The following is a 72,089-nucleotide window of genomic DNA, read 5'->3' as shown; positions in this document are numbered from 1 at the left end:
CGATAAGCGATTGAATCCCCCTTAAAAACAACTAAAACCCACTACTCAATTCAGCAAGTGGCGTCAGTTCTCACATCTTTCACATCGTATATATATATTTTTCTTATAGATAGTTAAGTTGTTTCTTCTTTTTTGAGTTCATATAAAGAAAGAAAGTGGATAAGAAATAGACAGGAATAAGAGAATAAAGTGACAGAATAAAGTGACGTGCTGTTTCTTTTTTGAGTTAACATGAAAAAGGAAAGAAAAAGTGGACAAGACATAAATAGGAATAACATAACAAAGTGACAGAACAGAGTGACGGAATAAAGTGACGTGCTGTTTCTTTTTTGAGTTGACAGGAAAGGAAAGAAAAAGTGGACAAGACATAAATAGGAATAACATAACAAAGTGACAGAACAGAGTGACGGAATAAAGTGACGTGCTGTTTCTTCATTGAGTTCACATGAAAAAAGAAAGAAAAAGTGGACAAGAAATAGACGGGAATAACAGAATAAAGTGACAATAGAGTGACGGAATAAAGTGACGTGCTGTTTCTTCATCGAATTCACATGAAAAAGAAAAAAAAAAGTGGACAAGAAAGACAGGAATAGCAATGAAGCCAAAATATAGCAATACTCAATTCAGCATGTGGCGTCAGTAGCCTACTCACATTTGTAACTGACCTTAATTTCTCTAGTTACTAATGCGTTCTTTCTTCATTAAGTTCGTATGAAAGAGAAAATGGGGACGTATATAAAAATAGGACGAACATCTTGCTCATTATAACCAGTGACGTCAGTTCTCATACGTTTTTCTAAGCTTAATTTCTCTTGATATTAATCCGTGCTTTCTTCATTAAGTTCGCACGAGAGAAAAATAGGGGACGTATATATAAAAAAATAGGACGAATATCTTGCTCATTAAAACAAGTGACGTCGGTTCTCATACTTTCCCCTTATCTTTATTTCCATAGATACTGACGTGTTCTTTCTTCATTAAGTTCGTATGAAAGGAAAAAAAAGGGAACGTATATTTAAAAAAGGACGAATATCTTACTCATTAAAACAAGTGACGTCGGTTCTCATACCTTCCCCTTATCTTTATTTCCATAGATACTGACGTGTTCTTTCTTCATTAAGTTCGTATGAAAGGAAAAAAAAGGGAACGTATATTTGAAAAAGGACGAAAATCTTACTCATTCTAAAAAGTGACGTAAATTCTTATCCCTTTCACTTATCTAACTTTATAAAGGCGTCGACGTGTTCTTCCTTCTTCATATATTTTATAAGTGTTGACACGTTCTTTGAGTTTGCAAGGAAGGAAAAACGGGACGAGAGAAAGTAATATATACCCCAGGAAGTTACGCATTTCATCCTCACGGCATATGACCACAGCTGTTGCGCCGACTAAACGAAACTTTCCAACTTTCCATTTCATCCTGTGACGTCAGCGCTCTCACACCCTCTCACTTGTTTTCTAAGCGTTTGCAGGAAATGAATAAAGGACAAAAAAACAAGGAAAAAATATAGGAAAACAATGTGGTGCGTCTCAACCCACGTCAACCTTCCAACACCTTTTCACTTTTCCTTTTTTTTATAGATAGATATTCTTTTTTTCTTTGCGCTAGCAGAGAAGAAGAAAACGACAAAAAACAAGAATTTTTTTTTAGGAAAACAATGTAGCGCGTCTCAACCCACGTCAACCTTCCAACACCTTTTCACTTTTATTTTTTTTTATAGATAGACACATTCTTTTTTTTCTCATCGCTTGCAGGGATGAAGAAAAGGACAAGAAACAAGGAAAAATAACAGGAAAATAAACATAAGAATTCCAACAACCGACGTCAACCCTTACACACCTTTTCACTTTTCCTTTTTTTATAGATAGTGAGACATTCTTTCTTCTTAGCACTTGCAGGAAATAAATAAAGGACAAGAAACAAGGAAAAAATATAGGAAAACAAAGTAGTGCATCTCAACCCACGTCAACCTTCCAACACCTTTTCACTTTCCCTTTTTTTTTATGGATAGTGACACATTCTTTTTTTTCCTTCTTAGCGCTGGAAGGAAATAAAATAAGGGACAAAAAACAAGAAAAATAAAACAGGAAAAACAAACTCAACAGCCTATACCTCTCAATAAGCTACGTCAACTCTCTCACACCTTTTCATTTTCCTTTTTTTTTAGACACGAACCCTTTTTTTCTTCTAAGCGCTGGAAGGAAATAAAATAAGGGACAAAAAACAGGAAAAATAAAACAGGAAAAACAAACTCAACAGCCTACATCACCTACGTCAACCCTTACACACCTTTTCACTTCTACCTTGTGTGTCTCAACGCGTTACTCCCTTCTTCGTTGAGTAAGCAGAAGAGATGACGAAGAAGAGGAGGAGGAGGACGAGAAAGACGGAAAAAGTAACAGGATACAAACAACGACTTACACATCTTTGCCATCGACGTCACTCACTGCTTACACCTTTCACTCAATTACCTAGGAAAGAGAAAAAAGGAGAAAATATTAGTACATGTCCATTATTAACTTAGAAGAAGAAGAAGAAGATAAAGAAGAAGAAAAAGAAGAAGACAAGAACAACAAGAAATGGAAGAATTAACTTAGAAGAAGAAGAAAAAGAAGAAAAAAGAACAACAAGAAATGGAAGAAGAATTAACTTAGAAGAAGAAGAAGAAGAAGAAGAAGAAAAAGACAAGAACAACAAGAAATGGAAGAAGAATTAACTTAGAAGAAGAAGAAGAAGAAGAAGAAGAAGAAAAAAGAAGACGAAGAAGAAAACAAGAACAACAAGATGTGGGAGAAGAATTAACTTAGAAGAAGAAGAAGAAAAAGAAGAAAACAAGAACAACAAGAAGAGGAAGAAGAGGAAGAAAAGAACAAGAACAAGAAGATGAAAAGAAAGAAAAAAAAATACGAAGATGAAGGAGACGAAGAAGAACAAGAACAAGAAGAGCAAGAACACGTAGAACAAGGAGAAGATGAAGAAGAAAAAGAAGAAGACAAAGAAGAAGAGGAAGAAAATAAGTCAAAACACCTTCAAAACACCTTTCCACTTAATTAACTGAAAACGATATCAACAAAACAAACAAACAAACAAACGGAGGAAATGGTCACTCGAAAGATAGGAAGGCAAAGAAAACGAAGAAACTATAAGAAAAGAAAATTAAAGAAAAGAAAAAAAACTAAGAAAATTCTCACTTTATCTTTTCATTATACAAACATGAGTGGCAGAGATTAGTGTCTCTCTCTCTCTCTCTCTCTCTCTCTCTCTCTCTCTCTCTCTCTCTCTCTCTCTCTCACAGAAACCCAAATCACACGCTTCAGTGGTTACAGGTAATAGGACAGGTAATGAGGCAATCAGCAAGGTAGGCAGGTAGGCAAGTACAGACGTCAGCAACACACACACGTAACATCCGCCGACGAGTCTTCAAGTAATGAGGACGTTGCTTCCCTTCCTCTCTTCTACGTTATTTTCCAGGTAACTGCTCTTCATGACTTCCCACCAAACTTCACTCATGTTTCCACACCTCCCGCGGCCTCGGTTCATACTAGACTTTCTACATAATTCCGTCCACCTTCCTAATGCAAGAGTTAACCAGCATCCTCATTCTTTCTCTCATCCCTGAGCTGTCTAGCTTTCTAATTGTAGAGTTAACCAGTGTATATACCTTAACTTTTTCTTTCTTCCCTATACAATCCAACTTCCTAATGTAAGAGTTAACCAGTATTTATACACCTTAACTTTTTTCTTTCGTCCCTATACAATCCAACTTCCTAATGCAAGAGTTAATCAGTGTTTTCTTCGTTCTTTCATTCCTGTGCCGTTCAGCTTCCTAATGCAAGAGCTAACCAGCTTTTTCATTCTTTATTTCATCTCGATGCATGCAGTCCAATTTCCTAATGCAGGGGTTAGCCAGCATCTTTATTCACTGTTTCGTCCTTGTGCTGTTCAACTTTCTAATGCAAGAGTTATCAGCATCTGCATTCAGTCTTTCATCCCTGTGCTGTCCAACATCCTAATGCAAGAGTAAAGCAGTATCTTCCCTCTTTCATCCTTTGCCCTGGCGAGCTCTGAAATAGTTTTTTTTTTCCTCTGTACTCTTTCCTTCCAAAGACATAAATTATTTCAAAAGGCAAACATCAATGCATTTTAGAATGAAACCAAAGCTGTCTTTGGTTTTATCTGGTATCTTTGTGGCAGGAGGATCTTCGAGATTTTTTTTTTGCCATTTTTCTTGTTCCTTAAAATCTCTCCTTTACCGTAAACAACATCAAGGCAGTTCAGAAGCAATTACGCGGGTAAGGAATGATTAAACAACTGCCCCTTTAAACATTCCTCACGTGTCGGAAGTCTTACCTCTCCATCTCAATTAATCTAAAACTCTACGATAAGTGATTGAAACCCTTAAAACCAACTGAAATCCATTGAAACACCCCTCGATCTCTAAAACACTACTGAAACCTAATATAAGAACACTGAAAGCACCTAAAGCAATACTATAAGCGACTGTAAACCCTTAAAAAGCAACAGAAACCCACTAATGTACGCAGTCTTTACCTCTCCATCTCAATTAAAGAAAAGATAAAACAAACAGGTAAGAAAAGGTGTGCAGGCAGGACACACACAATATATCAACAAGTAAATAATTATATCCCAACATTCCTCAGGTTATATATAGCTCGTTTTACCTGTCCTGAGCCCCTTAATTAAGCCGTCCTCTAGGTAAACAATTAAGATGCCAGGCAGGTGAGGTGAGCGGGCAGGTAGGCAGAAGGTGCAGGGAGAGGTAAACTGTTCAGCAGTCTCCCCATAACGCCACTACCATATTGGCCGTGTTTACCTGAGAGTCCTTTTAGTAAACAATTAAGATGGCAGGTAAGCAGACGAGCAGGCAGGTAGGGAAGAGAAGCGGGAGTAAATAGGGAAGATAAACAGGAATAATTAAACAAGAAGGGATAAATAAAGGAATAAATAGGGAAAAGCAGCAGGAATAATTAAACAAAGAAGGAATAGAAAAAAGCAGGAATAATTAAACAAAGAAGGAATAGAGAAAAGCAGGAATAATTAAACAAAGAAGGAATAAAGAGAAGCAGGAATAATTAAACAAAGAAGGAATAAAGAGAAGCAGGAATAATTAAACAAAGAAGGAATAAAGAGAAGCAGGAATAATTAAACAAAGAAGGAATAAAGAGAAGCAGGAATAATTAAACAAAGAAGGAATAAAGAGAAGCAGGAATAATTAAACAAAGAAGGAATAAAGAGAAGCAGGAATAATTAAACAAAGAAGGAATAAAGAGAAGCAGGAATAATTAAACAAAGAAGGAATAGAGAAAAGCAGGAATAATTAAACAAAGAAGAAATAGAGAAAAGCAGGAATAATTAAACAAAGAAGGAATAAAGAGAAGCAGGAATAATTAAACAAAGAAGGGAATAATAAAGGAATAAAGGAATAAATAAAGAAGAGAAGCAGGGATAAATAAACTGTTTGGTGGTCTCCCCATAACACCGCTCACGTTTTTCCTGCCTTCTTATAGTCCCTCACGTCACGAACTAAACAACGTGGAATAAACAAACAGGCAGGTATACAGGTGGGCACAAAAGTAATAACCAGTGAACAATTTCCCCTCTGTGCCTACGTGTGTGTTTATCCGATGTGTGTTGCGAAAGGATGAAAACTGAAACGAAGGAGAGGAAATGAGGAAGAGAACCAGTAATGTTTTAGGAATGTTATGGGGAATTCATGATTTTGGGGGGGCTGCTAGTTTGTGCTTACCTGTGTTCCACGTGTATTTATCCCAAACATCCTCGGTCTATCCTTAACTCAAAATATCGACTGGAAACTCCATATCTCCTCTCTCACTTAATCAGCTTTGTCGAGGTTGGGCGTTCTATATCGTCTCCGCCAGTTCTTCTCCCCCGCACAGATGCTGTCCATATACAGGGGCCTTGTCTGCCCTCGTATGGAGTATGCATCACATGTGTGGAGGGGCGCTCCACTCACACAGCTCTCTTGGACAGAGTAGAATCTAAGGCTCTTCGTCTCATCAACTCCCTCCTCATACTGACAGTCTTCTTCCTCTTAAATTCCGCCGCCATGTTGCCTCTTTCTATCTTCTATCGATATTTTCACGCTGACTGCTGTTCTGAACTTGCTAACTGCATGCCTCCTCCCCCTCCTGCGGCTCCGCTGCACTCAACTTTCTACTCTAGCTCATCCCTATACTGTCCAAACCCCTTATGCAAGAGTTAACCAGCATCTTCACTCTTTAATCCCTTACACTGGTAAACTCTGGAACAGCCTTCCTTCGTCTGTATTTCCTCCTGCCTATGACTTGACCTCTTTCCAGAAGAGTGAATCAAGACACCTCTCCACCCGAAATTGACCTCTCTTTTGGCCACTCTTTACTTTTATCTGTTGTGGGAGCGGTGAGTAGCGGGCTTTTTTTCTACACTCTTTGTTGCCCTTGAGCCGTCTCCTTTGTTGTAAAAAAAAAAAATAAATAAAAAAAATTGGTGTTTTGTGTAAGGATGAAAACAGTGAGGGAGAGGAAAAAAGGGAGAGAACCAGTAATGTTTTATGAATTTTTAGGTGGAAATCATCGATTTATTTGGTGGTACAGATTGGCTCTTACTATGTTTACCTGTGCTGTCTTTTTCTCAGGTGAGTTGCGCAAGGATGAAAACAGAAGCGTAGGAGAGGAAATGAGGGAGAGAACCAGTCATGTTTTAGGAATGTTTGGGGGAAATTACGATCTTATTCGGTGCCTCTCATGTGCCTACCTGTGATCTACCTGCCTGTCTGTATGACGTGCGTTGCGTAAGACTGAGCACAAAAGCGAAGAAGACGGAGGGAGAGATGGAGATAACGAGGGATGGAATGTTAGGGGGAAATTAACTTATGTGGAGGAGTTCTTGTGCCTACCCGTGCTCTCTCTACCTGTCCGCTTATCTGAGGTGCGCGAAGGATGAGTAGGGTGACACATTGAAGGAGGAGGACTAGCCATGAGTTAGGAATGTTATGTGGGGAAACCTTTAACTTATTTGGCGCTAATGATTTCTCCTTACCTGTGCTGTCTACCTTTCTGTGTCTGAGGTGCGTGAAGGATGAGTAGGGTGACACATTGAAGGAAGAGGACTAGGATTTCTCCTTACCAGTGATGTTTACCTTTATGTGTCTGAGGTGCGTGAAGGATGAGTAGGGTGACACATTGAAGGAGGAGGACTACCCATGAGTTATGAATGTGATGGGAAAATCATTAACCTATTTGGTGCTACTGATTTTTGTTTACCTGTGCTGTCTACCTGTCTGTATGAGGTGCGGAATAGAAGAGTAGAGCAACAAATTAAAGGAAGAGAGCCAGCATTACCTAAGAAGTGTTTAAAGGGAAATCATTAACTAATTCATCGCTACCTTTGTGCCCACCTATGCTGTCTACCTGTTTGTTTGTCTGAGGTGTGTAGAGAATGAAAAGATCGAGAAATTAAAGGAAGATAACCGACAAAACCTTTAGAGTGTTAAATAAGAGGACACTATTCACTTATTTACTTCTACCTTTGTGCCCACCTATGCTGTCTACCTGTTTGTTTGTCTGAGGTGTGTAGAGAATGAAAAGATCGAGAAATTAAAGGAAGATAACCGACAAAACCTTTAGAGTGTTAAATAAGAGGACATTATTCACTTATTTACTTCTACCTTTGTGCCCACCTATGCTGTCTACCTGTTTGTTTGTTTGTCTGAGGTGTGTTAAGAATGAAAAGATCGAGAAATTAAAGGAAGATAACCGACAAAAACCTTTAGTGTTAAATAAGAGGACATTATTCACTTATTTACTTCTACCTTTGTGTCCACCTGTCCGTCTGTATGAGGTGGACTGCGTGAAGGACAATTATAACAACAGATTAAAGGAAGATAACTGCTGATACCTGAGAAGTTATAACATTCCCAAAACATTACTACAGTTCTCTTCCTTTAATTAATTGTCGCTCTAATACCCCCATACGCAATACACTCCATACACGTAGATTACAGGTAGAGAGAACAGGTAGGTACACGCCAGGCTTTATTGTGTCGCTCTAAAAGCCCCATACGCAATACACTTCAAACACGTAGATTACAGGTAGAGAGAACAGGTATGCACACACAAGAGGCACCAAATAAGTCCATAATCCCCCCGCTAAACATTCCTGAAGCATCACTCATTCTCTCCTTTTTCCTCTAATTCGCTGCTAGTCTCGTGTTCTTTACGTAAACAATTAGGCAACGGAGGCGGGGAGGCGGCGCGGCGTGTGAACCAGATAGGGATGCGGCGATAAGACTCTGAGGTCGCCGCTGTGTTTTCCCGAGCGACTGACGTGTGCCGGGAGGGAGGGAGGAGAGGATGCGATAAGGGAAGGTCTCGTGCTGCTGCTCCTGCTGTTGTTACTCCTCCTTCTCCTCCTCCTCCTCCTCCTTCTTCTTCTCCTCCTCCTCCTCCTCAATTTCTGCTACTGTTTATCCTCCTCCGTCTCTTCCTCGCGTTTCGTCTCCTCTTCATCTTCCTCCTCAGCCTTAAACTTCTTCCCCTCCTCCTCCTCCTCCTCCTCCTCCTCACCCTTAGTCTTCTTCCCCTCCTCCTCCTCCTCCTCAACTTTTGCTTCTGTTTATTCTCCTCAGTCTCTTCCTTGTGTTTCGTCTCCTCTTCATCCTCCTCCTCCTTATCCTTCCTTAGTCTTCTTCCCCTCCTCCTCCTTCTCTTCCCCCATTTCTATTATTGTTTATCTTCTTCTCTCATTTCTCTTCCTCCTCCTCTTCTGTTTTGTCTATCTTCTCTTATTTTCTTTTCTCCTATTGATTTTTCTCCTCTTCTTCTTACAACTACTACTACTACAACTACTACTACAACTACAACTACTACTACTACTACTACTACTACTACTACTACAACTACTACTACTACTACTATTCATTTCATTCCCTCCATTCCTTTCCCAGCTCCACCTCCTCCTCCTCCTCCTCCTCCTTCTTGCCACACGCTCAGACGCTACTGCTGACACACACACACACACACACACACACACACAGACACACGCCAATGGGATTCCCTTTAATGGCAACACTTGACACTTCATGGAAATTAAGAAGAAAAAAAAATTATCTCCACGCATTCCAATCCGTGACAATCTTCGGCACTCAAAGGAAAGCCATCACACACACACACACACACACACACACACACACACACACACACACACACAGACACTTACATAACTGTCTGGCATGCGCAGTACACACTCTCTCTCTCTCTCTCTCTCTCTCTCTCTCTCTCTCTCTCTCTCTCTCTCTCTCTCTCTCTCAGGAATGTCAACACGGCTACACAAAAATAAAGTCATTACGTAAGAAAACATGTTCTAGAAGGCATTTAACAACTTAAGTACTCACATATTATACGAGTGTGTGTCCCATGGCGCGCACACACACACACACACACACACACACACACAACGGTATCCTATTTCTCGCTCTCACGCTAGACACACATAAACACACAAACACTAATATATTCGTAACTCCTTGGCGTTCATGACAGTGGCAGCTTTTCTTATGGGACACACACACACACACACACACACACACACACACACACACACACCAAGAACAACAACAACAACTTTCATTATTATTATAGATACGACATTTAATTCTTTTCTTTACGTTATAAAAACACGAATCACGTTTATTAATAAGTTCTTAAGTTCATCTTTTATTTCTTTTATTTATTTATTCCATAACGTAAATAATAAAAGTGGGAAATAAATAAATAATAACACAAGGAAGGAAGAAACGATGAAAATGAAGGATAAAGAAAAAGTATCGAATAAAAAAAATAAAACATACAAATAGGGAAAAATAGAGAAATAAAAATAAGAGAAATAAAATAATAAGAGAAAGGAGAGAAAAATAAGAGAAATAAAAAAGAATAAAAAATAAGAAATAAAAAATAAGAAATAAAAAAATAAGAGGAATAAAAAATAGAGAATAAAAGAATGTAAAAAAAAAAAAAAAAATGAGAAAATATGACGGTCAGAAAAAAAATGAATATAAGGAAGAATAAAATAGAGAAAAATAAAAGAAGTGAAAAAATAGGAAGCAAAAGACAATATGATAAAGAAGCGCTGAGAGAGAGAGAGAGAGAGAGAGAGAGAGCAGACAGCAAAAAGCATGTATTTAATTAGCATAACAGGCGAAGAGCTAGGCGGAAGTGAGTGAGTGAGTGTGTGTGTGTGTGTGTGTGTGTGTGTGTGTGTGTGTGTGTGTGTCCCCGGCGATTAAACAGTAAACTGCTCTCTTGACGTCAGTATATTACCACACACACACACACACACACACACACACACACACCGATACTGGATTTTGCTTGCTATGTATCCTGACGCTGTTGTGCGCTGTGTTGTGACCGCTCTCTCTCTCTCTCTCTCTCTCTCTCTCTCTCTCTCTCTCTCTCTCTCTCTCTCTCTCTCGCTTAGAATTGCATCCTCTCGCTAACTGGATCTCTCTCGCTTACTTCGGTATCTTGTGTTTTCTTCTTTCATGTCGCTAGTTAAAATTCGCCTCTTTACTGCTGGTTAATTGGATCCTCTTGCGAACTGGATATCTCTTGCTTGTTTCGGAATTTATTGCTTTCCTTGCTATCGTCACCGTTTTATCAGGTAGGTTGGCGCTGGCCGTGAAAATTTGCTAAACGTTCTGATGAAAATATAAGTAAGGAAATTAAGAAGCGGGGAATGGAGAAGAGGAAGATAAAGGAAGATGGTAATGAAAGTAAAAGAATTAGGATAAACTTTCATATATTTAAACGGTTCGTACATGCGTCTAAACAGGGAAGATGAAGGACAATAAATAAATAAATAAGTAGATAGACAGATAAATAAATGAATAAAAATAAGAAACAATATGAAAACAAGATAATGGAAAGATAAAAGATTATGAAAGATGGAGAAAAGAAAAAGAAACAATAAATAAATATAAAGAAGAATAAGAGAATATAAGGAGAGGGAGGAAAAAAATGAAAAAAAGTGAAAAAGTGAAAATAATAAGGAGAATAAGAATAACACTAATAATAATAATAATAATAATAAGAATAAGAATAAGATGACGAAAAAGGAGAAGACGAAGTAGAACAACGAAGAGGAGGAGGAGAGAGAGAGAAAACAGTCCACGTTCTTTTAAGGTTATTCGGAGGTGCTTTACGTTCTGTTTGCTCGCCGTTACTGTCCTTGTTTTTTTTTGTTTTTTTTACTTCCTCCCTGAACACTGCTATTTATTATCTTTATTGCGGGATGTCGGTTTTATTTCCCTTGTAAATCATCAGTCTTATATTATGCCGGATGGACCTAATCTTTATTTTCCACTGCTGGGCTTTATCATTATTTTATTTATTTTATTTTTACCGTCTCGCTAAGCACTGTCATTTATTATCTTTATTGCGGGGTTTCGGTTTTATTTCCCTTGTAAATCATCACTCTTATATTATGCCGGATGGACCTAATCTTTATTTTCCACTTCTGGGTATTTTATTATTTTATTATATGTTATTTTTTTCCTCCTCGCTAAGCACTGTCATTTATTATCTTTAATGGGAGATTTCGGTTTTATTTCCCTTGTTAATCATTACTCCTATATTTTCTTGGGTGTGTATCCTCTTTATTTTCCTACTGAACATTATTATTATTTTATTTTATTCATTTTATTGGGTGTTCGTCATCTCTATTTTCCACTACAGCACATTATTATTATTTTATTTTATTCATTTTATTTGGTGTTCGTTATCTCTATTTTCCACTACAGCACATTATTATTACTATTATTATTATTATTATTTTCCTCATCGCTTCTTGCCTCAGCCACATCTTGACCTTCCACAAGTTCCTGGACAGACAGACACAGAAGGTAAGGCAGTCACAAGTGCGCCACACGTGACAAAAAAGTATATCCAGTGTCCCGCGTTCGAGTCCCGCCCGCCGCTGCACACTGGCAATATCCAATCATCGCCGAGCGGCCTAATACTACCCACGTGTTGTCCTGATGACCGCCTATCAACCCGGACTCTAGATAAACTCTCTGAAAGGGATCAAGTGGAGCTCGGGGGGGGGCAGCATGAGGCAGGCAAGAATGGCGCCAATATAAAAATGCCATCATAAGGTACAGTGGCAATGGGTCGAAAAAAGAAAGAAAAAAAAAATTCTAATGTGCTATAAAGTATGAGATGGAAGTGCATTTATGGGCAGGTACAGATTTTTTTATAAACGATCTAATTTACTTTAATCTATAAGCAATACGTAAGGCAATGTTTGGTGAAAATAACTTTCTTCTATAATTTATAATCTATTAAATAATTCACGTTACAGTTATCAATATTGCTATCATTATTATTATATTTTATGATCATTATTGTTACTACTTCTACAACAACAACAACAAATACTACTACTACTACTACTACTATTATGCTACTACTTCTACAACAACAAATACAACCATTACTGCTAATCCTCCTTACTAACTGATCATGCATTTTTTTACCATAATTGCCAAAGAACACCAAAGAATGTGCACTGACGAAGGCTGCTCCACAATGCCACGTAGCTACCCCTATACATAATACACGTGGCCCTCAGCGCGACCTTCCTGGGTTAGCCGACGTTCAGAGGCGGCCCGCACCTTAACCCACTGTATTGGCGTTGTTAGAAGTGATGCTGCCTTGGGTTAATCTTCGCCTCTTATCTTCGTAACAGTGGAAGCTTTGCGGTGTTTATATTTTAATACTCTATCATAATTATATATATTATTTATCGTCATTTTTTTTCTTCCATTTCTTCTTCTTTAACTTTTTTTCCTCCTAATCTACCTTGTTCTTCTTGTTCTTGTCGTTATTCTTGTTTTTCTTCTACGGCTTCTACATCTCCTTTTTCTCCTCCTAATCTACTTTGTTCTTCTCGTTCTTGTTCTTCTACTGCTACATCTCCTTTTTTCTTCTTTCTTCTTTTTCTTTTTCTTCTATCCTCTTCTTATCGTATCATCTCCTCCTCCGCCTATTCCTTCTCCTCCTGTTCTTCCTTTCTCCTAATCTAGCTGCTTCTCCTCCTTCTGTTCCTCCTCTTAATTTACATTCTTCTTCTTCCTCCTTCTCTTCTTCTTACCCAACACACACACACACACACACACGCACACACAAGCAGAGGGCAGGGGAAAGGATGAGAAGGACTCGTTCGGGTATAGTGGAAGTCCCCCTAACCCTTCTCTTCCACCGCCACCCCATTCCACCGACACCCACGCACTCATTAAAACCCTCCCCCTCCACTTCCCTTCTCCCACCTCCACCCCCACCCCACGTCCTTACACAATCCTCCACATCCCTCTCCACCACCATGCCTCGCCTCGCCACGCCATCCACCTCACCTCGTCCCATCCCGCCCCAGGCTAGTCAAGGGGGATCCCGGAGCACGCACACACACACACACACACACACACACACACACACACACACACACACACACACACACACACGTACACACACGCTCACATATACATACATACATACATATATACACTGGAGGTTCGTGGAGGTTTTGTGGCTTTCTAAAACATATTGAATACATACTTAAAAATACGTACACACACACACACACACACACACACACACACACACACGCGAGGGAATGAGTTGTGTAATTTCCTTTATCTTCACGTGTGTGTGTGTGTGTGTGTGTGTGTGTGTGTTTTAGCATGTATTTTTCAAGGCGTTAACGTACCTTATTGTATTTTTTTCGATTTCTTATCAAAAGCATGAAGCAAATATCCCTCCCATCTCTCTCTCTCTCTCTCTCTCTCTCTCTCTCTCTCTCTCTTAGGTACTTCCCCGCTTGGCATCGATTCACATTAACAAACCGATGAGCTGGGAGTGGCGAGAGAGAGAGAGAGAGAGAGAGAGAGAGAGAGAGAGAGAGAGAGAGAGAGAGAGAGAGAGAGAGAGAGAGAGAGAGAGAATATGACCAACCTTGCATAAACTGAGACAAAGAAAAAAAAAGACGCAGAATGACGGAGACAAAAGAAAACCACAACAACCACAACAACAATAAGACAAACAGACAGACGTAAACAAGGGTGACTCACACTAATAAGAGCACACAAGACTATGTAAATGATATAAGAAAGAAAAATACATACAGGAAATGATAAACGACATGAATCTGTGAAAAAATATATATACATCTCCTCACTGTCTCTGCTGTTGTTGTTGTTGTTGTAGGTGGTGATGGTGGTGGTGGTCACGACTCTCCCTTCCTCATTCATCTCGTTTATCTCCCTTTCTTTCAACTTCCCTCCCTTTCCTTCTCTCAATCTTTTCTTTCTCTTCCTTCTTTTTCCCCTCCCGCCTTTCCTTCAATTTACTTCTCTTTCCTTCCCTCCTCTTCCATTTCGTTTATCTCCCTTTTCTTTCAATTTCCCTCCCTTTCCCTCCTTCTCTCAATCTTTTCTTTCTCTTCCTTCTTTTTCCCCTCCCGCCTTTCCTTCAATTTACTTCTCTTTCCTTCCCTCCTCTTCCATCTCGTTTATCTCCCTTTCTTTCAATTTCCCTCCCTCTCCCTCCTTCTCTCAATCTTTTCTTTCTCTTCCTTCTTTTTCCCCTCCCGCCTTTCCTTCAATTTACTTCTCTTTCCTTCCCTCCTCTTCCATCTCGTTTATCTCCCTTTCTTTCAACTTCCCTCCCTTTCCTTCTCTCCTTCTCTCAATCTTTTCTTTCTCTTCCGTTTTTTCCTCTCCCGCCTTTCCTTCAATTTACTTCTCTTTCCTTCCCTCCTCTCCCTCCTCTTCCATCTCGTTTATCTCCCTTTCTTTCAATTTCCCTCCCTCTCCCTCCTTCTCTCAATCTTTTCTTTCTCTTCATTCTTTTTCCCTTCCCTTCAATTTACTTCTTCTTTCTTCCTCTTCCATTTCGTTTATCTCCCTTTTCTTTCAATTTCCCTCCCTTTCCCTCCTTCTCTCAATCTTTTCTTTCTCTTCCTTCTTTTTCCCCTCCCGCCTTTCCTTCAATTTACTTCTCTTTCCTTCCCTCCTCTCCCTCCTCTTCTATCTTGTTTATCTCCCTTTCTTTCAACTTCCCTCTCATTCCTTCCCTCCTTTCCCTCCTTCTCTCAATCTTTTCTTTCTCTTCCTTCTTTTTCCCCTCCCGCCTTTCCTTCAATTTACTTCTCTTTCCTTCCTTCCTCTCCCTCCTCTTCCATCTCGTTCATCTCCCTTTCTTTCAACTTCCCTCTCATTCCTTCCCTCCTCTCCCTCCTTCTCTCACCTTACTGTTTCTGGGCCCGAACTGTATGACCCTACGCTTGTCAGTACTGAAGGACACGAAGAAGAGAGGAGGAGGAGGAGGAGGAGGAGGAGGAGGAGGCGAAGGAGGAGTAATTAGGTCGAAAATATTAGGTAGGAGAGAGAAAAAAATACGAGGAAGAAAAAATGGGAAAAAAATATTAAAAAACGAAGAAGAAAAGAAGAAGAAGGAGAAGAAACGAAGAAGAGCAAGAAGATGGAAAAGAACAACAATAATATTAAAGAAAAAAAATAATACGAGTAAGAAAAAATGAGAAAACAAAAAAAAGTAATAAAAAAAGTTACAGAAAAACGAAGAAAAATAAGAAGAGTAAGAAAAATCAATAAACAATAAAGAAAAAAAAACGTATGGACAGAATGAGCAGATACAAGAACACCTGCTGGCTTGTACGAGGCTACCTGCTGAGGGAGAAGAGGAAGACGAGGAAGAAGAAGAGGAGGAGGAGGACGAGGAAGAGGAGGAGGATGTTGAGCATAAGTCATGAAGGTTAAACTATTACGCAATCCCTTTCCTCTTCTCCCCTTCCCTCTCCTTCCTCTTCTTCTCTCTTCATTCCTCTTCCCTTTCCTTTATCTCCAATTCATCTTCTCTCCTTTCCTCTTCTTCTCCGTTCCTTTTCTTCTCTTCGTCCTCTTTCTTTTCCTTTATCTCCCGATCATTTTCTCCCCTTTCCCCTTCTTCCTCTTCCTCTCTTTTCCATTTCCTTCTCTTCATTCCTCTTCCCTTTCCTTTATCTCCAGTTCATCTTCTCCCTTTTCCCTTCTTCCTCTTCTTTTCCATTTCTTTTTCTTCATCTCTCTTCCCTTTCCTTTATCTCCAGTTCACCTTCTCCCCTTTCCTCTTCTTCTCTTCATTTCTCTTCCCTGTCCTTTATTTCCAGTTTATCTTCTCCCCTTTCTCCTTCTTCCCCTTCCCTGTTCATCATCTTCTTCTCTTCAATTTTCTTCTTTTCATCCATCTTCCCTTTCCTCCTTTACCTCCTGTTTTTATCCTCCCCTTTCCTCCTTTTTCTCTTCCCGTTTTCATTTTTTTCTCTCCTCATTTTTTCTGCCATCCCTCTTTTCTTTTCCCATTTCCTATTCTCCCCTTCCTCCTCTAATCCTTATCTTCATTTCTTTCCCTCTCAAAAATTTTCTTTCTCTTTTCCTTCCCTTTCCTCTTCCCACTTTTCATCACCACACGTTATTTTCTTTTCCTTCTTATTCTAAACTCATTCCCGTACCCTCATTTTCCCTTCTCCTCCTCTTCCTCTCCCCTCTCTCTATTCTCTCAGCCGCCTTCCCCCCCCCCCCCCTTCCTTTAAACTACACACTTTCCCGACTTCTCTCCTTCATTCCTCCTCTTCCTCCTCCTCCTCCCTTTCCTCTCATCCCTCATCCTTCCCCTCTCCACACGTTCATCCCCTCCTCCCCCCTCTTCCCTATCCTCTTAGTCTCCCATTTCTTGTTGTCTGTGATTCTGCAAAGCCTTTTTTTATTGATGGTTAGGAAAAAACGGTGAGAATAAAGAGGAAAAGAGGATTGAGTTTTATGAATTATCTTTTGTTGTTGTTGTTGTTGTTGTTGTTATGTGCCATGTGTTTCACCTTCACACACACACACACACACACACACACACACACACACAAGGTTGAGAGGAACATGACTTAATAAAGGGGAGGAAGAATAGGAGAGAGAGAGAGAAAGAGAGAGAGAGAGAGAGAGAGAATGACGTAACACAGGAAGTTGAAACTCCATGAACTCCCCCCTCCCCGTCCCTCCCTCCCCTCGTCCCCCCTTATTATCTACCTGTCCACGTGTGTTCATTCATCCTGTCATCACACACTTACTCGCTTCCTCTACGTCAGCACGCCTCGCACTGTATCGTAAATAAGAGCCGGGGAATTCTCTCTCTCTCTCTCTCTCTCTCTCTCTCTCTCTCTCTCTCTCTCTCTCTCTCTCTCTCTCTCTCTCTCTCTCTCTCTCTCTCTCTCTCTCTCTCTCTCTCTCTCTCTTTAACTGAAAAAAAGGAGGGAAAACAAGTTGCGAGAAGCTTTTTATTTTTTATTTTTTTTTGCTTTTGGTTTAATTCCCTTGACGTGAAATAAATGGGAGAATAAATAAAAGTAGGAAAATAACCACCATTGCGTGAGGCCGTGGTGTGGAGGCTTCATGGATACAGGTGGAGTGTGTGGTGCAGTGGGCTGGTCAGTTGTGTATCACACTGTACAGGTGAGGCCAGAGGAGTTTTTTTAGGTTGGTGTTAAGAGACACTTTCGCTTCTCACATCAACTATTTCTAAAGGTCAAAGAGGAGATTAATTGGATTCTAATGAGTGTTTCTTCAGGTTCATGGTACAGAAGAAGGGTGAAACTACCACCAGGGTCATAAAACTACTCCTGGAAATGCCCCAAACTCCTACGAAAGCCTTGTCATGGGGCCTTATCACTAAACATTTCGTCGCCAAGTTCACATATTTGGCAAGGCTTTCGTAGGAGTTTTGGGTATTTCCAGGGGTAGTTTTATGGCCCTGGTGGTAGTTTGACCCTTCTTCTGTGCCGTGAACCTAAGAAACACATATTTGACAAGGCTTTCGTAGGAGTTTTGGGCATTTCCAGGGGTAGTTTTATGGCCCTGGTGGTAGTTTGACCCTTCTTCTGTGCCGTGAACCTAAGAAACACATATTTAACAAGGCTTTCGTAGGAGTTTTGGGCATTTCCAGTAGTTTTATGGCCCAGGTGGTAATTTGACCCTTCTTCTGTGCCGTGAACCTAAGAAACACATATCTGACAAGGCTTTCGTAGGAGTTTTGGGCATTTCCAGGGGTAGTTTTATGGCCCTGGTGGTAGTTTGACCCTTCTTCTGTGCCTTGAACCTAAGAAACACATATTTGACAAGGCTTTCGTAGGAGTTGTGGGCATTTCCAGGAGGAGTTTTATGACCTTGGTGGTAGTTTGACCCTTCTTCTGTACCGTGAACCTAAAGAAACGCCCATTAGAACCAGATTGATCCCTTCTTTGACCTTTTGAAATAGCTGATGTGAGAACCTAAAGTGTCTTGTAATACCGACCGGGTCATATTTCGGCGCCCAAGCACACGTATTTGACAAGGCTTTCGTAGGAGTTTTGGGCATTTCCATAAGTAGTTTTATGGCCCTAGTGGTAGTTTGACCCTTCTTCTGTACCGTGAACCTAAAGAAACCCTCATTAGAACCCGATTGATCCCCTCTGACCTTTAGAAGTAGCTGACGTGAGAACCAAAAGGCTATTATAAAACTGACCTTGGTGTTGTGACGTGTATACTGTATAATTAAGGTACAGAAATAACCACCACCACCAGCATCTAAAGCATTAATTACCTCCTAGTGTTACCAAACCAACAAAAAACACGTTCTCGATTCCTAGTACCGTTCTGACCTAGACTTCCTAAAGCATGTGCCTTTCCCTTCCATTATTAGTAAGAAGGTCAACATTAACCGATATTCCCATTTCCATGAACCTTCTAACCAATTTAACGCACTATTTATCTCCTAGTGTTACGGAAAAAAAAAAAAAAAAAAAAAAACCCACCTCGATTCCTAGTACCGTTCTGACCAAGCCTTCCTAGAGCATATGCCTTTCCCTTCCATTATTAGTAAGAAGGCCAACATTAACCGATATTCCAATTTCCATGAACCTTCTAACCAATCTAACGCATTAATTATCTCCTAGTGTTAAAAAAAAAAAAAAAAAAAAAACTCAATTCCTGGTACCGTTCTGACCAAGCCTTCCAAGAGCATGTGCCTTTCCCTTCCATTATTAGTAAGAAGGTCAACATTAACCGATATCCCCGTTTCCATGAACTTGACGCACAACATCACCTTGCCATGACCTTACCTGCCCCCCTTCTCCCCCTCCTCTTTTTCCCTTCCTTCCTCTTCTCTCACTTTCGTCATTTATTTGTTATTCTTCCTCGCTCCTCTTCTCATTTTCTTTAATATCTTTTTTCTCCCCTTCCCCCTCCCATGTCCTTTTCGGTTCCCTATCAGTCCCTCTTCCCCCTTCGTATGCCCTTGCCTAATCCCTCACCCCAATTCCCCCTTCCTCCCCATCCCATGTCCTCTCCTGACCCCCTCCCCAATGTCCTTACCTGTCCCACCTACAGCCTCCCTCCCTCTCCCTCCCATTCCTCTTTCACTAAACAAAGAGAAAGTTCAGCTTAACACACAAACACGTTTCCTCAGTTTTCCTAGAAGTGAATACCATCGCAGCTTTTTGGGGATGTGTGGGGGGGAGGGGGAGGAGGGTCACCTGTCTAATTACATTCCGTTACAAGGTCAGGAAACGTGATTACAAAGAGTTCTGTTCACCTGTCTCACCCTTCTATTTTAACCGGCCTCTTGCAGACTCCTTACGTTATGTTCTTATGTTCTATAATCTCTTCTATTTATACGTAATTATATTCTGTTATACACAATTATGTTCTTATGTTCTATAATCTCTTCTATTATATTACAAAGAGTTCTGTTCACCTGTCTCACCCTTCTATTTTAACCGGCCTCTTGCAGACTCCTTACGTTATGTTCTTATGTTCTATAATCTCTTCTATTTATACGTAATTATATTCTGTTATACACAAGGAAACGTGATTACAAAGAGTTCTGTTCACCTGTCTCACCCTTCTCTTTTAACCGGCCTCTTGCAGACTGCTTACGTTCTCATGTTCTGTAATGTCTTCTATTTATACGTAATTATATTCTGTTATACACAAGGAAACGTAATTACAAAGAGTTCTGTTCACCTGTCTCACCCTTCTCTTTTAACCGGCCTCTTGCAGACTCCTTACGTTCTCATGTTCTGTAATGTCTTCTATTTATATGTAATTATATTCTGTTATACGCAAGGAAACGTGATTACAAAGAGTTCTGTTCACCTGTCTCACCCTTCTCTTTTCTATAATGTCATCTCTTTATTTTTTTATTTTTTTTTTACAGCAGAGGAGTCAGTTCAAGGGCATAAAAAAGGTAACAAATGTGGAAACAAAGCCCGCTACTCACTGCTCCTATATACGTAATTATATTGTTATACGACAAGGAAACGTAATTACAAAGTCCGATTAAGGTTTTTCTCACCTTTCTCCTCTTATCTATAATGTTTACTGCATATAATTATCTTCTGTTATCTATACTTGTCTATATATACTTTTTTTTTACTGAACACAATCTCTTCACAATCTCGCCTCACGTTCTTATCTATAATTTGGAGTCTAATTAATCTACCATTTATCCATACGTTTTTCTCACCTTTCTCCTCTTATCTACAATGTTTACTGCATATAATTATCTTCTGTTATCTATACTTGTCAATATATACTTTTTTTTTAATGAACACAATCTCTTCACAATCTCGCCTCAAGTTCTTATCTATAATTTGGAGTCTAATTAATCTGCCATTTATCCATACGTTTTTCTCACCTTTCTCCTCTTATCTATAATGTTTACTGCATATAATTATCTTCTGTTGCCTATACTTGTCTATATATACTTTTTTTTTACTGAACACAATCTCTTCCCAATCTCGCCTCACGTTCTTACCTCGTTTGGAGTAATTACAGGGAGTCTAATTACTCTGCCTCACCTTTTTCTTACCTATAATGTTTGCTGGTCAACTTCCCGTACTTTTTAACATGTCTCCTATCCACTCTCACTTTCTTTTCCTACTTAGAATCCAATATGTCCATTTATCCATACTTGTAACATATTTCCATTCTTCCGACTCGCCCAAATGTTTCTTAGTGAGCCGAGCAACAGAGAGACGGAGCCAGTTCGTTTTTGCTTTTATCTTGCCTAATCGACTCAACACGCGTCCTGCTGGCCTGCCTCATACTCTTTTCCTGGTTTGATCTCGCCATGCTCTTACAAAACATGGTAACACATATATACAGAAACCGAGTCGCTTTATCCTCGCCTTTCTTTCTTTCTTTCTTTCATGGTAACACAAACAGAAACCGAGTCATTTATTCCTCGCCTCTCTTTCTTTCTTTCATTCCTTCTTTCTTTTCTTCCTTCTTTCTTTATTTCCTTCTCTCTTTTCTTTCTTTCATGGTAACAAACACAGAAACCGAGCCATTTATTCCTCGTCTCTTTCTTTCTTTCTTTCCTTCTTTTCTTCCTTCTTTTTTTCTTCCTTCTTTCTTTCCTTTCATAGTAACACAGAAACAGAGTCATTTATTCCTCTTTCTTTCTTTCTTTCATAGTAACACAGAAACAGAGTCATTTATTCCTCTTTCTTTCTTTCTTTCTTTCATAGTAACACAGAAACAGAGTCATTTATTCCTCTTTCTTTCTTTCTTTCTTTCTTTCTTTCTTTCTTTCATAGTAACACAGAAACAGTCATTTATTCCTCTTTCTTTCTTTCTTTCTTTCTTTCTTTCATGGTAACAAACACCCATAAGCCGAGTCATGTGATCCTCGCCTCTCTCTATATTGTTCTTTCTTGACCTGGTTCTCGTCTCATCTCGTCTTTTTTTCTCTGCATGTTATTTGACAAACGTATAATATTTTTCAGTCCTAATCTTTCTTATTTTAACCAAGCAATGAACACAGGCAGACCTAGTTACATATTTTTTTTCTTGTGTTTTCCTCTTTCTTTCTTTACACGTTTCCTATTTTCTCATTTGCTTTCCAATTTATTTTTTTCCATTTTTTTGCTCTCCAATTTATTTTTCTTCCAGTTCTTCCTTATTTTCCATTTTTTTCCATTTTTCCATTTTTCCAATTTATTTTTCTTCCAATTCTTCTTTATTTTCCTTTTTTTTCTATTCTTTCCTTATTTTCCACTTCTCCAATTTTTTTCTATGTTTCCCTTATTTTCCATTTTCCAACTTATTTTTCTTCCAATTTTTCATTTTTTTCTATTTTTTTCAATTTATTTTTTTCCCTTTCACTCGCTCTCAATTTTTTTTTCCTTAACACGTTTCCTATTTTCCTCACTACGTAGCTCTCCAATTTATAAGGTAATATACTAAGACCAAACAACCCTACATAAGCAGACCTAGTTACATATTTCCTGTCTTTATTTCTTTTTCTTTGTCTTTCTTAACCTGCTTCCCACCTCATTTCACTCTCTCTTTAATTCATGAGGTGACATACTTATATGCATTCAGTCTTTTCCTAATCCTATATAAGAAGATCTAGTTACATATTTATAGTCTTTATTTCTTTTTCTTTCTTCATACGTCTCCCTCCTCACCTCACTCTCCCTCCCAGTTCATAAGGTGACATACTTTTATTTATTCAGTCTTATCCTAATCCCATTTTACTACAAGGATAACCACGCAAAACCAGACTCTGTTACCCAGTTTCTCATCTTTAATTTGACACTTTTCTCACATCACCTGACTCTCTCTCTCTCTCTCTCTCTCTCTCTCTCTCTCTCTCTCTCTCTTATACTATAGGGTGAAAACTTTTATATATTCCAACTTATTCTTATCTCTGTTCATTACAAGCATAACCACGAAAAATCAGACCAAGTTGTCTGTTTCTCACCTTTAATTTGACATGTTCCTAACCTTACCTGACTCTTCTATTTCTACGGCAAAACTTTTATTTCCTTCATCTTATTCTAATCTCAGTCTATTACAAGCAAAACCACGAAAAATCAGACCCAGTTACCTGTTTTCCACCTTTAATTTGACACGCCTCCCACCTTACCTCACTTTCCCTCTTGTTCTAGCAGGTAACACATCTTTATTTATTTAACCATTTCATCCTATTTTATTACAAGCAAAACCACGAAAAGCCAGATCCAGTAACCTATTTCTCACCTTCAGTCTGACACGCTTTCCACCTCACCTGACTTTCTCTCACATTCACAGGGCAATTTTTTTTGCGGGAGAGGAAAGAGCTCATGGGCAAAACAAATAAACAAATAAAGGTCAAAGAGGGGGTCAGTCGGGTTCTAATGAGTGTTTCTTCACGTTCATGGTACAGAAGGGGCAAACTACAACCAGGGTCATAAAACTACTCCTGTAAATATCCACAACCTGACTCTCACATTCACAGGCATTTTCTTTTTAACGGGAAAGGAAGCAACTCATGGGCAAAACAAATAAACAAATAAACAAGTAAACAAAAGAGGAAGAAAAAAAAAAAAAAGTCCGGGCGATGCTCCTGCAAATAGAGTATAGCAGAAAATTTCCCGAACCAAGTCAAGAGTCATTTGAGAGAGGCGTTTTGATGCTCGCCTCTTCTATATCCGTCTTAATTTTAATGTTACAAAATACGCCGATGTGGACCCAGCAACCTGTTTCTCACCTTCAATCTGACACGCTTCCCGCCTCACCTGATCTTCTCTAATATTCAAAAGGGTAATATTTATTTTTTCCTCTATTCCTGTCTTCATTTTAATCTGCTACCAAACTCACCGACGCAGAGACCCAGTGACCTGTCTCTTATACCTGTTTCCTGTCACGGCCTTTCCTAATTAGTCACATACTTTAAATTTTTCATGCTTGTCCTAATCCTGCTCTTTAACCAAGCGACACACACACACACACACACACACACACACACACACACACACACACACACACCTAGTTGATTATTTCTATTTCTTTACTTTGGCATTCATGTTCTTTTTCTTTCTAATTTTTCATATATGTCTTAATCCTGCTCTGTTAGCCTAGTAACCTACATACATACATACAGGACACCTCTCCTCCCGAAATTGACCCCTCTTTCGGCCACCTCTTTGGATTGTTTTTAGGAGCAGCGAGTAGCGGGCTTTTTTTTATTATTGTTGTTTCCTTTTTTATGTGCCCTTGAGCTGTCTCCTTTGTTGTAAACATACCAAGTTGATTTCCTTTCCGTTTCCCTTGGCAGTCACGTTCATTCCTAATTCTTTTTTTCTAATTCTTTATACCTGTCTTAATCCTGCTCTCCTAACCTGTATATAGCAACACACATTCATGGTTGATTATTATTTTCCCTTTCCCTTTTGCACGCCTTAAACTTGCGCTCCCGTTCTTTCGCTAATAAGAAAGTGACATTTTAATTCTTCATACTTTTCCGTCTTCTACTCTCCTAATTACTACTGTCACTTTCAAAAACACGTCGCTAAGAGATAGAAAGGACCCCAAAAGGACATGTCTCTGTTTAACCCCTTGACCGCGGATTTCCTACAAGAAGACATCACCAAGCTACAGGAGTGGAACAAAAAGTGGCTGCTACAATTCAATGAAGAAAAATGTAAAGTCCTGCACCATGGGAGGGGATATCCAGCACACCAATACCACATGGGAAACACTCCACTATCCACCACAAAGGCAGAGAAAGACCTGGGACTATATGTTACCAGGCTACCAGCGAAGGCCAAACCCATGCCAATCGCAGCGGACGGGTTAATCTGCTAGCAAAAACTTCATTATTCGTGCTGCTAAGACAAGGGGAGGTATACGTCCATATATACTCCTCTCCCAATGTTCAAGCCAGCGCCATTCCTTTAATTAGTCTCCAGTGATGCGGTAACAAGACGGGAGGTGAAGAGAAGCAGAATCAGTCCAGGAATCACATTTTTAGCGGGTATTAAGGAAGTGACGCGATAACATACCTACAGGGTTGATTGTTTCTTTCCCCTTCCTTGATTAAAACAAGTTCCCCACCTGATCTTACGTTATTTACTATGCAGAGGTAAACACTTGTATTTTTATCTAATCAAAATTGTCACCGCCCTATTTTTTTTTCTTTTCTTTGCCATTCACGGGCACTTTTTTTCTATTGTCTATTTCTATTTTTCCTATTCTTTTTTTTCTATTGTATTTTTTTTTCTTTTTTTTCTATTCTTTTTTTCTATTCCTTTTTTATTTTTTCTATTCTTGTTTTCTTGTTTTCTTTTTTCTATTTTTTCTATTATTGTTTTCTATTTTTTTCTATTCTTTTATCTATTTTTTCTATTATTTTTTCTATTTTTTCTATTATTTTTTTCTATGGTCTATTCATATATTTTTTTTTATTCTCTGCCATTCACTGTCACTTCCATTTTTATCATTTGCACTTTGAGAGGCTAAAGTTTAGGTCTTAATCGATTTTTTTCCCTTGGTGTTCTTTTTCGGATCTCAAAATCAACAACAACAATGATAATAACAACAACAACAACAGTCCTCTCAACCCCATTACAACAGACGAGAGCGTGAAGACAAATCCAGTTAAACGTTTTCTACTTGTATTTTGACGCGTTTCCTTCCCATCCTCCCATCCCATTTTTCTTTTCTTTTCCTATTTAGAAAGGGTACCGAATTTCTTTTCCTTGAGTCTTTTTTTCGTAATCATTTATATCTTCATCACGGTGGACTCATTAATTAAGCAAACGCTATCATCACACTACATACATCATCTTTCTTATAATGTACTTCCCTTTCCTTCAATGGTTCCTTCCTACGATGGTCTTCCTAAAAAAAATAAAAAATAAAACAGGAAAAAAAATGGACTTTGGGATTTCCATTTTTGTGTGACATTTAAATATCGGCACGTTTTTTTGTTTTGTTTGTTTGTTTTCACAGTAAAGGAACCGGCTCAGTTTAACACGTATCGGCTGTCTGTTTGTCTGTCTGCCTCTCTGTTTGTTTGTCTATCTGTTTCTGTCTGTCTGTCTATCTGTCTGTTTGTCTATCTGTTTCTGTCTGTTTGTCGGTCTATCTGTCTATGTCCGTCTGTTTGCCTTTCTGTTTGTCTTTCTGTTTCAATCTGTTTGTCTATCTGTTTCTGTTTCTGTCTGTCTGTCTATCTGTCTATGTCTGTCTATCTGCCTCTCTGTCTGTTTGTCTATCTGTTTGTAAGTCTATCTGTCTATGTCTGTCTGTCTGCCTCTCTGTTTTTCTGTTTCTGTCTGTTTGTCTATCAGTTTCTGTTTATGTATGTTTGTCTATGTCTATATTTGTCTGTAATTCGACGCCTACTTGAAAATCCTCAGCTATGGGAAGACCAACGTTAAATATCATCACCACCTCCTCCTCCTCCCCCTCCACCCCCTCCTTCTCCTCTCGAAGCTGTCAACTAAGCCACAGAAACGTTTGGCTCCCACGCGCGTGACGTACTGAATTCAAGTGGAAGAAGAAGAGAAGAAAACATACACTTGCGCCAACCTTTCCGTCCTTTTCCTAAACTCCTCCTCCTCGTTTCCTTTTGCTCGTGTTGTTCTTTGGTATTCAAGTCTCACGTTCTTCCAAAGAGTTTATTTTTATTTTTATCGATGTCCCTTACTATACGTTCCTTAGTCCTCTTCTAAACCTCCTAATCCTCTTCCATTTCCTCTTAATCCTCTTCCATTTCCTCTTAATCCTCTTCTAAACCTCTTAATCCTCTTCCATTTCCTCTTAATCCTCTTCTAAACCTCTTAATCCTCTTCCATTTCCTCTTAATCCTCTTCCATTTCCTCTTAATTCTCTTCAAAACCTCTTAATCCTCTTCCATTTCCTCTTAATCCTCTTCAAAACCTCTTAATCCTCTTCAAAACCTCTTAATCCTCTTCCATTTCCTCTTAATCCTCTTCCATTTCCTCTTAATCCTTTTCAAAACCTCTTAAGTGTATGTGAGAATGGGTTATTGATTTTACTACTACTACTACTACTACTACTACTATACTATTACACACACACACACACACACACACACGTCATCACCCTTGCCAGTCATCCTTCACACAAAAAAATAAGGGTTTCCAAGGTTCTCAGGTCCACAAGGTTTATATATAGCCACGAAGATTCACAAGTCAGCACTGCGAGGCTTACCATCCGAGTAGGTTTATACGAGAAAGGGAGAAAAAACAGACCAAGGAAGAAATAAACTAAAGAAAAAAAAAAAGAAAAAAAATGACATCCGACTAGGTTTATACGAGAAGGGAGAAAAGACAGACCAAGGAAGAAATACACTGAAGAAAAAATAAAATGAAAGATAAAATAGAATGAAAAATAGTATAAAGTAAAATAAAATGAAATAAAGTAATGAAAAGTAGAAAATGAAAAAATATAGGTAAATAAAAAAAAATAATGTAAAATAAAATGAAATAAAGTAATGAAAAATAGAAAATGAAAAAATGAAAAAAAAATATAAGTAAACAGGAAAAATATAACAAAACAAAATAATAAATATAAAAATAAATAACATGCAAGTCCCTTGTTACTATAAAGATGGAAAAGATACCCCTCCTCCCTCCCCCCCCCCCCCAAAAAAAAAGGAAATGGTAAAGGTACAGAAGATCGAGAGAAAGTTACAAATTTAGGAAAGGACAACAAATCATACTTTCAAAACAGGACAAAAAAAACAAGAACAGGAGGTTAGGAAGGAAGCGTATCAAATATATAGACAGGTAAGAGGTAGAATATAACAGGTAAAAATACAGGTAGAATAAACCAGGTAAAATACAAGTAAGAGAACATTTAATTGCATGGTATTTTTTTTTCTTTCAAAGTTCTTGTGTTTTGTAATGTAAAATATGAGGTAAAAATACAGGTAGAATAAAGCAGGTAAAATACAGGTAAGAGAACAGGTAATTAGATGTTTTTTTTTCTCTGAGTTCTTGTGTTTTGTAATGTGGGAGAAGTAGTACAGGTTTAAGGTTCGAGGAAATCGTATGACGTTAAGGATTTTTTTTTTTAGGATTCTGTCTTATTGATGATGATGATGATGATGACCAATACCCACATTTAAAACAGCTGGTTATCATGTCCTTCAGCCTCCTCCTCCTCCTCCTTCTCCTATCTTAATTTTTGTCTATTTTTTCTTTATTTTTTCTATTTATATATTTTTTCTATGTCTTTTCTTTATTTTCATTTCTATTTTTCTTCGTGTTTTCCTCCTTATCCCTTCTATTTATCATTCTTTTCCTCCTTTCTCATCCTCTCTTCCTATCTTTTTTTTCGTCTATTTCCTCTCCCTGCTTTGTTATATTCTCCATTTCTCTTCCTTTTTCTATTATTCCTATTCTCTTTTTATCATCCTTCCTTTTTTTATTTATGTCCACCTTTTTCCCTTCCTTCTGTTCCTTTCCCTTCCTTTCCTTCCACTTTATTTCTTCTTTGTGTTCCTTTGTGTCTCTCCTCCTCCTCCTCCTCCTTCCTTACATCACCACCTATCCATTACGCGCCGAGTCTTTTGCTGTCTGTGAGTTTTTTCCAGGCCTGACCTCGGCGCATAACGAAGACCAAGTGGAAACAATTGAATAAAGAAGTTAATGGTAGAAAACTTATCCTATTTCTTGTATATCTCCTCTTCCTCCTCTGTCTCCCATTTACCCTTTTCTTTCTCTGCTTATTCTTTTTTTTTTTTTCCATTTTTACTTATTTTAACATTAACTTTACTTCGTTTTAATGTGCACCTATCTCCTATCACCACCCTTCAATCAACACCACCTGTCTCTTTTCCCTCACCTGTCTCCTCGCTCCCCTGCCTGTCCTTCCCAACAACACCCCTGGCCTCCTCTTGATCTCCACCTTTCCTTCCCTCTCTCCTTTCATCGCTTTTTTTTTTTTTTTTTGACTCGGCATCTTTTTGTATTTGTGTTAATTTCTGTATCTTATTCTGTGTATGTATTTCTGTGTTTTTATATCTTCGTTTATTTGTGTATTTTTTTCTGTGTCGTGTTTTGTATATTTGTTTTTATGTATTTTTTTTCTATCTTCGTATTTCTGTATTTTTGTCTTTATTTATTTCTGTATTTTTATATATCTTTATTTATTTCTTATGTATCTATTTATTTCTGTATTTTTATGTATCTTTATTTATTTTTGTATTTTTATGTATCTTTATTTACTTTTGTATTTTATGTATCTTTCTATATTTCTGTATTTTTATGTATCTTTACTTATTGTTGTATTTTTATGTATCTTTATTTATTTTTGTATTTTTATGTATCTTTATTTACTTTTGTATTTTATGTATCTTTCTGTATTTTTATGTATCCTTATTTATTGCTGTATTTTTATGTATCTTTATTTATTTATGTATTTTTATGTATCTTTATTTATTTCTGTATTTTTTATATCTTTATTTATTGCTGTATTCTTATGTATCTTTATTTATTGCTGTGTTTTTATGTATCTTTATTTATTTCTGTATTTTTTATATCTTTATTTATTGCTGTATTCTTATGTATCTTTATTTATTGCTGTGTTTTTATGTATCTTTATTTATTTCTGTAGTGTTAGCTTAGTTGTCGTGTATGATCTTCCTTCTGTCCATGTAAAATTCCATCGTAGTTTTTTTCTATACTACATGGTATTCTTTTTCGTGCCCGCCTCGGCTGGAGGGACTGGTGGGAGGGGAGGAGCCTTCGCCTTTGCTGTCCTGTTTCTCTGACTCGTAGATTAGAGTAGATGGTAGCAACAAAAAACAGCCTAATTAGGGCCAAGAGCTGTTGCTGTTTGCTCTTCCTTTGTACTCCTCCTCCTCCCTGTCCTTGCACTCAGCGTAGCAACAAAACCTTTTCATGGGTAGCTGGAGATAACACACACACACACACACACATACACACACACAGTCATCGTACTCCTTATCCTTTGACGTGTGTGTGTGTGTGTGTGTGTGAATTTACCAAGTTGCCTAGTTGTATTTACCTAGTTGTGACATGAGTGTGTGTGTGTGTGTGTGTGTGTGTGTGTGTGTGTGTGTGTGTGTGTGTGTGTGTGAATTTACCAAGTTGCCTAGTTGTATTTACCTAGTTGTGACATGTGTGTGTGTGTGTGTGTGTGTGTGTGTGTGTGTGTGTGTGTGTGTGTGCACGAGGACTCCCACGTGCACAAGGTCGAGATGTGAGAAAAAAAAGATAATCGCCTTTCTGGGTTACTAAAGTCTGTCTTTCTTACTTGACCTAAAATTTTAAGGACACATGACCCTTATCTCTCTCTCTCTCTCTCTCTCTCTCTCTCTCTCTCTCTCTCTCTCTCAGGCTTCTGTAATCCATTGAGGCTGATAGGTTGCCAAGAAGAGGAGGAGGAGAAGGAGGAGGAGGAGGAGGATAACAAGAAGACGGAAGAGAATATTTATGGAGTTTTGCGGAGAGGAGGAGGAGAAGGAGGAGGAGGAGGAGGAGGAGGAGGAGGTAAAGGCTTGGGAATTTTCTCTGAGGCTTCTCTTGTTCCTCGTAACACTCTCTCTCTCTCTCTCTCTCTCTCTCTCTCTCTCTCTCTCTCTCTCTCTCTCTCTCTATTGACCAAGTTATCGATACTCGTTAATCAAAAACCGTACACACACACACACACACACACACACACACACACACACACACACACTTCAGGGGTACACTTTATGCTATCGTGGGTGCGTGTATGAGAGAGAGAGAGAGAGAGAGAGAGAGAGAACATGACTACTTGGCTAATTTTAAACAGAAAACGGAATTCCTGGTGACGACATTTCGCTTCCTCTCTCCCCTCCTTCCCTCCTTCCTTCCTTTCCTCCCTTCCTTCCATTTCTCCATCCTTTTCTCCTTCCCTCCTTTCATGCCATCCTTCCTTCCTTCCTTCCATTTCTCCATCCTTTCCTCCTTCCATGGCATCCTTCCTTCCTTCCTTCCCTCTCTCCCTTCCTTCCATTTCTCCATCCTTTCCTCTCTCCCTCCCTTCATGTCTTCTTTTCCTGCTGGAGATGGAGGAAAGGAGTGAGGAAGGAAGGAAGGAAGGAAGGAATGGTATGGAGGTAGGAAAGAAAGAAGGGAGGAAGGGATATTAGGTAAAGAAGGGATGGAGGACAGAAAGAAGAAAGAAAGGAAGATAGGGAAGGAGGAAGAGAATGAAAGAAAGAAAGAAAGGGAAGAGGGAAAAGAATGAAAGGAAGAAAGAAAGGAAGGAAGGAAGTGAAGGGGGAAGAGAATGAAGGAAAGAAAGGAAGAAGGGGAATAGGGAAGAGAATGAAGGAAAGGAAAGAAGGAAGAAAGTGAAGGGTACAGAGAATGAAGGAAAGAAAGGAAGAAGGGGAATAGGGAAGAGAATGAAGGAAAGGAAGGAAGGAAGAAAGGAAAGGAGAAAGAGAATGAGAGAAAGGAAGAAAGGGAAGGAAAAAGAGAATGAAAGAATGGAAGGAAGAGGAAAGGAGAGGATGCAAAAAGAAATAACTGGTTTGGAAAATGGAAGAAAAAACAAAAGAAAGGAAGAAAAGAATAGAGGAGGATAAGTAGGATGGGAGGAATGAGTGGAGAAAAATTAGAGTTGGTTTAGGAAAGGAAGAGAGATAAAGAGAGATACACAGAAGTGATAAAGGAGAGACAGGAAACATGAAAAAAAAACAGGAAAGGGAGAGGAAATGGATAAAAAAAAGATAGGAAGGGAGTGGTAAGAAGGGAAGAGAGAGGAAATGGGAGATGGAGGAAGGGAGGAAAAGTGGAAGAGAGGAGAGGAAAGGGAGATGAGGCACGTGTGGGGAGCTTGTAGGGAGGAAAGGGAGGAAGGGAAGGAGAGAGAGAGAGAGAGATAGGAAAAGGGAGACGGAGCAAGGGAGGAGAGGAAAGGGAGAGTGAGGCAAGGGGAGGAAAGGGAGATTAGGCAAGGTGGATGAGAAGAGGAAAAACAGCGAGAGAGAGAGAGAGAGAGAGAGAGAGAGAGAGAGAGAGACGTACGTTCCAGACAGAGGGTGAGTCGGCAAGTTTCGAAGTAAGAGAATCGCGTCACTGCTTCCCCCCCCCCTTCTGACGTTACCTGGGAGGAGGAGGAGGAGGAGGAGGAGGAGAACTATGCGCGAGATATAACTAGATATATTTTAAGAAAGTTGAGGAAACACACCGGGAAGATTTGGGGGAGGAGGAGGAGGAGGAGGAGGAGGAAGAATGAGTTTTAACCAGACATCAAGTGCAGTATTGGGTCAGAGGAAGAAGATAAGGAGGAGGAGGAGGAGGAGGAGGAGGAAGAGAGGTGTGAGTAGGTTTTAACCAGACTTAAGTATATGTGATATGTGGAGATGGAGGAGGAGGAGGAGGAGGAGGAGGAGGAGGAGGGAAAAAAAATAAGAATGTAACAGAGAGAGAGAGAGAGAGAGAGAGAGAGAGAGAGAGAGAGAGAGAGAGAGAGAGAGAGAGAGAGAGAGAGACTACAGGCACGAGCTATTTTTAGATTCAACGCTGTATAACTTTTCTCGTGCGGTTAAAAATATCATCTGTCTCTCTACGTGTCTATCTGTCTCTTTATCTACTTATCTGTCCATCATCCTTAACTCTCTCTCTCTCTCTCTCTCTCTCTCTCTCTACTTCTATATCTATTTTTTTTTATTGTACATTCCTTTCACTATCTATCTAACTTTTTGTCCACTACTCCTTCCATTTTTATTTATCTACTTATCTTCTATTTATCTATTTTGTGTGTGTGGTGAGGTGGGATGTGAGAGAGAGAGAGAGAGAGAGAGAGAGAGAGAGAGAGAGAGTAATCATCTTCCATTTAATATTCCCACTTCTCTCCTTCTTCCCTTCACTTTTCCTTTCTCTTCATCGCTTCAATCAATTTTCCACAGGTATTCAATTGTCCTTCCTTTGCTACCTTCCTTTACCTTCCTCTCCTCGGTCACCTGTGCATGCCTTAATTAACCTTTTTTTACCTCTGCATTCCCTCCTTTACCTTTTTGTCTATGCTTCTTCCTTTGCTTCTCATTTATCTATCTACTCCTTTATTTGACTTTCCCTTTCATATGTTTCTTCTTTTACATCTCTTCTACCTGTACTTTCCTTCCTTTACCTGTCCCGTCTCCTCTACCTCACCTTTATCTGCAGTCCTTAACTCTCTCTATCTCTACCTATCTATCTATCTGTATCACCCCTTCGTCCTTCATCTGTTTTTCATTCTCTTTCAACTTCTCTTTCTTTCCTCTTCTTTTTCCCTCCTCCCTCCACATCTGATCGTTAATTACCTCCCACACGTTTACCTGTCCACACACCTGCCCGAGCCACCCACCTTCACACTTGCCCTCAGCCTCTCTCACACACACACATACACATACACATACACACACACACACACACACACACACACACACACACATCTGAACACCTGACCCAGCCCGACACACGCCCACGCACACCTGTTCAATATATTACCTCTGTACACCTGAAATTTATGGCAACGCCTACACATGTGCCACTCATCACCGCTATCATCATCATCACCATAATCACCATCATTATCATCATTATTACCACCATCACCATTAGCATTATCGTCACCATCTTCACCACCACCATCATCATCATATCATTTTTATCATGAGAGAGAGAGAGAGTGTGAGTCTGTCAGTACAAACATTCCAACACGAAAACAAAACAGGTTCAGCACATGTCTCCTGTCACTGGCCCCTGAGTTATGACGTCACGCAGCAGGGTCAGGCCAAGGTCACGTCCTCCCACCTCCCCCCCGCAAGGTCAGTGATATGGGGTCAGTTTCAGCTATAAATCAACACTAGTGAAGCGAGGTGCAAGGTGGTGAGTGTCAGCCGCCCTCCTCCCTTGAAATATGCGAGCCAGCGTGCGAGGGACCGACGCAAGAGGTGTCAGGACCATCACCCAAGAATAAGGTCACAATCTGGTAGCTGCTCAGACTTTTGACCTTGTGACGCATAACAGGTCTACGAAATGGCAGGTGTGGGAGGTAATTAGCACGGTAGCAGCGGGGATCATGTTTTTTATGGTCCCTCCGAGCGAGAAAAGTGAGAAAAAATCACCCCTCACACAAACCATTTCATAATATATATCAAAGCATTTATGATCAGAGTATGTATCATCTATTTTGGGGGGTTTATATCATGGCACAAATTTGGCCCCTCGCTGCTACACGGTTAACGATCAGGTGTGGAGGGAAGAGGAAAGAAGAGGAAAGGAAGAGAAGGTGGAAAAGAATATAAAAAAAACAGATGAAGAACGGAAGGGTGATAAAGATTGTGTGTAGGAGAGAAATAGATGGATAGACGGATAGAGATAGGGAGAGAGAGTTAAGGAGAGCAGATGAAGGTGAGGTAGAGGAGATGGGACAGGTAGTAAAGGAAGGAATACACAGGTAGAAGAGATAGTAAAAGAAGAAACATTTGGAAGGAAAAGATAAATAAAGGAATAGATAGAACATTCTCTCTCTCTCTCTGATTTTCCTCTTTTCTCATCCACCTTGCTTAATCTCCCTTTCCTCCCCTTGCCTCACTCTCCTCCCTTTCCTCCTCCTCCTCCTCCTCCTCCTCCTCCTCTACTACTACTACTACTACTACTACTACTACTACTACTACTATTACTATTATTTCTACTACGCCGTTCTTTCTATTGTTAAGGCAGGTCAGGAAATAGATGAGGTAGATAAGTGACCACGGCCTCTATACGAAGGATGGATATATGGTTTCACTGGGACGAAATATAATGATCTCTATAGTCATGTTATATTACTCTCTCTCTCTCTCTCTCTCTCTCTCTCTCTCTCTCTCTCTCTCTCTCTCTCCTTATTCTCTTCCTTCTCCTTCTCCTTCTCCTTCTGCTTCTGCTTCTCCTTCTCCTCCTTTTCCTCATTCTCCTTCTCCTTCTCCTTCTTCTCCCTCTCCCTCTCCATTGCGATCAACACCTCCACTATTGCCACTTCAAACGATAATACACTCCACTTTGTTTTACTGGAAAGGAGGAAGCTCAAGGAAGAAAAGAATATATAAAAAGAGGAAACCATAAGGCCCGCTGTCGCTGCTCCTGCAAATAGTTGATAGAGTACCTGAAATAAGGCTAAAATTGGATGTAGAGGTGTCTTGAAACTCTATGATATTGTCTATACTTCTCTATCTATTCTTTTTATTGTACAGCTATTTCACTATCTATCTATCTATCTATCTTTCTGTCTACCATTTTTTCTATTTCTATATATCTATTTATTTATCTATTTAACTCGTCTCGCCTTGCCTACATCATAACCGCCATACAGTACTTGCAAAACTTTCACGAATATTCATAAATCCTTTCTATTCCTCACTACTTACAAAATTTTCAAGAGCAGCTATTTGTAAAACTTCTTCAGTTCTTTCAAAACTTTCAAGAGTATACAAACAAAACTTCCTCGTCAGTAGTGCAATATTCTTAAGAGGATTGGCAAAACTTCATCAGTACTTCCAAAAATTTTTCAGGAATATTCACAAAACTTCCCATCTGTTTGTCTATTTATTTCTCTTTTTGTCTATCTATTCCTCTATTTGTCTATCTATTCCTCTATTTGTCTATCTATTCCTCTATTTGTCTATCTATTCCTCTATTTGTCTATCTATTCCTCTATTTGTCTATCTATTCCTCTATTTGTCTATCTATTCCTCTATTTGTCTATCTATTCCTCTATTTGTCTATCTATTCCTCTATTTGTCTATCTATTCCTCTATTTGTCTATCTGTTCCTCTGTTTGTCTATCTATTCAGCCAGACAACTTTTTTTCTTATTACCTTGACCACCATTAACACCTGACAGGTAATACACTATCTTCACACCTGGCTGTTTTCTCCACTCGATAACACTTCTCCATTACGCCATTCACGATTCTCACTTACACACATTCATTCATCATCATAGACACTTCGGTAACACACTTCTATCGCAGTTTTTATCTCCCTCAGTCTCCTCCCGTCTCCTAGAACTAAAAAAACATTAAACTTATCACCACTTATATTCATTCAACATAGCAGTTTTATCTCCCTCAGTCTCCTCCCGTCTCATAAAACTAAGAAACATTAATATATCAACACATACATTCATTCAGTATCATATGTTCTTTGGCAATACTGCAATAGTTCCCTCTATAGTATTTTTATCTCCCTCAGTTTCCTCCCATCTCCTAAAACTGAGAAACATTAATATATCAACACATACATTTATTCAATATCACATACACGTTGACAATATTATAATACACGTTTTTATCGCTATTTAATCTCCCTTAGTCACCTCCCATCTCCTAAAACTGAGAAACATTAATATATCAACACATACATTTATTCAATATCACATACACGTTGACAATATTATAATACACGTTTTTATCGCTATTTAATCTCCCTCAGTCCCCTCCCATCTCTTAAAACTGAGAAACATTAATATATCACCACATACATTCATTTAACACCACATACATTAATTCATCACCACCAACATTCATTTAACATCGCAGACATCACCATATACATTTAACATCACAGCTATTTAACATCATTTACATACAATTAACATCACACATACATTTAACATCAGACATTTAACTCAATTTACATACATTCACATACAATTAACATCACCACATACATTTAACATCCTTTACATACAATTAACATCACGCATACATTGAACATCACACACATTTAACTTAATTTAAATACATTCACATACAATCAACATCACATACATTTAACATCATTTACATACAATCAACATCACGCATACATTGAACATCACACACATTTAACTTAATTTAAATACATTCACATACAATCAACATCACATACATTTAACATCATTTACATACAATCAACATGACACATAACATTTAACATCACAGACATCACCACATACATTCATTCAACATCACATACACTTCGACAATACAACAGCACACGCCTCTATCTCAATGTTACCTCTCTTAGCACCCATACCGCGTCCTAGAACCGAAATATTTGAGATTACACAACTATATTCGTCTGGTTAAGATTAAGAGGTTCACCTATTTTCCTATCTGTCTGTATCTGGGGCAAGGTGGTTGGGTGTATGGGGCAAGGTGAAGGAGAGTCCACTTGCATTTTTTTTTATCTCCCTGGAACCCCAATAACACGTCTTTGAAATGGGATGTTTGAGGCTCTATAACTTTCTTCGTGTGGCTGAAAACAAGGCCTATTGCTCTTGTTGTTTCCTTATTTAGTTTGTTTATGGTTTCTCGTTATTCATTTACCTATTTGTTTGTCTATTCCTCTATTTATCTATCCTATTATTATTATTATTTATTTCCCTATTTCTCTAACAGTTTTTTCGTCTTCTAATTCATCTTATTTATTTCTCTGCTTGTCCGGGTTTTTTTCTGTCTATTTTTTTTTTTTTTGGCTATTCACTTCTCTATTAACTTCTATATTTGTCCATTTTGTTATGTATTTGCCCATTTATTTACTTATCGTCTATTCATTTGTCTGTCTATTTTTTTGTCTATTTCTCTATTAGTTTCCTATATGTCTATTTCTCTATCTGCTTTTTTTCTGTTTCGGAGCAAAGTGGTCTATCTCCTATTTGTCAATCTATTTCTACCTATTTTCTATGTGTCTAATTATTTTTATTTATTCTGCATATTTATATGTCTATTTTCTGTCTGTTTAGTTCTATCTATTTTCTGTCTGTTTATTTCTATCTATTTTCTGTCTGTTTATTTCTATCTATTTTCTGTCTGTTTATTTCTATCTATTTTCTGTGTTTATTTCTATCTATTTTCTGTCTGTTTATTTCTATCTATTTTCTGTCTGTTTATTTCTATCTATTTTCTGTCTGTTTATTTCTATCTATTTTGTCTGTTTATTTCTATCTATTTTCTGCTGTTTATTCCCATTTATTTTCTGTCTATTCCTTTCTTTTTTCTTTCTATCTGTCCACTTATTTCTATCTATTTTCTATTTGTCTTTTTGCATCTATTTTCTATCTGTATATATTTATTTCTAAGTATTTTTTCTCTCTGTCTATTTATTCCTATCTATTTCTCTTTGGATTAAGTGGATAGTTGAAAGTGGACTCACGTGGAAGAAAGGTGGACTCACGTGGAAGACTGAAGGTAAAAACTCACGTGTGGAGACGAGTGAGCAGAAGCCAGCAAACTCAACAACCAGCGATCATCCTTAGTTTACGGCCACACACACCCAGGTTATGGTCATGGGTTCATTCCTCTTACTACCTATTTATTTCTCTATTATTTTCAATCTATTTCGGAGGAAGGTGGTTGGGAAGAAGTGGAGAGAAGTTGGACTGATGTATGTATAGGGCTTATTTCTGATGTTCCCTATTTATTTTTCTCTATTTCGGAGCAAAGGTGGTTGGGAAGGAGTGGACAGGAGAAGATGGACTGATGGATAGACTGATAGGACTTTCATTTCTCTTGTAGTCTATTCATTTCTCTATCTATTTCCTCTATTTCGGAGCAAAGGTGGTTGGGAAGAAGTGGACAGGAGAAGATGGACTGATGGATAGACTGATAGGACTTTCATTTCTCTTGTAGCCTATTCATTTCTCTATCTATTTTCTCTATTTCGGAGCAAGGTTGATTTTGATTTCTATTTTTGGCCACTCCTCGCTACTCTATTCAGGAGCAGTAAGTAGCGGGCTTTTTTTTCCATAATTTTTTTTTTTTACGCCCACTTACGTCCACTTGTTATATTTACCTACGTCACTTTTTACCCACGAAACTGTATCTAATTTTCTCTATAGTACTTGATCTGCTGGAAAAAAAAAGTGGATGGGAAGTGGAGAGAAGGTGGAGTCACGCGTACAGTGGAAGAGGAGAAGAAGCGAGCCACCCACCTTCCCCTGATCATCCTTAGTTTACGGCCACGCATTCACTTTATGGCGCGCGCTTCGTCACCCAGGGCTCGATAATACTAGGAAAGGTGCGTCTAAGAATCACGCGTGGCCTTCCCTGCTTTCACGTTGTTGCGGAGTCTCTGGGAACGCTATGACCTTATCGCTATCTCGTGTAACACCTGAGCTATCTACCTAAGTATATGCGTACCCTCAAGGCCAGTTCGACATTCCAACACGCTACAAAACTCTCTCACAAACTTGCTGTATTGAATTGTAAAACTGGCCCCGATTCATTTACTTGTTTGCATTTATAGTTCGCTCGCTGTGTTTACGTATGTCATTTTTTTACCCCAGAAACTTATATTGTATGACTGTATCTGCTCTTTTTTGTAACACCTGATCCACCTACCTGAGAATCTACGTATCTTCATTCCCTTGCTTGCATTTATAGTTCGCTCGATATGTTTACCTATGTCAACTTTTTACCCCAGAAACTTGTATTGTGTGACTGTATCTGCTCTTCTTTGTAACACCTCATCTATCTACCTGAGTATCTACGTATCTTCATTCCCTTGTTTGCATTTATAGTTCGTTCGCTGTGTTTAACTACCTCAACTTTTTACCCACGAAACTTATATTGTATGACTGTATCTGCTCTTCTTTGTAACACCTCATCTACCTACCTGAGAATCTACGTATCTTCATTCCTTTGCTTGCATCTATAGTTCGCTCGATATGTTTACCTATGTCATTTTTTTACCCCAGAAACTTGTATTGTGTGGCTGAATCTGCTTGTCTCTGCAACACCTGATCTACCTGCTTAAGTATCTGCGTGTCTTCATTCCTTTGCCTGCATGTATAGTCCACTTGCTACATTTAAGTACGTCAACTTTTTACCCACGAAACTGTATCAACAAATCTCTGTAGTACCTGATCTGACTAAGTATCTGCGTAGCTTAATCACCTTGCTGCTGTTTTCTTTTTCTTTTTTTTTTTTTACAGCGGGGGACAGCTCAAGGGCAAAAAACAAAAAACAGCAACAATCTCACCAGACGCTGCTCCGACGAAGGAAACAAGAACGAGAGGAGAGAAAAGAAAGAAGAAAGAAAAGAGAGGTCAGTGTCGGGCAGTTATTTCGTTATGTTTACTTGTCTACGTAACTTCACTACTTTGTTTGTATCTAGTAGAAGCGGGCTTTTTTTATATTATTTTTTTTTACGCCCTTGAACTGTCTCCTTAGCTGTAAAAAAAAAAAAAATAAATAAAAAAATCTGTAGTTCCTTTGTTATATTTGCCTATCTACGTATTTTCATTATCTTGCTTCCATCTACAGTTCTTCCGTTACAATCATCTATTTACGTTTCCTCATCACCTTGTTCGTGTTTATAGTTCCTTTGTTACCATTGCCTGTCTACGTGTTTTCATCATCTTGCTTGTATCTACAGTTCTTTCGTTACAATCGTCTATCTTCGTATCCTTATCACCTTGCTTGTATCTATCTCCTTTGTTACATTTGTCTATCTATGTATTTTCATCACTTTGCTTCCATCTACAGTTTCTTCGTTACAATCGTCTATCTATGCACCCTCATCACCTTCCTTGTATCTAAGTTCGTTCGTTCAGTACTCTTTTTCTTGACCTCGTCTCTGCCTCATCTCAATTTTGTGTCTGCCTCATCTTCCCCATCATCTTGTCTCGCCTTTATCTCGGCCTTATCTTCATCTCTCTTCACCATTTCGTTTTCATCTCTTCACCTTATCTTCATCTTCGACTCAACTTAACTTTATAATATCCGTCAACCTTTTTTTTCTTCATTTTTTTTATCCCCGAACGTGTATTGCATCCCTAACTCTACGTTTCTCTCTCATCTGTGTTATTTACGTTAACATTTTACCTCCCTTGAAACTTTTATTGGGTGGCTGTGTTTACGTCTCTCTCTCTCTCTCTCTCTCTCTCTCTCTCTCTCTCTCTCATCCTCTTCATACGCTTAACATCACTCCTGTCACCATCACCATCATCACCACGATCACCACCATCATCACCATCAACATCATTACCAGTTCTCACGTATGTACTCCCTCCTTCTCATCTTTATCCTTCATTCTTGCTTTCTACGTTCTTTCGATTCCTCCTCCTCCTCCTCCTCCTCCTCCTCCTCCTACTACTACTACTACTACTACTACTTATCTTCTCTGTTCTTCATTCTCCACTACTACCTTCTCATATACCGCCTCTATGTCCCCGGCATATGACCACAGATGTTGCACCGACTAAACGAAACTTTCCAACTTTTCCTCTACGTCCTTCCCAACCGCCGCCACCACCACCACCACCTCCTCCTCCTCCTCCTCCTCCTTCACCAGTTATCATGTTACAGGTTCTGACATCACAGGAGGAGGGGGAGAAGGAGGGGGAGGATATCCTACGTCCTTCACTGCTCTAAAAACCTCCTCCTCCTTCTTCTCCTCCTCCTCCTCCTCCTTTTCCTCGGCATCATCCTCCTTAGCAACGTGACGACCGTAAGGTTTTCATCGCTTCACTTCCTCGGTCATTCCTGTTCAGCTCTTCTTTTTAACTCCATTTTTTTTATTACTCAAGATCAGCTTTTTTTTCTATTCACTTCACTTCCTCTCCCACTCACGTTCATCTCCTCTTCATTTCACTTCTTCTTTCACTCATCTTCAATTCATTTCTTTTCACTACCCTCTTCGTCATGCACTTCACAACCCTTCAATCACCCACGTTCATCTCCTCTTCACTTTACTTCTTCTTTCACCTATTTTCACTTCATTTCTTTTTTTTCTTCTTTTTTTCACAACACTCAAATCGACCATCATTTCGTTGCATCAGGAGTAAATTGAATACGAAGTACTTTCATCTGCTCTGCGGGTACCAAGTGGCTGTCGAGCAGATTGAACCACCAGAGCGGCCACCTCTTAATGACCCAATATCCTTCGTAGCTTAGCGAAAGGCCATGTGTTTGACCGAGTTGAAATAATATATCGTTAATATCGTTAATAAACTATTTTAGATGAATGTAGGTAGTTTTATCGAGCTTTTTCCTGTTTAAAAGACCCATGAACATTAACATTTAGCCGGCCATTAGTGGAGGGCCTACGATGGACTGTGAGGTATACGGCCCCGCCTTCATCCGTGGCTACGAAGAACCCTTCAGATTGTACATAAGACAAACGATATCAAATGTTGGCCTTACCATGTAGCAAATAGTTTAGTAATACTAGTAGTAGTAGCAGCAGTAATAGTAGTAGCGGCAGTAGTAGTAGCAGCAGTAGTAGTAGTATTGTAGTTGTACTAGTAGTAGTAGTAGTAGTAGTAGTAGTAGTATAGTGGTAGTAGTGGTAGTAGTAGTAGTAGCAGTAGTAGTAGTAGTAGTAGTAGTAGTAGTAGTAGTAGTAGTAGTAATAGTGGGTGCCGAATATGTTCCCTCCTGGACATGTTCCCCCTTGGACATATTCCCTTCTGGACATTTTCCCCTCCGGAGATTTTCTACTCAATTATCTGTATAATAAGAGCGAAATAATAAATAAATGAATAGTTAAACAGACTAATAAAGATAAGGAACATATAATAAAAGAAATACGGGAAGTAAGAAAGAAAGAGGGAAACAGAGGAAGTTTTCGGATGTTCTGTGCGCGTTCCCGAGGCCCTTCGACTTTCCATCCCGGAAATGATGAACGCGGTGAGTAGCTCATTTACAGTACTTACGATTAATTTCATAATCCAGTCTGGTAGTTTTAAGAAGCGAGTTCTTGCATTCACCCTCCCCGAGCCTCGGCGGGGATAAGGAGCGCCAGCGAGCCCAAGGTCTCGCTGGCGAGCGTGGCAGTACTGGAGGGCTCCCCGAAGGGCGCCTTGGTGTTCCCCGGGGCGTCCGCGGAGGTACCGGAGATCTGCACGGGTAGATGGGGCTCGTCAGCCGTGGTAGGCAGTCCATCTAGGAGAGCAAACTCCGAACAATATACCCGGGCAGGTGAGGCTCGTTAGCCGTGGTAGGCAATTCGCCTAGGAGAGCAAACTCCGAACAATAAACCCGGGCAGGTGGAGGTCGTTAGCGTGAGCAGTTCACCTAGGAGAGCAAACTCCGATTACAAACCCGGGCAGGTGGAGGTCGTTAGCGTGAGCAGTTCACCTAGGAGAGCAAACTCCGATTACAAACCCGGGCAGGTGGAGGTCGTTAGCGTGAGCAGTTCACCTAGGAGAAGGAAAACTCTGACTACAAACACGGGCAGGTGGAGGTCGTTAGCCGTGGTAGGCAATCTGCCTAGGAGAGCAAACTCCGAACAACAAACCCGGGCAGGTGGAGCTCGTTAGCTGTGGTAGGCAATTCGCCTAGGAGAGGGACAACTCCGAACAACAAATCCGGGCAGGTTGGGCTCGTGAGCCGTCATAGGCAATACACCTAGGAGAGCAAACTCCGAACAAAAAACCCGGGCAGGTTGGGCTCGTGAGCCGTCATAGGCAATACACCTAGGAGAGCAAACTCCGAACAAAAAACCCGGACAGGTTGGGCTCGTGAGCCGTCATAGGCAATACACCTAGGAGAGCAAACTCCGAACAACAAACCCGGGCAGGCTGGGCTCGTGAGCCGTCATAGGCAATACACCTAGGAGAGCAAACTCCGAACAACAAACCCGGGCAGGTGGAGGTCGTTAGCCGTGGTAGGCAATTCGCCTAGGAGAGGGACAACTCCGAACAACAAACCCGGGCAGGTGGAGGTCGTCAGCCGTGGTAGGCAATCTGCCTAGGAGAGGGACAACTCCGAACAACAAACACGGGCAGGTGGAGCTCGTTAGCCGTGATAGGCAATTCGCCTAGGAGAGGGACAACTCCAAACAACAAACCCGGGCAGGTGGAGGTCGTCAGCCGTGATAGGCAATTCGCCTAGGAGAGGGACAACTCCGAACAACAAACCCGGGCAGGTGGAGGTCGTTAGCGTGAGCAGTTCACCTAGGAGAGCAAACTCCGATTACAAACCCGGGCAGGTGGAGCTCGTTAGCGTGAGCAGTTCACCTAGGAGAGCAAACTCCGATTACAAACCCGGGCAGGTGGAGCTCGTTAGCGTGAGCAGTTCACCTAGGAGAGCAAACTCCGATTACAAACCCGGGCAGGTGGAGCTCGTTAGCGTGAGCAGTTCACCTAGGAGAGCAAACTCCGATCACAAACCCGGGCAGGTGGAGCTCGTTAGCGTGAGCAGTTCACCTAGGAGAGCAAACTCCGATCACAAACCCGGGCAGGTGGAGGTCGTTAGCCGCGAGGCAGTTCACCTAGGAGAAGGATAACTCTGACCACAAACCCGGGCAGGAGGGGGTCGTTAGCCGTGGTAGGCAGTCCTCCTAGGAGAAGGAAAACTCCGAATTCAAACCAACACACACACACACACACACCAGCCGGGCAGGTGGGGCTCGTTATAGGCGTCGTAGACAATCCACCAAGGGGAATCAACAATAAAAGGATAATAAAAGCGAACACACGAGAAGAATATGAAATCAGAACCGGACAAAAAAGGATAATATGAGATGGAACACCGAATAAAGGATAGTTAAGAACACAACATCGAGAAAGAATAAGACACACGTGGATCATCCAGACTGAAACAGAAGACCAAAAAATGGATGGTATAAAAAGAACGGAAAAAAGATAACGTAATAACAACGCACAGAAAATAACGTAGAACACCAAGAAAAGGAAAATAAGGAAAATATAGAAACAACATCATTGATACCGCCGCTCCGTGGGCGGTAGGAGAATGAAATGACCCTTTTCGTAGACGCACAGTATAATGTGGTCCAAGCTGTCAAAATAACATTTACCGCCAGGACCACAATCACGACGCTCGAAAACGCCCGCGTCTCTGAGCACTAAGCCGGGCAGCTGAACACTTCACTTAGCATCTAACGTTCAGCATTGTATTTCACTTACTATGTCACTTATTAATCTATAACAACAGACAGTGTATAATCAGGTAAATAAGCAAAGATAGAATTATACTACGGCAGGCGCTTGCCTTACGTATTCTGGGCCTACTAAAATGTCTCCGTCTTTCCGTTCCTTGTGTTCCTCTGGGTGGAGCTCCGCAGAGGCAGACAGCGAGGCCGAGAAGGGACGTTTTCCCTTCACCGTTACTGTTAGCTGGCGCCCTCTTCCTCGCCTCCTACAGCGCCCCGAGCGCCCCATCATACGTGTCGAATCATCAAAAGTGCACGTGTGTGGATGCGTCAACCCTGCCCCCCGAGTCAGCGAGAGCATTCATCTGTTCTTCGTTTGCTATCAAGATACCGCAATGCTGACTTGGCGCCTTCACCACCGAGCGGCCGCGACACACCACGACACACCACAGCCAAAGTTCCCTGTTCTCGTTCTCCACGCCATCGTTTACTCCTCACCTTATTTATCTTATCTGATTCCTCATACTTTCCCTTTCACCTTCCACCAATCATTCGTTGCGCCTTCTGGCGGTAACAACCAATAAAAATAAAATAAAAACATCATCCACCTTTCGACCCTAAACTCAACATCGCCAAAATTATGGGCGGGTCTCCTCTGGGAGGAAAGCGGCTCACCCGGACCGACGAGGAACACCGGCAAAGGATGATGTAGAGGAGAAGAAAACATCGGAAAAAGAAAACCAACAGCAAGAAAAAAAACAATAAAATTATATAAAAAGGTAAAATAGGACAGAAAAACGAAAATGTAAAAGAAAAACATCAATAAGAAATAAAGTAGACAAAATAAAATTAATGAAAAAAATCAAATCAATAAATAAGTAAAATATAGTAAAATTAAATACGTATACAGATAACAAAATACAAACACACATCATCCACTTTTCGCCCCTAACATCAACATCAACCAAATTTTGGGTTTTATGGTGAGAAAGAGGCTCATCCAGACCACCGCAGAACACCACAAAATGGATCATATGAAAACAGTCGAAAAAAGGATAAAAAAAAAAGATATAATATAAAAAGAGGATCAACACGACAGCAAAGAATGATAAAAAAAAAAAAATCACGCGGTTCATTTCTGTACAGAGAAGGATGACAAAAATGATTCAAGGGGTGAGAAACTTGCCTTATTAGGACAGACTGAAGCAGCTAAATCTACACTCTCTAGAAAGGCAAAGATTGCGAGGAGACTTGATCGAAGTCTATAAATGGATGAAGGGCTTTAATAAATTCAAGGGCATGTCACTAGGGTTTTGGTTGTAAAAGGACAAGTAGGACACGCAGCAATGGTTTTGAGTTAGATAAATTCACATTCAACAAAGACATAGGCACGAACTAGTTTACCAATAGGGTTGTGGATGAATGGTACAGGCTTGGCAGCCTTGTTGTGGATGCCAATACCATAGATGCATTCAAGAAGAGGTTGGATAGTCATGGATGGTGAGGTAAGGTGGGGTTAGGATTACAGGAGCTGCCTTGTAAAGGCCAACCGTCCTCTTGCAGACTCCTTACGTTCTTATGTTCTTATTTACAAAATTTTCAAGAGTGGCTATTCGTAAAACTTTTTCAGGACTTGAAAAACTTTAAAGACTATAAGCAAAACTTCCTGGAAAATTCCTAAGGGCATTCACAAAACTACGTCAATATTAAAAAAAAAAAAAAAAAAAAAAAAAAAAAATCTCAGGAATATTCCCCAAAACTTCCCTAAATTTAAAACATTCAGCTGGGTAACTTATTTTTATTACCTTCGCAATTTGTCTTCAGGTAAAGGCTCTGCGCGTCGCCAGTGTGCAGATTAAGAATTCCCTCGTTACCTGCCCGCCGCGAGGTTAATGAGACGCGCCGTGAAGGTCGCCGGCCAGACACCTGCTCCCATGGCCACCTGAGACGCCTCCCACGCCCTGCTAACGCTTACTTCATAAAAGTGCGGCAGTCAGTCTTACTTCTTGATTACCTCCTCCTCTTAACTATTACTATTTTACTACTACATCTATGGACCACCTCTAGCTTTACGATTGCTACTATTATCACTATTTGTTTCTACCACTACAACCATCTTTCTACTTTTACTACTACTACTACTACTACTACTACTACTACTACTACTACTACCACTACTACCACTACTACTACTACTACTACTAATAATAATAATAATAATAATAATATTAATAATATAAATAATAATGATAATAATCTTATTTTCTATTTGGTTATTGTGTCGTTTCTTCATTTTTGTTGTATATATTTCACCGTATTCGTTATCTAAAGTTATTTTTTTTACCTTATATTTCGTTCTTTTTCACAGTACAGGGTTAAAAGAGAGATTATGATCCAGTTATTTTCGGTTACCTGCCCCGTCCACACCTGTACTTCATTCCTTCACCACCTGGGACACTCACCTCCACCTCGCCACCCACACCTTCGCTTCACCTGTCACCTGGCGTTGATTTATACAAGCGTCCTCTTTCATGCCTCGATAAATAAATTCAGGTCTTCAGTTGAATCGTATTTTTCAATCTGCATTTTTCTGAAGACGTTTGCTATTCTTTAAGTATTTTTTGCATCTTTTTTTTTTCTTTTTTGACACCTTTTGCAGTTCATATTCTTAGTTGACCCTTAATTCAGGTGTCTTCAATTGAATCGTATTTTTCCATCTGCATTTTTCTCCGTTTTTCTTAAGACTTTTGGCTCTTCATTATGTATTTTTGCATTTTATTTCTTTTTTTACACCTTCTGCAGTTTTTCATATTCTCAGTTCAACCTTCCTTTTCCTTTCTTTTATTTGGTTTTCTGTTTCATTATATATTTTTGGTTTTCCTTTTCTCCTTTATTAGACCATTTGCGGTTCTTCATATTCTCAGTTCACCCTTCCTTTTCCTTTCTTTTATTTGGTTTTCTATTTCATTATATATTTTTGGTTTTCCCTTTCTCCTTTATAAGACCATTTGCGGTTCTTCATATTCTAAGTTCACCCTTCTTCCAGTTCATTATATTCATAGTTCGCCTCTCCTCCATTTTATCAAGCCTTGCAGTTCATTAATTATATTCTTGGTTCGCTTTTCCGCCTTTATTTTTAGCTGTGCTCGTTACGTATTCCTGGTTCGTCGCTAATTGGTCATTATAGTGAACTTTGACGTGTTCTATTCTATGCCTTATTTTTTCCCACTTAAATGTATCCACTGTGCAACTCAACGATTCTATAACTCTTAATTATCTTTACAACCTTCATCTCCTAACTATTTTTTATGGAGTAACTTTTTTTTTAACTACCTATTCTATTCTCAACCCTCTTTTTTTCCTCTTACATTCATCTTTACTGTGCAACTTTTAACTATTTCTTTATCTTTTATCTTCACCACCTTCATCTCTCAATCATTTCTGTAACTTCTTTATCGTGTAACTTTTATTAACTATTCTATTGTTTACTTTCCTTTTTCCGTTTGAATTTATTTATATTGCGAATTTTTGAACTATTTCTTTAAGCATTTTACTATTTAACTGTCTTCGTATCTTAACTATTCTTTACTATCTTTATATTCCTATTCTTTACATTTAAACTTTTTCTACTATCTTCATAATTTTAACTATTCATAAGCCTTTTACTATTTTTACTATTTCATCTCTTAAAACCATTCTATATCGTGTAACTTTTTTTAAACTCTTTTTCATCTTTGATCCGTTAAACACACCTCTTTTTGCAGGAGCAGTAAGTAGCGGGCTTTTTTTTTTCATTATTGTTATTTTTTTTTTTACGCCCTTGCACTGTCTTCTCTGCTGTAAAAAAAATTAAAAAAAAATACACGCCCAAGATCTTTTGTATATCAGACCGTTTGGAAATTTTCTGAGTGTCCTGCTTCATTAATTAGCGCCCCGCACCACCTGTGTTACCTTGGCGGGCAGGTGACGGAGCGCACCCACCCGTGGCGACCTTTACTACCTGGCGCAACTTATCACGGCGGCGCGCACCAACGGACGGACGGACGGATAGGACTGAACGGATTTCCTTTGTGTTGCTTGTGTTGCGTGTGCGAGCGTGTTCGTGTGTGCGTTGGTCACGGGTATTGATAACGGCAGGATTGATAGGTGACCGAGTTGTCCTCCATTGTTGTTCATTTTTTTTTTTTTTTATTAATGCGAGGTTATGTGTTAGTCATGGATAATTATATAATAGTAATGATAAAAATAGTGCCGGAAATAATAATAATGATAATAATAGTAATAATAAGACAAAAAAAAAAAAAGAAGAAGACGAAGACGAAAAAGAGGAAGACGAAAAAGAAGACGAAGAAGAAGAAGACGAAGAAGAGGAAGACGAAGAAGAAGAAGACGAAGACGAAGAAGAAGAAGACGAAGAAGAGGAAGACGAAGAAGAAGAAGACGAAGAAGAAGAAATAATAATAATAATAATAATAATAATAATAATAATAATAATAATAATAATAATAATAATAATAATTGTAAAAAGAATAAGAATAAGAAAAAAATGACAAAGAGGATGCCAAAGAAGAAGAAAAAAGAAGAAGAAAAGAAGAACAATAATACAAATAAGTGACCTCCATTGTACTTATATATATTTTTTTTAATAATATGAGCTTTTGTGTTAGTCACGAAAAAATCAATAAATCAATCAATAAATAAAAATAACAGTAATACGAGTTAATAATGTGTTAAACGTGAATAAAATCAAGATCAGAAATAACAAGAGCAATAAAAATAAGTGATAATAATGATAATAAAATAGTGAGGACATCGACTTGGATCACAAACGTGTTCTTGCTGAGAGTTCACGCGTCAGCTGTCATGAGGATTTATAACAGTTACGATGAGTCATGAATCAACGGTGTACTTCCTTAATGGTGTTGATGATGGTGGTGGTGGTGGTGGTGGTGGTGATGATGGTGTTGGTGGTGGTGGTGGTGGTGGTGGTGATGATGATGATGATGATGGTGGTGGTGGTGGTGATGATGATGATAAAGATGACGACGATTATGAACAAGATGATGATGGTGATGATGATGGTGGTGGTGATGGTGATGATGGTGATGATGATGATGATGATGATGATGATGATGATGATGATGATGATGGTGGTGGTGGTGATGATGATGATGATTTCCGTGTTTTATAAGTGACAAATAAAGTGAGCTGAAAATTTATGGTGATCACTATTAACATTATCATTATCGTGTTTGTAATTAAGGACCACCATCCATGAAATAATAATAATAATAATAATAATAATAATAATAATAATAATAATAATAATAATAATAATAATAATAATAATAACAAAAAGTGAATGAACAGCCTTCCAGATCTTTTTTTATTCCCGTTTCTTAAGTAAATAAATGAGAAACTAAACATCCATTCTGATCATCGTTATTTTCACAGTACTTTCTTTTCATGGAGTAACAGGTCATAGTTTTATTTTTTTTTTTAACTGATTATTTTGCTTATCTTATTTATTTACGTATTTATTTATTATTATTTTTACTTTTTTATTTTTTACAGTAAAGGGAGTAGTTCCAGGACAAAAAACAAACAAAAGACAGCAGAGAAAGGAAAGAAAGAAGGAAAAAAGAAAGAAAAAATGAAGGAAGGAGAAATATGATGTAGGTGTGATGCAGCAACCTGTCATTAATCATCACTCCGTAATTTGATAATGCGTTGACGTCAATGGTTAATCCTTATCTCTTCTTTGTAATCGGTAATCCACACGTGACGGCAGCCAAAGCCGTGTAGGGCCGCGTTATCGCCTCTATAGTGACAGACACGTTGGCGACACAGGAAATGCAACACGATACCACTGGGCGACGCGTATGCAAGTCATGGCTGAAATTAAATAAACTTGGAACTGAATTTCTTTAACAACACCATACGAAATAACGGCTCTGAAATATAACACTCGATTTTAACTTTTTTGTATGTGATAGTATATAACAAAAATATGGCACTGAAATGAAAAAAAAATAAGTGGTTGAAATTAACTTTTTTTACACAATATTATACGAAAAATCGAAACTGTAAGAAACTTGATTTTTTTTTTTATATATATAACACTACTATGCGATTTAACGACACTGGAATGAAAGAAACGATTTAAATTACCTTTAGATAACAATACAAAAAAAAAAAAAAATGTGGAGACGAAAGAGGATGAAGTTGATTTTTTCTTATATTAAACTTTACAAAACGCCATTGGAATGAAAGACAATTATGAGGAACGATTTTCTACACAATGCGAATAACGAAATGAAAATGAAAGAAACTTGATCTGCATTACTCTTGGATAACAATACTACATGAAATAAAGATACGACATGAAACTAGAGTCGATTTTTACCCATGACAATACTATACAATATAACATAACTGAAATGAAAGAAATTATATATATTATTTTCACCACCACAATACTGCACGAAACAACTATAAGAAGAGTTTACCTGCTGGCCTTTCCCTTTCTCCTCTTCCTTCTCCTCCTTCTCCTTCCCGGGGCTACGCGTGACAAGGACGATTCCGGCACCAACACCAACGCTTCTTCGCATCTTCTCGCGCATGACGGAGGCGGCGCGCGACCTGACCTCTACCGCTTACAACAGAATGTCCGCGGTAACGTTCCTAAGATGGCCCGCTTGAGAACACACCTTACAGACCACGCGAAGGACAGGTAAGGCGCAGGTGCTATTAAACAGGTGTTGTGTGTTGAGTGTTCAGGCTTTCGTCGGTGTTCTAAGACTTCCTTTCGCCTCCCACATCAACTAGTATTCTCGAAGTCCAAAAATGAGGTTAATTGCGTTCAGATGGCTTTTTCGTATTCATAGTTCACAAGCGTCGTCAGAAAACCACCACCAGGGTCATGAAAATACCCCTGGAAATGAACACGACTCCTACGAAAGCCGTGTCAAATGTGTGTGTGTGTGTGTGTGTGTGTGTGCTTGGGGAACGAAATGGTTGTAAGAAAGCGGCACTATAGACAATAACGTGTTCACGGCCCCCAGGCTTAGGACTTTCTGAGCGTACAATGACGGCCTGAAAAAATCGTTGCTTCGCCTCCAATTTACATTCCATCAAACGTTTTAGATTCTGAGATTGGTGGGTTTGCATGCACTGCCCCCCCCCAATCCCCACCCCCCCACACCCCATCCTACCTCCCCAGCAACTCTCTCTCCCTCTGATTCATCCATTTTTACAATCTTCGTCTTTCAACTGTTCTTTAGCTTTTCACTATCTTGAGTATTTTCTTCTCTTTAGCTAGTCTTTATCGTGTAACGTTTTTTTTCAACTCTTCATTCTTTTCTTTCTTTCTCTTTCTGTTTACTCTCCAATTCCCTCACTCTGGCCTTTTAACTATTTTTACAACCTTCATCTGTCCATTATTCTTAAGCTTTTCACTATTTTTGCTACGTCTTTGTTAGCTACTCTTTATCGTGTAACTTTTTTTCAACTCTTCTTTTCATTCTTTCTCTTTCTTCTCCTCACAAATTCCCTCACTCTGTCCTTTTAACAATTTTTACAACCTTCATCTGTCCATTATTCTTAAGCTTTTCACTATTTTTGCTCTGTCCTTATTAGCTACTCTTTATCGTGTTACTTTTTTCAATTCTTTTCCTTCTTTTGTCTTTCTTTTCTTCCTTCTTTCCTTCTTTTCCTTCCTCTTCTCCTCACCCGTTATGATTGGCGTTTTACCATGCACTGGCCTAACCCACCTACCCAGCAACCCAGCAACCCACCTACGCAAAGTCCCCCAAAGTCATGGAGGGCAATGACAGGGTGACGGACTAAGTGGTTGGTTCTTTCTGGATTCGACTGCTTACCCGTGAGTGAATAAAGCAAATTTTAGGCTGTCCTCTCTCGCTGCTATTGCTAAACTCCGACTCACGACCAGCACAATTTTCTCGTTGCTGAAATCATCGGGAATGCAAGACTACTACTGTTCGTTGCAAAAGTTGAAGGTTAGGTTAAATAAGGTTAGGTTACGAAGGTTTGCTATCGCCTGATTTCGAAGGTTTTGCCCACGACCTAATTTTAGTATGATCACAATCTTCTCGTTGCTCTAATCTTCGGGAATGAAAGATTACTGTTCGTTGCAAAAGTTGAAGGTTAGGTTAAGTTAGGTTAGGTTACGAAGGTTTGCTATCGCCTGATTTCGAAGGTTTTGCCCACGACCTAATTTTAGTATGACCACAATCTTCTCTTTACTAAATCATCGGGAATGCATGACTACTGTTCGTTGCAAAAGTTGAAGGTTAGGTTAAGTTAGGTTACGAAGGTTTGCTATCGCCTGATTTCGAAGGTTTTGCCCATGACCTAATTTTAGTATGACCACAATCTTCTCGTTCCTCTAATCTTCGGGAATGAAAGATTACTGTTCGTTGCAAAAGTTGAAGGTTAGGTTAAGTTAGGTTAGGTTACGAAGGTTTGCTATCGCCTGATTTCGAAGGATTTGCCCACGACCTAATTTTAGTATGACCACAATCTTCTCGTTGCTCTAATCTTCGGGAATGAAAGATTACTGTTCGTTGCAAAAGTTGAAGGTTAGGTTAAGTTAGGTTAGGTTACGAAGGTTTGCTATCGCCTGATTTCGAAGGATTTGCCCACGACCTAATTTTAGTATGACCACAATCTTCTCGTTGCTCTAATCTTCGGGAATGAAAGATTACTGTTCGTTGCAAAAGTTGAAGGTTAAGTTAGGTTAGGTTACGAAGGTTTGCTATCGCCTGATTTCGAAGGATTTGCCCACGACCTAATTTTAGTATGACCACAATCTTCCCGTTGCTCTAATCTTCGGGAATGTCAAACTAATACTGCACCTTGTCATTGCTGAAGGTTAGGTTAAGTTAGGTTAGGTTACGAAGGTTTGCAAATTGTTAGTCTTCGATGATTGTGACCACGACCTAGTTTTTGTGTCCATGGAAAGTGACTGAGTACTGTTGATTTTCCTCCCTTCTCTCTCCTGTCTCCTCCCCATTCACTTTTCTCCTCTCCCTTTACTTTCTAACCCATTCTTTTCTACTCCCCATTTTTTTGTGTAAAGGAAACAAGGGTAAAAAAAAAATAAGGAAAAAAAATCACAGTAAAGGAAACAGCTCAAGGGCAAAAAAATAAAAGTAAATAAAACAATAATGAAAAAAAAGCCAAAAATCACAATAAAGGAAACAGCTCAAGGGAAAAAAAATTTGAAAAATAAAATAAAACAATAATGAAAAAAAGCCAAAAATCACAGTAAAGGAAACAGCTCAAGGGCAAAAAAATAAAATAAAATAAAACAATAATGAAAAAAAGCCAAAAATCACAGTAAAGGAAACAGCTCAAGGGCAAAAAAAAAAAAAATAAATAAATAAATAAATAAATAAATAAATAAAAATAATGGAAAAAAAAGCCCGCAAATCACTACTATAACAAGGGTTAAGAGAAGTGGCCATGCCTTGACAACTCCCTTCCCCTCTTCATTTTCACCTCCTCCTCCGCTTCCTCACATACTTCACTATTACTAACACAACTTACCTCCTTCCCTTCTCCTCCTCCTCCTCCTCCTGTTCCTCCTCATGCACGTGTCCACACAAACATACCTGGGGAAGAGAGAAAGAAAACTCATGTTAGATCAGTAATTCTTACAAGCGCCGTATTACTAAACAATTTGTCGCTTAAGTTCACCTATTTGACAAGGCTTTTCTAGGATTTTGGGCATTTCCAGGAGTAGTTTTTTGACCTGGTGGTAGTTTGTCCCTTCTTCTGTACCGTGAACCTAAAGAAACACTCGTTAGAACTCAACTGCCTCCCTCTTTGACCTTTAGAAATAGTTGATGTTAGAAGCGAAAGTGTCTTAAAATATCAACCTGAGTTAATCTTCTTTTAACTAATGCATCCTTTTCAACTAATTAAAGAAACACACACCAAAAAACCCTGTCCACTAACCACCCATTACAAACAAAACATTAACCAGTACTAAGGTGGCTCGGTAACAGGCATCAACACTCCTGCAGAAGACCAGAATGACAACGAATCGGTCCCTTTTTTCCTCCCAGACCAAGACTCAGCGGGGATTTTGTCGCCTTTGTTCTCTTCATCCTTTTCAACGGCGCAAAAACCTTGATATATATGGAGAGAGAGAGAGAGAGAGAGAGAGAGAGAGAGAGAGAGAGAGAGAGAGAGAGAGAGAGAGAAAGACAAAGAGATGAAGAGAAACAAAAACAGACATAACGAAAGAAAATGAGAGAGAGAGAGAGAGAGAGAGAGAGAGAGAGAGAGAGAGAGAGAGAGAGAGAGAGAGAGAGAGAGAGAGAGAGAGAGAGAGAGAGAGAGAGAGAGAGAGAGAGAGAGAGAGAGAGAGAGAAATTTGGGTCACGTCGACAAAGATAATCTTGTGATGTATGAACCTTAAATAAAAGCTGTGGGAGCCGCCAGGAGTTTATTTTTAGTTTGTGTAAATTGTAATAGTTAGACAGATAGATAGATAGATAGATAGATAGATAGATAGACTGCCACTTTATTCTTCACATTGTTTTTTCTTCCCTTCTTTCTTTCCTTAAACCTTCCATTGCCTCCCTTCACTGATTTTCTTTCTCGCTATCTTTTTTTATGGGCCTCGATAGATAGAGAGATAGATAGACGGATAGATAAAAAGACAGACATAGGTAAAAAGAAATACATAAATGGGTAAGAGATAACGAGAGAGAGAGAGAGAGAGAGAGAGAGAGAGAGAGAGAGAGAGAGAGAGAGAGAGAGAGAGAGAGAGAGAGAGAGAGAGAGAGAGAGAGAGAGAGAGAGAGAGAGAGAGAGAGAGAGAGAGAGAGAGAGGTTACACGCCGCAAGTATAAATTAAAACATATATGAAAAAGTCTGATTCCGTCACACTTATGAACACACACGCATAAAAAAAATAATTACCTGACTCATTCACCAAAAAAACAGCCCCCCCCCCTCCCTTCCTACCCCCCTTTCAAACCCTCCCCTAAAAATCTTACCTAACTCATTCAGAAAAAACAGACCCCCTCCACAACACCCCCCTTTCTGACCCCCCTCCTCCCCCAAAATTCCATGACGTCACTACTGTCTGCTCAGGTGACTCAATCCACCGACCTCATTTTTTTCCCTTTTGGTGGAATTTGTAACCGAGTGTGTCCAGTTTCGGGCGGTGGGGGGGGAGGTTGGGGGAGGGGAGGGGAGGGGGGGTGAGGAGGTGGAGGGAAGTGGGGGAAGTGGAGAAAGTGATGGTAGGAAGTTTGAGAAAAGGGGGAAAGGGCAAAGTGGAGGAGAGGGGAACGTGAAGAGGGGAAGAGGGAGAGGAAGAACTGGAGGAAAAAGTAAAGAGGGGAAGAGGGAGAGGAAGAACTGGAGGAAAAAGTAAAGAGGGGAAGAGGGAGAGGAATAACTGAAGAAGAAAAAGTAAAGAGGGGGAGAGGGAGAGGAAGAACTGGAGGAAAAAGTAAAGAGGGGAAGAGGGAGAGGAAGAACTGGAGGAAAAAGTAAAGAGGGGAAGAGGGAGAGGGAAAACTGAAGGAAAAAGTAAAGAGGGGAAGAGGGAGAGGAAGAACTGGAGGAAAAAGTAAAGAGGGGAAGAGGGAGAGGAAGAACTGGAGGAAAAAGTAAAGAGGGGAAGAAGAAGAGGGAAAACTGAAGGAAAAAGTAAAGAGGGGAAGAGGAAAAGACAGGCAAAGGAAAGGGGGAGAGGGGAATGGGAACAGGGAGATAAAAAGAAAGGAAGGAGAGTGAAGGTAGGGAGAGAAAGGGAGAAGATGGAGGTGGACTGCATGTGGAGGAAGGAAGAGTGGATAAGGAAAGAAAACTGGAGGAGATAAAACAGAAAGGGAGATAAGAGAGGAAGATGCTTGGAGAAGATGGAGGGGAGAGAAAACCTAAAAAAAAAAAATAATAATAATAAATAAATAGATAAACAGAAGAGGAGATAGATAGATAGACAGCAAAATGGAGGCTGGGGGGTTGTAAGGAAGGAGGGAGGGGAAGGGAGAGAGGGTGAAAGCTAGATTGGACAGGGGAAGAGAAGGAGGGGGAATGGGGAGAAAGGAGAATGGGGGAGATGGGAGAATAGGTCGCTAGTGCAGGTGGTGGAGGAGGTCAAAGGGGGAGGAGAGGGGGTGGAGAGGGGGAGAGGCTGCAAGGGGTGAAGGTGAAGGGGGAGGACGGAGAAAAGGAGATCAAGGTGGGAGATGAAGATGCTGGAGGAGGTGGAGGAAAAGTCGAGGTTTAAGTGGATGAAACTGGTACAATATCTGCAGAAGGGAGGGGAGGAAGGGGAAGGGAGGGTGGAGGGGGAAGGGAGGAAGGGGAAGGGGGGGGGGAAGGGACAGACAGGCACACACGTGGAAATTTCCCATCACTAAAGTCATTGTACCAAGTGTGTGTGTGTGTGTGTGTGTGTGTGTGTGTGTGTGTGTGTGTGTGTGTGTGTGTGTGTGTGTGTGTGTGTGTGTATTGACCTCTTACGTACACGCGAGCAGCCTCCGGGCGTTGGTAAAAACAGACATACCTCTACTTCCTCTTCTTTTTCTTCTGCTTCTTCTTCTTCTTCTTCTACTTCTTCTACTTTTTTTTTCTTCTTCTTATTCTTCCAGTTTTCAGTTTTATTTTCCTCTTTTTGCTTTTTCTTCTTTCCACTCTATTATTTTCTTATATTCATCTATTTTTTACTTTTCTTTTAATTTTCATCATTTTCTTCGTATTCATTCCCTTCTTCTTCTTCTTCTTCTTGTTCAAGTTCTTCTTCTTCTCCTTCGTCTCTAGTTTCCTTTTGATTTTGATTTTTTTTTAGCTTTTCGTTTTTCCTGTTCTTTATTTCATTCTATTTTTCTTCTATTTCTTCCTCTTCTTCTTCTTCCACTCCTTCTTCTATTTCTTCCTCTTCTTCTTCTTCATCATCTTCTCTTCTTCTTCTTCTTCTTCTTCATCATCTTCTCTTCTTCCTCTTCTTCTTCTTCATCATCTTCTCTTCTTCCTCTTCTTCTTCATCATCTTCTCTTCTTCCTCTTCTTCTTCTTCATCATCTTCTCTTCTTCCTCTTCTTCTTCTTCATCATCTTCTCTTCTTCCACTCCTTCTTCTATTTCTTCCTCTTCTTCTTCCTCTTCTTCTTTATCATCTTCTCTTCTTCCTCTTCTTCTTCTTCATCATCTTCTCTTCTTCCACTCCTTCTTCTCTTTCTTCCTCTTCTTCTTCTTCCACTTCTTCTCTTCTTCCTCCTCCTCCTCCTCTTCCATGAGACACACGATACTTGCCACGTGGAAATCTCTTCGGTACCTTCCTCGTTTTTCTCCCCTCAGACAGGCGCCGACTCTCCTCCTCCTCCAGTATCTCTTCTCCACTTAACCTCTTTCACAAACTACCTCATTCGTATGCTTCTCCATCTCCACCTCTTTTTCTCTCCTCCTCCTCCTCCTCCTCCTCGATCACGTAGCTCCACTTTTCCTTATCACTTTTCTTCTTATTCAACATTCGCTCCTACTTTTCCGTTTCTTTCTTCCTCTTTTTTTTTCTTCTTTCTCTTCTTCTTCTTCCTTTCTTTCTTCTTTTTCCTCTTTTACGAGTACCACCACCACCACCACAACCACCTTCTCCTTCTCCTCTTCCTCCTCCTCCTCCTCCTCCTCCTCTGCGTCTTTCCGCTAACAAGATTTGACTGGAGTGGGAGAGCAATTTTCTTTAAAGGGCTTGCCGGAAAAGTCTGCGCCAACGAGGAAGAAAAGAAAAGAAAAGGAGAAGTGAAGACCAGGCGTTGAAAAATACAAAGGTGAAGACAGAACTTGAATGTGAAACAGATATTGAGTTGTTGTTTTTTTGGGGGAAGTGAGGAGGAAAGTCAGGAGAAAACGGGAGTAAAATAAACAGTAATGGTAATAAAAATAATGTCTTTAGTATTAGGGAAAAACTGATCATTTCTATATACAAAAAGGGCGAAGAACACGATGAAAAGAGAAGAACAAGAACAAGATGAACACGAAGAAGATGGAAAAGTTGATGAATGAGAAAACGAATGAAAATAAAATAAAAAACGAAAAGAGAAAATAAAAAAAAACGAAAAAGAGTAAAATTAATAAAAATAAATAAAATAACAAAATAAAAATAAATAAACAAATATATAAATAAAAAACGAAAAAAATAATACAAAAATAGCAATAATTAAACTTCCCTCTAAAAAAAAAAAAAAGAAAAGAAAAGAACAGACATACAAACCTATAACATTAACACAGACCATGAACAAACAAACAAACAAACAAGCGCACAAACACACAACCGTAACACAACGCACATACAACGTTTTCCAACAAGTCTTCGCCGCCCAACTTTCCATAAAATTACTTCCGTGTCTGTCTGTCTGTCTGGCTGTCTGGCTGGCTGGCTGGCTGGCTGTCGGAGAGGTCAATACGGTTTTGGCAAGTCCATGAGAACGAGCTAAAAGGAAGAAAAAAAGAAAAAGAAAGAAAGAAAGGAAGGTGGGAAGAAGGAGGAGCCAAAGAAAGAGAAAGAAAGAAAGAAAGAAAGAAAGAAAGAAAGTGGTGGGAAGGAAGAGAAGCTAAAGAAAGAAAACAGAAAGGAAGGAAGAAAGAAACAAAGAAAATGAAAAAAAAGTTGTGAGAAGAGAAGCTAAAGAATGAAAGAAAAAGAAAAAAGAAAAAGGGGTGAGAAGGAAAAATAGACAAATCAAAGGAAAAGAAAGATAGAAAGAAAGAAAGAAAGAAAGAAGAAAAGAAAAAGGTGGTGGGAAAGGAGAACAGCCCCCCCACCCCCCAAAAAAAGAAAGAAGAAGAAAGAAAGAAAGAAAGGAAGGAAGGAAAGAAGGAAGCAAAAAGAGAAAAAAAGTTGGTAGGAAGGAAGACCAGCCAACCGTTTCCAAGTGATAATGAGAAGTTGTTGTCGCTGAAGAGGAGGAGGAGGAGGAGGAGGAGGAGGAGATGATTATTGGGGCGTTGAGTCTGGGCGCCACAACTGCAGGGTCATGTGGCGCCGAATAAAAGATTAAATAAACTATACTTTAAAACTAAAACAAACTGTAATTAATAAAAAAAACAAGGTAAAAGAATGAACGGAGTGGAGGAGGAGAGGAAGAGAAGTGGAGGCGTGGAAAATAGAACGAAGAGGAGGGGGAAGAGAGGAAGAAGAGTGCAGGAGTGAATGGAGGAGGAGGGTAGGAGGAGGAGGAGAAGTGGAAGAGCAGTGGAAGGGGAGTGAACGGAGGAGAAGGGTAGGAGTGGAGGAAGGGAGTGAGGGAATATACTGCAGTGGGGAGGAAGGAGAGACTGGAAAGAGGTTAAAATAAAAGATAAAAAATAAAGGAAGAGAGAAGGAAGAGTGGAGGAGAGAACGGAGGAGGAGGGTAGGAATGGAGGAATGGAGAGAACGGAGGAGGAGGGTAGGAATGGAGGAATGGAGAGAACGGAAGGAGGGAATATACTGCAGTGAGAGGAAGGAGAGATGGGAAAGAAGTTGAAATAAAACATAAAAAATAAATAAACTGTATAGGTGGCCGAAAAAAGTTAAAGTCCGATTATGAAGCAGAAAGTCGAAGGTGTTGAAAAATTGTGAAGATTAATGTGTATAAAATCATAATCACAAAACGGGGAAAAAAACAAGAGAAGTAAAGAAAGAGGAAACAGGAAAGAAACACGTCGACTTAAAACGATTATGTAAGGAGGTGACCAAAAAAAGTTAAATCCAATTATGCGAAAAAACTGAAGCGGTTGAAAAGATGAAAATAAAAGTGTACAAAATCATAATCACGAAACGGGGAAAAAACAAGAGAAGTAAAGAGGAAACAGGAAACAGGAAAGAAACACGTCAACTTAAAACGGTTATGTAAGGAGGTGACCAAAAAAAGTTAAATCCAATTATGAGAAAAAACTGAAGTGGTTGAAAAGATGAAGATAAAAGTGTATAAAATCATAATCACGAAACGGGGAAAAAAAGAGAAGTAAAGAAAAAGGAAACAGGAAACAGGAAAGAAACACGTCGACTTAAAACGATTATGTAAGGAGGTGACCAAAAAAAGTTAAATCCAATTATGAGAAAAAACTGAAGCGGTTGAAAAGATGAAAATAAAAGTGTATAGAATCATAATCACGAAACGGGGAAAGAAACAAGAGAAGTAAAGAAAGAGGAAACAGGAAACAGGAGAGAAAGACCCCGACTTAAAACGATTATGTAAGGAGGTGACCAAAAAAAGTTAAATCCAATTATGCGAGAAAACTGAAGCGGTTGAAAAGATGAAGATAAAAGTGTATTAAATCATAATCACGAAACGGAGAAAGAAACAAGAGAAGTAAAGAAAAAGGAAACAGGAAACAGGAGAGAAAGACATCCAATTAAAACGATTATGCAAGGAGGTGACCAAAAAAAGTTAAATCCAATTATGCGAGAAAACTGAAGCGGTTGAAAAGATGAAGATAAAAGTGTATAAAATCATAATCACGAAACGGGGAAAGAAACAAGAGAAGTAAAGAAAGAGGAAACAGGAAACAGGAGAGAAAGACATCCAATTAAAACGATTATGTAAGGAGGTGACCAAAAAAAATTCAATTCAATTATGAGAGAAAACTGAATGGTTGAAAAGATGAAGGAAAAAGTGTACAGAATCATAATCACGAAACGGGGAAAAAAAGAGAAGTAAAGAAAAAGGAAACAGGAAACAGGAGAGAAAGACCCCAAATTAAAACGATTATGTAAGGAAATGATTCTGAGATGGAGGAGGAAAACAATTAAGAAAGAGAGAGAGAGAAAGAGAAATTAACAACTGACTGACAAACAAGGAAAAAAACAACTAGAGGAAACAAAAAAAGAAGGAAAAAAAAAGCAACTCACGAAAAGGAAGGAGGAGGAAAAAGAATTGATGTCGCTGTTATCCTAAGCCTCTACAAACTCTTGACGCATCCTAAAATTCCTATCACAATCCGGTTAGGTCCTTCCTCCATCAGGGTTCGTGTCTTCCCCCCGAGAACTAATTTCCAAGACTTCGATCATCCCTCCTTCAGCGTGCAGGGGAGGAAGGCTCTTGAGATTGTGTTTTTGGTGATGTGTTTGAATCGCTACTTCCTATTTCTCTACTCTTTTTCTGCTTCTTTCTTTCTTTCTTTCTTTCTCCTGCTTCCCTCCCTTCTTCTTCATTCATCCCTTTTAGTTTCCCCGTCCTTTTCCTTCTCCTCCTCCTCTTCCTGTTTTCTTTTTTTCCAGCTTCCCTAATTTCCTCCTCTTCTAAGTCTTCTTCCTCCTCCACTTTTCACTTTCCTCGTCTTTTTCCTTCTCCCTTATTTCTTTTCCTCCAGTTTTTCTTGTTTTCTCATCTTCCTCTTTCTCCATCTTTCAGAGTCCTCGTCTTTTCCTCTTCCTCCTGTTTTTTTCCCTCCAGTTTCCATTGTTTCCTCTTTTTACTTCTCCACATTTAAATTTTTTCGACTCTTTCCTTCTCCTCATTCTCGTTCTGTTCATTCTCTACCTTCAACTATTTTCTTCCCTCTTTTTCCCTTCCTCTTCCTCCTCCATCATCTCGCAATGCTCCTTTTTTTTAACCTCTGTTTTTTTCCCTCTGCCTCTCATTGTTCCTTCTCTTTATCTCCTCCTCCTCCTCCTCTTCCTCCTTCTCCATCCTTCTACCCTCTTCCTCTTCTTCTCTTCCCCTCTTTCAGTTTCTTCGTCCTTTTCCTTCACCTTCTCATTATGTAACTTCTCTACCTTTCACTGTTTCCTCCCTCTCTTCTTTTTCTTCCTCCTCCTCCTCTTCCTCGATCTTGCAACACTCCTTTCTTCTTTACCTCATCCTTTTTTCATCTTCCTCTCATTGTTGCTTCTCTTTTTCTCCTCCTCCTCCTCCTCCTCCTCCTCCATCCTTCAACCTTTCACTGTTACCTTCTAATTTTCACCCTCTTCCTGCTCCTCCTCTTCCTCTTCCGCCTTTCCCTTCATCAACAATAAGTGTGATGTACGAACAATGTCACACCACCATCACCATCATCATCATCACCACCATCATCATTTTCCACTTTCTTCCTTCTTATACAACAACAACAATCAAGAACATCACTAATTAACGAGGAGGTAATTACTCTCTCTCTCTCTCTCTCTCTCTCTCTCTCTCTCTCTCTCCGCTACCTTCGCCTTCATAAATCTCTCTTCTTCTTCTTCTCTTCTTCCTCCTCCTTATTTAGTTCTTCCAAAGCAACTAAAGGGTTACAAAAAAAAAAGAAAAAAAAAGGTAAGTCTTGTACCGACACGCCCTCTCTCTGCCCTTACCTTCCCAGCTATTTTTTTTTTACCTCCTCATCTTCCTCCTCCCTTCCTTTGCCCTTTCAAGAATATTAATCTCCCCCTCCTCTTCCTCCTCCTCCTCCTCTTCTTCATCATCATCATCATCATCTCTATGCTCAAACACGTGACCTCACCTCCTCCTCTTCCTCTTCTTTTTTTCTTCATTTCTTTCAGCTCCTTTCCATCTTCTTCCACCTTCATCCCCTTCCACTTCCTCCTTCTTCTTCTCCTCTTTTTCTTTCTTTCTTTCATTTACTTTCCACCTCCTCCACCACCCGCACCCTCCCATCCCCCTACACCTTCTCCTCCCCCTCTTATTTCATTTCTTCCACTTTCCTTTCCATCTTCTTCCACCTACACCCTCCTCTTCCTCCTTCTTCTCCTCTTTCATTCCTCTACGTCCCCTCCACCACCACCACCACCACCTCCTCCTCCTCCTCCACCCCCACCTCCTCCTCCAGCACCCCCACCACCACCTCCTCCTCCTCCTCCTTCATCTCTTCTTCCCACTCCACTCCACTCCACATGCTCTTTCACAATCTGCGAGACCTGAGAATTTCCTTATCATTATTTTTATTATTATTATTATTATTATTATTATTATTATTATTATTATTATTATTATTTTAGGACACGCTTTAAAAATAGAAGATTCGCCTAATTTTCGGGGATTATGTAAGTAGGTAACAGTGGCTATTTCTTTTTCTTTTTTTTTTTTTTTGGCCTCAACCTTTCATCCCTCCTCCTCCTCCTCCTCCTCCTCCTCCTCCATGCTAACACGATACAAGAGGTCCACTTGATACTTTATGAGGACGGCGCCAGTGAGGCCTCAAAACTTGGGCAAATCTCTCTCTCTCTTCCTCCTTCATTTCTCGACCTTTCTTTCTCTTAAATCTTTCTTTTTCATCAACTTTTACTTATTTGCCATCGCCTCTCTCTCTCTCTCTTTCTCTCTCTCTCTCTCTCTCTCTCTCTCTCTGACGTGTGCACCTGTCTTTTTTTTTTTGGGGGGGGGGGCCCGAGGTTACCTGCACGGGGAGTTACCTGTCCTCTCAGAAGCACCTATTTGTGTACCCGTCCTGCCTACTTTTTACGCGTCTCCTGTAATCTCTGGCGTTCACAATAGCAACCTCACTCTGCCAATCATCTATTTTTTTTAGGGGGTGGGTTGAGTGTCTGCTTATTTCTGGTCTTTCATCATTGTGTTAGGGTCTATTAAGCATTCAGATCCTCAATGGTGTGAGTCTGTGTGTGAGGGTGCTAGTTTTTGTAAAGATTCTGCTCCTTGTTGATGGGTGTTAAGTTTTGGTTTAATAATAAGTGTGGTTTGTAGCTTGATTTAATTAGCTATGTTAGTTTAAAGGTGAGTTAGAGAGAGAGAGAGAGAGAGAGAGAGAGAGAGAGAGAGAGAGAGAGAGAGAGAGAGAGAGAGAGAGAGAGAGAGAGAGAGAGAGAGAGAGAGAGAGAGAGAGAGAGAGAGAGAGAGAGAGAGAGAGAGAGAGAGAGAGAGAGAGAGAGAGAGAGAGAGAGAGAGAGAGAGAGAGAGAGAGAGAGAGAGAGAGAGAGAGAGAGAGAGAGAGAGAGAGAGAGAAGAGAGAGAGAGAGAGAGAGAGAGAAAGAAGATGAGGTGAAAGAGAAAGGAGAGAGAGAGAGAGAGAGAGAGAGAGAGAGAGAGAGAGAGAGAGAGAGAGAGAGAGAGAGAGAGAGAGAGAGAGAGAGAGAGAGAGAGAGAGAGAGAGAGAGAGAGAGAGAGAGAGAGAGAGAGAGAGAAAGGAAAAAAAATCAGGCTTCCGGTGTTAGCTGTATACAAGGCTTCTGGGCATAAACGAAAAAAAAAAAAATAACCATGAGAGTTCGATGAATCTTCCCCGCGATTTGACCTTTCGTAACAATGGTCTGCAGGGGCGCCGGAAGGCCTTGTACACTGATCCTTATTTTTTCCTTTCGTTATACTGAAGGACGAGTTGAGGGCGTGACTCTTCATCAATGGACGTGATTATGTCCGTTTCTTAGCGTTTTCTCTCTAGTTGTTGTTTTTTTTTCATATCTTTATTTATTTTTTGGTTTTATTGAAGGACGATTTTGGGGCGTGATTGTTAAGTGACTGGACGCGACTATGTTTTTTGAGAGAGAGAGAGAGAGAGAGAGAGAGAGAGAGAGAGAGAGAGAGAGAGAGAGAGAGAGAGAGAAGGAAGGAAGGAAGGAAGGAACGAAGGAAGGAAGGAAGGAAGGAAGGAAGGAAGAAAGAAAGAAAGAAAAAAAGAAAGAAAGAAAGAAACGATGACAGAAAAGTGAAAGGTGGAGAAAAAGATATTGAGAAAGAGAACACGAGAGAGAGAGAGAGAGAGAGAGAGAGAGAGAGAGAGAGAGAGAGAGAGAGAGAGAGAGAGAGAGAGAGAGAGAGAGAGAGAGAGAGAGAGACTGTGCTTTTTTTTTTCGATTTATCTTTATTTCTCTGTTTAAGGGGATTTTACTTTTTTTTTATTGGAAACGAGTTTACAGCGTGACTGATAACTGAATGGACGCGACTATGATTGTCTTTTTTTTGTGTTATCTCTATTTCATATTTTATTTTTTCGAAGAGGGTGAAACTTTCGAAGGACATTTTTTTTTTCTTTTTACGTTTTCACCTGCGGCGCCGGTAAGCTCTCATGTTAGGGGCTGAAGGTCGGCAAGTGTTTATAGTGGCGCCATCTTTTCTTGGCTCATGTTGCCCCCCGGAGCTCATTGTTGATTCACTTGACAGTTCCTCAGAGTCCGGGTTGACAGGTGGTATACAGGACAGCATGTAGGTAGTCTCAGGCCACTCGGCGGTGACTGAAAAATCCCAGGTGGTAGCGGTGGATTCGTACCCGCGTCGTCCATGGTGTGGAGAACGCGGGACCCACACGGTAACCACTCAGCCACCGCCAGTTTATTAGACAAGATTTTTTTTTTCTATTTTTTTCTCTCTAGTTTCCTCTTTTTTTTCGTGGGGTTTGAATTTTGTTTTTCAATTTGTTTCAAGGTTTACTTTATTTCTAGTTTTTAATTTTCGAGGCGTTTTTTCAAGTGTTGTTTTTCCCCCTAAGTTAACGTCTCTTTTCATTGGTTTTTTTTTTCAGGGGGGTTACTTTTTCTATTTTTCAATGTTTTTATCTTTGTTTTTTCAATCATTTATGAAGGGGCTTAAATTTTGTCTTTTCTAATTTTTCTCCATATTTCTATTCATTTATAGTTTTTCAGTCATTTTCAAGAGGGCTTAAAAAATTTTTTTTCTATATATATGCATTTAATTTATTTCTAGTTCTTTTCCCTTCTTTTCCAAGGGGATTAAATTTACAAAAGTTTTTCTCTTCTCTAGGTACGAGTACACACACTCTTAGGTAACCCACAAACCAGATAACGAAACAAACACACACACAAAATATCTTCCACAGGTTTTCGGTTCCCAGCGCTATCTACAGAAAGCACTCTAATCTATTTAATATTTTTTTGCTTTTAATGGACAAACCTTCTATTTCACTTTTTTTTCCTTTAGTATTTACGGTCCAAGATTAGCCCAGGCGGCGAAGGGACGAAAAATGCGGGCAACTTTTTTTTAATTTTTTTATAATATATAAAGTTACTCCCCCGATGATGTTTGCCAAAGGTGGACACGTGCAGGTTATGTGTGTGTGTGTGTGTGTGTGTGTGTGTGTGTGTGTGTGTGTGTGTGTGTGTGTTTACTCTCTCTCTCTCTCTCTCTCTCTCTCTCTCTCTCTCTCTCTCTTTCTCGATGAAGGTATCCGATAAAGCTAAAAAGAGATAACCCTTGCATAAGACGCCCCCCCCCCCTCTCTCTCTCCCCCGGCCAACGCCCAGCCCCTGAGTGCGGCCACGCGGGAGGTTTTTGTCGTAGCTGAGAATAAAATAAATTGGGCAGGTAGGATATTTATGTCACAGGTAAATCCCCTTCTTACCCGTGAAAGGCTAGAGGTAGGTGTGGTAAGGTAGCGGGGAGGAGGAGGAGGAGAGGGAGGAGGAGGGAGGGATGCTGGGTAGAGGGGAGGGAGGAGTGGAGAGAAGACGGAGGGGAGAAGGGGAGGTGTAAAGAGAAGAGGGGGGAGAGAGGAGGGATGCTGGGTGAAGGGGAAGGGGAGGAGGGATGATGGGATGGGGGTAAAGGGAGGGGAGGTGTGTTAAAAGGAGTGGGAGGTAGGGGGAGAGAGGGATAGAGAAGGATAGGGGGAGAGAGAGGATGGAGGAGAGACGATGGGAGAGGGGAGGAGAAAGGAAGAAGGGATGCTGAAAGAAGGGGAGGAGAAGGAGGAGGAGGAATAAGGAAGGGGAGAAGGGAAAGGGAAGGGAGGAGGTACGGGGAATGCTTGATGAGGGGAAAGTGGGAGGAGGAAGGGGTTAGGGGAGTAGGGAGAAGGGGGACGGGGAGCTTAGGAGTTCAATAAGGACGAGTAGAAGGAGTAATGGACGTGAGCAAAGGGAGGAGGAAGAGGAGGAGGAGGAGGAGGAGGAGGAGGAGGAGGAGGAGGTGGAGGAGGAGGAGGAGGAGGAGGAGTAGAAGGGAAGGGTGGAGGAATGATTCGGATAACTATTGGAGTGTGTGTGTGTGTGTGTGTGTGTGTGTGTGTGTGTGTGTGTGTAAGAGGTGGAGTGGAAAGCTGAGAAAGTGGATTAAGAGGAAAAATAAAGAAACAGGATGAAAAGTGGAGGAGATGGAGGAAGAGGAGGAGGAGGAGGTGGAGGAAGGGGAAGGAGGGACAATGAGTGGAGGCAGCTGGCAACAGGGCGGAGAAAAAAAAAAGAAAAAAAAAAAGATGGAAGGGCAAAGTGGAAGAAGAGAGTCTACGAGAACGAACGGAAGGTGGAAGAGAGAAGGAAGGAAGAGGCAACAGGTGGATAAAAGAGGAGGTGAAAAAGAGGAATGGAGGAAAAGAGGAAGGGGCAAAGAGGAGATGGAAAGAAATAGAAGTGGATGAAAAGAGTTTAGGAGAACGAACAGAAGGTGGAAGAGGCAACAGGTGGATGAAAGAGGAAGAGGCAAAGAAGAGAAGGTGGAAAGCAACAGACGTGGAAGAAGGGTGAAAGAAAACGAACAGAAGAGGGGAACAAAGAGAGAGAGGGAAGAAAGAGTTGAATAATGAAAGATGTAGAAGGGAGAGAGAGAGAGAGAGATGAGAGGGGAAGGAAAGGGAAGATGAAGGGACAAGGAAGGAGAGCAAAGGAAGATGGATAACGAAGAGGGAGGGAAAATAACACAACACACTAAGAAGAAAATGTAAAAGAGGAAGGTAAAGAATGGAAGATGAAAAGGAGGAGTAAATGGTGAAATGAAGAAAGAAGGAAGGAAGGAAGGAAAGTGAAGATGGAGATGCTGTAGATGGGTGAAAAAAGGTTCTATTGAAAAGGAGACACATGGAAGAGACGAATTAAATGAAGGTTAAAAAAGGCAAAGGAAAAAGACGAAGTTAAAAGAAAGAAAGAAAGAAAGAAAGAAAGAAAAACTGGACACGAAGGGGAAGAGATTTAAAAAAAGACAAAAAAGCTAAAGAAGAGAAACTGGAAAGACAAGGGAAGAGAAGTTTAAACAAAGCGAAAGAGCTGATAAACGGAAGACGAAGGAGAACTGAAAAAGGAAAGGAAAGAAGAAACCAAAGAGGAAGAAGAGAAGAACAAGAGGCATAGAAGAGGAGACGAACGGGAAGTGAAAAAAAGCAAATGGAGGAATGACGAGAGGAAGAAGAGGAGAAGAAAAGGTATGAGAGAGAAGACGAAAGAGAAAACAGAAAAAGAAATGGAGGAAGGAAGAAAAGAAAAAAAAGGATATGAAAAGAAAGACAAAGAAGAAGTGGAAAACGAAGAAGAGAAGAAAAAGTACGAAAGGGAAGACAAAGAGATAACAGGAAGAGAAATGGAGGAAGAGAAAATGGGACAAGGAAAGGAGGACAAAAAAGTGAAATGAGGAAGAATAAAAAGAGGAAGACGAAGGAGAAACGAAATGGAAAATAGAAGAAACAAAAGAAGAAGAGGAACGAAAAGGAAAACAGAAGATATAAAAGCAGAAGAAGAGGAGGAGGAGAAAAGGGTATGGAAGACGAGATGAAAGGCTGAGAAGGGCATGGGGCAGGTAGGCTACATAGGAGACGGTAACCAGATCACACACACTCTCTATACGGTCAGGGAGGCGGACAGGTGAACGAGGAGTGGCAGGTAACAGACAGACATGTGACCGGCTGTGTTACGTAACCAAGGGGGAGGCACATGTTCCGGACGGGATGAGAGGAAAGGGAAGGAATGGGAAGGGTGATAAAAAAGGGAGATGGAAGGATAAGAGGAAGGTGGAAGGATGGAAGTAAGGAAGAAAGGTGGAAGGAAGGAAGGAAGGTAAGATGGAAGTGGAAGGAAAGAGACGGCAAAATGGATGGATGTAAGAAGGAAATGAATGAATGAATGAATGAAGGTGATGGAAAGAGAAAAGAGAGAATGGGAAGGAAAGGATGGAAGAATGTAAGGAAGGAAGGAGAGTAAGATGGAAGTGGAAGGAAAGAGACGGCAAAATGGATGGATGTAAGAAGGAAATGAATGAATGAATGAATGAAGGTGATGGAAAGAGAAAAGAGAGAATGGGAAGGAAAGGATGGAAGAATGTAAGGAAGGAAGGAGAGTTAGATGGAAGTGGAAGGAAAGAGACGGCAAAATGGATGGATGTAAGAAGGAAATGAATGAATGAATGAATGAAGGTGATGGACAGAAAGAGAGAATGGGAAGGAAAGGATGGAAGAATGTAAGGAAGGAAGGAGAGTAAGATGGAAGTGGAAGGAAAGAGACGGCAAAATGGATGGATGTAAGAAGGAAATGAATGAAGGAAGGAAGGAAGGTGATGGAAAGAGAAAAGAGAGAATGGGAAGGAAAGGATGGAAGAATGTAAGGAAGGGAGGAGAGTTAGATGGAAGTGGAAGGAAAGAGACGGCAAAATGGATGGATGTAAGAAGGAAATGAATGAATGAATGAATGAAGGTGATGGAAAGAGAAAAGAGAGAATGGGAAGGAAAGGATGGAAGAATGTAAGGAAGGGAGGAGAGTTAGATGGAAGTGGAAGAAAGAGGGACGGCAAAATGGATGGATGTAAGAAGGAAATGAAGGAATGAAGGAAGGCATGTAAGATGGAAAGAAGGAAGAGAGAGAATGGTAAGAAGAAAGGATGGAAGAATGCAAGGAAGGAAGGAAGGAAGATAAGACGGAAAGTAAGGTGGATAGACGGAAGAAATAAATATATGAAAAAAATGAAGAAAGGAAAGAAAGAAGAGAGGAAAGAAGGATGAATAGCTGTGTAGATGTGTGGCTGCAAACTAACTAGGGAGGGAAAGGAAGAGAAAGACAAGAGAGAAAAAAAAAGAAGAAAATTTATTAGGATTTAAATGCAGATAAACAAACAAATACACAAACTAAATAATGAAAACAGATAGGACAAGGGATAACTTAAATAGATGAATAGATTTACACTGAAAAAGATAAATAGATGAAGACAGACTGACAAAACAAGCAGACAGAAACACCCAACTACAAGACCCCACCCAAAAAAAAGAAGCAAAAAATATAAACTACAGAATAATAATGATATACAATGACGGACAGACACGAATGGAGGGATGGATAGCAACACGCACTAAGAAAGAAAAAAAATGCAATAAAACAAACAACACACACAATAAAAAGACCGGACAATGGATGGAAAATAAGAAACACAAAAGAAAAAAAAAGACAGACAGACAAAAGACCGAAACAAAAGGTGGAATTATATAACCGAAAAAACGAAACAAAAAATAAAATAAAATAAAATAAATCAAACACGCAAAAGTCTCTCTATTCGTGTCCCGACCGCATCACGTTTAATACGAGTCCCAGAATAGAAGCCCTTAAAAAAAATAAAAAAAACAAAAAATCGAGTCACCTTTGGCATCACACACACACACACACACACACACACACACACACACACACACAAAAAAAAAAAAAAAAAAAAAAAAAAGAGAACGAACTGACATTAAAAAAGGAAAAAAAGAGGTAGAAAAAAAAGCTCTTATTCAATGCCAGAGAAGAAGAAAAAATATGCGACCTCGGTAACTATTATAAATTATGTTAAGAGATGAATATTTTTTCCTTCTATTTTTTTTTTAATGAGCTTACGGAGTCATTATTTTATTCATCCACGTGTAGACAGGTGAGTAGACAGGTGTGATAGGTAAGAGAAATCCAAATAGAAGAGAAAGGGAGAGACGAGAAAAGAGGAAACCAAAGAGGAGAGAGAGATAAAAGAAAGGAGAAAAGGAAATGAAGAAAAGAGAAGGGAAGGAAAAACGAGAGAAGTGGAAAGCAAAGAGGAGAGAGATAAAATAAAGGAGAAAGGAAGAGAAGGGAAGGAAAAACGAGAGAAGTGGAAAGCAAAGAGGAGAGAGAGATAAAAGAAAGGAGAAAAGGAAATGAAGAAAGGAGAAGGGAAGGAAAAACGAGAGAAGTGGAAAGCAAAGAGGAGAGAGAGATAAAAGAAAGGAGAAAAGGAAATGAAGAAAAGAGAAGGAAAAGCGAGAGAAGTGGAAAGCAAAGAGGAGAGAGATAAAAGAAAGGAGAAAAGGAAATGAAGAAAAGAGAAGGGAAGGAAAAACGAGAGAAGTGGAAACCAAAGAGGAGAGAGAGATAAAAGAAAGGAGAAAAGGAAATTGAAGAAAGGAGAAGGGAAGGAAAAACGAGAGAAGTGGAAAGCAAAGAGAAGAGAGATAAAAGAAAGGAGAAAAGGAAATGAAGAAAAGAGAAGGGAAGGAAAAACGAGAGAAGTGGAAACCAAAGAGGAGAGAGATAAAAGAAAGGAGAAAAGGAAATGAAGAAAAGTGAAGGGAAGGAAAAACGAGAAAAGAGGAAAGCAAAGAGGAGAGAGATAAAATAAAGGAGAAAAGGAAATGAAGAAAAGTGAAGGGAAGGAAAAACGAGAGAAGTGGAAAGCAAAGAGGAGAGAGAGATAAAATAAAGGAGAAAAGGAAATTGAAGAAAGAAGGGAAGGAAAAACGA

At 39.7% G+C, this 72,089-nt stretch overlaps 2 long non-coding RNA genes across 2 annotated transcripts; one reads left to right on the top strand and one right to left on the bottom strand.

Moving 5' to 3' along the window:
- Window positions 1-37,726: 37,726 nt before the first annotated feature.
- On the bottom strand, window positions 37,727-39,711 carry LOC127007791 (uncharacterized). The gene is made up of 2 exons (XR_007760550.1): window positions 39,574-39,711; window positions 37,727-39,299 (listed from the first exon to the last, which is right to left on the bottom strand). It is a non-coding gene; the product is annotated as an uncharacterized LOC127007791 (long non-coding RNA).
- A 3,772-nt stretch (window positions 39,712-43,483) lies between these two features.
- Window positions 43,484-44,773, top strand: LOC127007792 (uncharacterized). The gene is made up of 2 exons (XR_007760551.1): window positions 43,484-43,630; window positions 43,701-44,773. It is a non-coding gene; the product is annotated as an uncharacterized LOC127007792 (long non-coding RNA).
- The last annotated feature ends 27,316 nt before the right edge of the window (window positions 44,774-72,089 follow it).

The sequence above is a fragment of the Eriocheir sinensis genome, chromosome 36, assembly GCF_024679095.1.
Source record: "Eriocheir sinensis breed Jianghai 21 chromosome 36, ASM2467909v1, whole genome shotgun sequence".
NCBI lineage: Eukaryota > Metazoa > Arthropoda > Malacostraca > Decapoda > Varunidae > Eriocheir > Eriocheir sinensis.
The sequence above is the reverse complement of the archived record's forward strand: the minus strand, read 5'-3'. Positions and strand labels throughout refer to the sequence as shown.